The sequence below is a fragment of the Rhincodon typus genome, chromosome 13 (assembly GCF_021869965.1).
Source record: "Rhincodon typus isolate 14 chromosome 13, sRhiTyp1.1, whole genome shotgun sequence".
In the NCBI taxonomy this organism is placed as follows: Eukaryota; Metazoa; Chordata; class Chondrichthyes; order Orectolobiformes; family Rhincodontidae; genus Rhincodon; species Rhincodon typus.
Genome location: NC_063344.1, coordinates 17829373 through 17901461, shown reverse-complemented (window position 1 = coordinate 17901461; position 72089 = coordinate 17829373). Strand labels below are relative to the sequence as shown.

Below are 72089 nucleotides of genomic sequence, written 5' to 3'. Positions count from 1 at the left end.
GAGAAGGATCCCGACCCGAAACATCAACTTTCCTGCTCCTCTGATGCTGCCTGGCCTGCTGTGTTCCTCCAGCTCTACACTGTGTTATCTCTGACACCAGCATCTTACTATCTCTGATTGACCTTACTGGGGGGCAGTTTTTTCCCCTGAATGGGTTCCCCTCTAGCCCCAATTCTTTAGCTGTGGGTGCACAGGGTGCACGTGTGATCATTCAGATCGTAATCTTTAAATGTCTAAATTAGAGTCTAGGTGGTAGAACAAGAAAAGGAAGAAAGATTTTGAGTACAAATACGTCTACCACCAAAATCTAGTAACACAGGTAACAAGGTCATTAAAAACAAACCAATCTTTAGGTTTTATTTCTAGGGGGATATATTTAAAAATCAGAAAGCTACGGAGCAGAGAGATTTGAGAATATGAATCACAAAAAAGCCAGCATCCAAGTTCAGCAGGTAATAGGGAAGGTAAATGCAACAAAGCTAACAGAGTAGGCAGGTTTTGCTCAATCTATCTGAGCCATTGGTCAAACCACAGCTAAAATAATGTGAACAGTTTTGAGGCCTTATCTAAGGAAAGATGTACTGGCATTGGACACAGTCCAGAGAAGGTTCACTAGGCTGATACCAAATATGGAGCGACTCTCTTATCAGGAGAGGTTGAGTAGATTGGGTCTGTCCTGGTTGGAATATAGAAGAATGAGAAGTGACCATATTGAAATATACAAGATTCTTTAAAGACTTGACAAGGTGGATGCAGAAAGGTTGTTTCCCTTGTAGGACAGTCGAAGACCAGATGGCATAACCTCAGAATAAATGATTCAATATTTAAGATATGGATGAGTAGGAATTTCTTCTCTGAGAGGGTTGTGAGTCCATGGAATTCTTTACTGCAGAGTGCTGTTGAGAATGGGTCATTAAGTATATTCAAGGCTGAGACAGACAGATTTTTAATCAGTAAAGGAACCAAGGATTGCAGGGAAAGGGCAGGAAAGTGGAATTGAGGATTGTCAGATCAGCCATGATCTCATTGGATAGTGGAACAGACTCAATGGGTTGAATGGCCCACTTCTGCTCCAATGTCCTATGGTCTTATGGAACATTTGTTACTGATTATAAAGTGAGGTTCTAGATGCCATATTATGGAAGAAATGGATTTATAGAGATACTGGTGAGGGTGCAGGAGAGATCTATAAGGGTCATACCAGAAATGTGTGGTTATATACATTGGGAAAGAACTGTTAGGCGGGGTTCTCTTTTCTGTCTTGAAAGTAACCTACTTGAGGTGTTTAAAATGCTGAAAGTTCTTAATGGAGCGAAAAAAGAGAGAATGTTTCCTGTTGTAGGGAAGATCATAACTGGAAGCCCTTAATGTAAGATAATTCCCAAGAACTCCAATGAGGCATTCAGAAGAAACTTCTTCACTCAAAGGAAATGGGAACTTTGAAGCCACAGGAAGTGGGTGAAGCCAATAGCATAAATACATTTAAGGGAAAACAAGACAAGATGTTAGGGAGAAAGGAATAATAGATTGCAATGAGGCAAGGTGAGAAAAGATTGGAAAGGAGCATAAAAATACCAGAATGGACTGGTTGGGTGATATAGCAGGGTTTTGGCCTGTTTAGCCTCTATAGGCCTTGAGGCAGTGGAAAGAGTTAGCACTAACACATCAGCTGGCAACATAGTCCAGAGGGTCATTATTCCCTGGGAATAATTGGTCAACACCTAGTCGGCAATTGCAGAAGGGTCTAGGCCTGAAACGTCAGCCTTCCTGCTCCTCTGATGCTGCTTGGCCTGCTGTGTTCATCCAGCTCTACACCTTGTTATCTCAGATTCTCCAGTATCTGCAGTTCCTACTATCAGTGAATGACAGATTTCAGTTTTATGTCTTTTTAGGGGTTACAACATAAAAACGAACCTAGCTTCTCCCTTTCTAGCCAGTGATAGATCCAGTGCATTTAAGCTAACTGGGTTTGATATTTTAAGTTCTACAATGAAATGTAACATTGAAATTGTGTCCTTTGTGTAGATTTACAATGGTATTCGCACAGTTGTGAAGAGTTGTAGGAAGACTCAATCAATGGGTAAGTGTCTGCAGTGTTCTCTTTATTATAAGTCATTTTAATGGGCAAATAACAGACTACATGATCTTATAGATTGACAACTGACTCTCATAGACAGGTAGTTTGTGCAGCACTTTGCATGGAGCATTCCGCAGGACTGTTGAGAGTTGTCTGGAGGTTTGGTTTAAGGGAGGTGACAAATTAACTGAACAACTATATATCACAATCAACAATTATATATCTACACACACGCGCGCGCGCACGCGCACACACGCGCGCATGCACACAACAATAGCACTTACATGCTACAAACACATACACTGCAAATACATATACATTACAAATGCATGCACGCACACCACAAACATGCACAAACACATTACAAAGACACACACAGGATAGAATTTCCCTTATCTTTACTTTTCATATCATTGGTATTTAAAGAATCATACTTCACCATTTCTACTACCAACATGATGCCTCTGACAAACACATCTTTTCCTCCCCTCTCCCAGCAGCATTCTGAAGGGACCATTCCAACTGTAACATCTGTATCCAATCCTAGGCCACTCGGTTGTCACCAGAAGCTGGACAGGGTCCCCACTCTGCATCAAACCTGACCAACCAGGAGACTTCCTTGCTCTGTCACTGGTGTATCAGAGGATTTGCAACTTATTTTGCTGGGTACATCTTCCTTGGCCATCAAGTTCCTGAGTGGAACTTTAAACCTGTAACTTCTGTCTCAGAGGCAGGGAATCACTGTGCCAAAAGAACTTCTCCCTGACTGTGTTGATGCTTCAAACTGGATGATGAAGGGAATTAGCGTGGAGGTTCTTCTGTTTGCCAGTCATGGCTCAAGGGGTAGCAAGGTTAGTTTTAACTCACAACGTTGTGGGTTCAAGCCCCATATTTGAACATACAATCCATTCGAGGTCAGTGTTGGAGGTGCCATCCTTTTGATCAGTCATTAAAATGATTCTGTATCTGTCCTGTGTGGAGGTGAAATATTCCATAACAATACTTTGAAGAGGGATAAGGTTTCCTGGGTAAATACTTATCCCAAAATAAATATAAGTGAAAGGAGAGATGATCTATCATTTACCATTGTGGGATCTTGCCTTGTGCAAACTGGCTGATGAATTTCCAGCATTGCATCAGCGACTGCTCTTCATAGACTATTAAGCCCTTTGAGATATCCTGAGGTAGTGAAAGTTGCTATAAAAATGCATATTTTTCTTTCTAAATAAACTAAATATAACAGGTTCTTGCGCTCACCAAAGTATTCAACTGCATAAGACACACTGCATGAAAGGATTACTAAACAAATGCAGTAAGCCACATAAAAATATGAGGATATGGGTAGAAAGTGAGAATGATAGAACATGCTGAAAGAGGTGAATGGCCCATGGGCACTATAATCTATGATTTGATGTCTCCAGAGTAGATGACCAAAAACTTGGTCAAAGGTAGTTTGTTTTTCTATAAAAGCCAGTGGGGAAAGAGTCAACCTTTTTTATATTCTTTCTTGTGATATGGATGTCCCTGGATAGACAAACATTTATTGTCAATCCTTAATGAAGAGTTAACCCATAATGTTGTGTGTTTGGAGTCACATGTAGCCAGGCCAGGTAAGGACGGCAAATTTCCTTCCCTAATAGCCATTAGTGAACCAGATGCGTTTTTACATTAGAGGTTACCTTCAACAAATTCACATTTAAGCTACTTTTTATTTCAGATTTTTATTGAATTCAATCTTTACCATGGATTTGAATCCATGTCCCAGAATAATAGCCTGGGGCTTTGGGTTACTCGTCCAGTGACATTACAACTGCCTGTTCTTACCTAGAGAGGGGGATAGCTGTAAAAGAGGAATTCCAGAGCTTAGAACCTAGAAAACAAAATATGTTAGAGTGATGAAGATTAGGGATGGCTAAGGGGCCAGAATTGGAGGAGTACAGGGATCACAGAGAGTTGGAAGATGACAGAGATAGAGATGGGCAAGGCCTTGGAGGGATTTCAAAAGGGTTTTAAAATTGAGAAGTTGCTGGACTGGCCAAAGTGAATCACAACTGATAACAACCTTTTGCTTTTCTGTTTTCCTCAGAATGCAAGTTAAGTGTCCCACGAGGCTTTCTGCTGTTCCGCCTTCTGGCTGCACTGAAAAGGAGGCTGGGAAGCATGCTGGGAGCTGTCTTCAGCCCACGGTTCAATAGGAAGGCTCACAGAAGAGTGCACTACTCCCTGGAGTGGATGGTACCCCCAGCTAAGAAACAACTGAAGTACAGGAGGCCAAGCCGGCATTATAAGAGGCACCGGACTCAGTACCTGCGCTCAGCCAGTGGCGAGATCCTGTGCTACTTGCCATACAAAATGATAGCCTACCCATATGCTGCTGAGATCTCAACAGGTATCCACAAGTATGGGGACTTCAACCTTATAGACATGTGGAGCTCCAGCTATAGCAGGTCTGGCTATAAGTGCGTGCGGTCAGTTAGAGAAAAAGGCTTGAGGAGATCAGTTAGCATGGCCAACTTCGAGAATAGACTTGAAATGAGACCCAGGCTACTGTCTCCAACTTACAGCTACAAAAGAATCCATTTCACCTAAAGCAATGATATTCGAACCCACCTCCCACTTGCTACCAGCAAAAAACACCAGGGTGGTGGAGGGGGTGGGTGGTCAGAGGGATGGGGTAAACAGAAGCGGAATTTTCTACAAGATTATACAAATCAGAAAATATGAAAATGTGCAGCTTTTTGTGTTTCTATGCAATAAAAAAATGTTGAAATGCTTTTTGATCTTCCCTTGTTCTTTCCTTTCTGGGTAATATTCAGCTTGCTGAGATTCAGGAACAGTTGCTTTTTCAGATATGCCATCTTGCAGTTGATTAATTATACCAAAGTTCCACGTGCATTAAGATCTTGATGTTCTTAAGGTTTTCCTCAGGCCACGATGGAAGGAATATATATTCTGAGACTTTCAATTATTCTATACAAGTGCCAACATGTGATATACTCAAATATACAGTTGATAATTTTAGTGCAATTGAAAATTTGTCCTTTTATATCTCTGCTGTTTTCCGCTCGCCCTGCAACTATTTTCTCTTAAGATAATGAGTCAGGCAAAACTTGAGTATTGCTGAAAAAAGGTACATTTTAATGGAAGCTTTTTGCCTTACACTTATCAGGACAATTTTCAGGAATGTGAAAGTAAACGATAACAAATAAATGAATAAATGTTGTTTCACTTTGGTATTTCTTAGTAAATAAATAACTTCTTAAAGAACGAAGAACAATACAGCACAGGAACAGGCCCTTCGGCCCTCCAAGCCTGCACCGACACGTTTTGCCCTTCCATGCTAAAACTGTCTTCAATTACAGGATCCGTATCCCTCTATTCCCTTCCTATTCATATATTCATCCAGTTTGCTTCTTGAATGTTGCTATTATATCTGCTTCCACCACTTCCTCTGGCAGCAAGTTCCAGGCACTCACTACCCTTTGTGTCAAAAACTTGCCTCGCACATCTCTTTTAAACTTCTACCCCCTCCCCCCCATTAATTGTTATTCTTGCAATATATCCTGATGAGTGCAAGATACAAAAAACTTCAACAAAATCTGTCTTTTTCAACAAAACCTCAGATAATTATCCAATTATTTTTGAAAGCCAAGTTTGGATCAGTCTCCACCACACTCACAGATATACTGCTACAGAATCCCACATTTGAATGGACATTATTTTTGCATGGTTTCAAGATACTTCCCTCTGGCCACTATTTGTAGTAAACTGGTAAATGCTTTCTTGAAAGGACACATTTAAAATCTCATCACAAGTATTCATGAGCAATGCAATCCTATTGCTCTAACAACTCACATCTGACAAGCACAGAATCACAATAAGAGTCTGTCTGGGAATAATTTGATTAACCCAGTAATTTCATAGCATTTATTGATAAAATGATGTGTTCATAAATTTTCAAATTTATATTGAATTAAACTGGAGGATAGAATCAGAATATCTTTAAGCACAAATGATAAATTTATGTTTCAGGATCAAATTAACCTGGGAACAGACCTGTAGATACCATTCAAATGGAAATTGCTTCTGAAACATTCATGCCTGGAACCAGACTTTCATCTAATTTGCGCGCAGTAAGCTCCCACATATATCAATATAATAGTGAACAGATCATCTGTATTAGTGATGTAGTTCAGGGATAAATATTGGCCAGGGCACTGGGAATAGTTTCACTGCCCTATTTCACATTATTGCGATGGGATCTTTTTAAATCATCTGAAAGGGCAAAGAGGTCCTTAGTTTAAGATAACTTAATTTAAGCTGACGTTTCGGGTCTAGACCCTTCTTCAGAAACCTGAAACGTCAGCTTTCCTGCTCCTCTGATGCTGCTTGGCCTGCTGTGTTCATCCAGCTCTACACCTTGTTATCTCAGATTCTCCAGCATCGACAGTTCCTACTATCTCTGTAACAATTTTGGCCCTTAGTTTAACATCTGATCTAAAAGATGTAATGCCTGGCAAAGCAGCTGTCTTCACAACTTCACTGGGAATGGCTGCCTCGAATGGGAGTGAGAATCAAATCCAGGACCCTCCGAGTGAGAGATAAGAAAGCTCTCACTGAGGGGTGACTGAGAAATTGCCTTTTCAATGAATGAAAGTCTTGAGTCTAATGCACACCTGTCATTGCAAATATCAAAACTTGTTACTGAATATGCATTTGAGTTTAAATTTATTCCAGAAAATAATATTTTGGAATCTGGTATGTGAGTAATTGGGACATGACGTGCTGAGTGTAGCAAGAATTGGGAGAAATAAGTGAATATGGATCTCTGGTTCCCAAAACTCTCCAACACTAAGAGTCTTCCTCACCTCATATCTAGCCCTGCTGTAGCGTCAATGCGAGAGATTGACTGGGATTATTCACTGACGCCATGTTGTAGGGAGAAATATCAAGGAGGAGTTCTGTGTTCAGCAGTACCAGCGATCTTTATTCAGAGCGAATCAGAGGGCAGCTGAGAGTCATCATAGTGGAATTCTGGGAGACATTGTCACAGCCATCCTGACTGTACAGGAGACCTCTGCAGGGCACTTTCCATGAGAATGGCAAAGAAGGGCAGTGAATCACAGAGTGGCTGGGAATCATCACAATGGAATTCTGGGAGACATCACCACAGTCAGCATGACTCTACAGCAGGTCTAAGAGAGCCTGTTGTCAAGGTGCCGCTAGACCTGAAATATTATATTGGTGTTTCCCATTCTCTCTCCTCTGACCACCTGGGCAACACTTGCAAATCTGTGGAGGATGGCTGGCAAAATAAAGGTGTACAAGGGACAAGGCCATTAAGAGGGTAGGCAAGCGTTGGAGTAGAAGTGTTGAAGTGTTGAAGCCTTTGCTCAAGAGATTTTGGTGTGAGGAGGCTGAGCAGGGGTACAGTGAAGGGGCCTTTTCTACCTACAGATGGCGGTTAGGTCAGTGGCATGCTTCTCTTGCAGGAAGTGGGAGAACAGGGAGACTTCCGAAGTCCCAATGGCTACATCTGTGAGAAGTGCACCTGACTGCAGCTCCTGACAGACCGCATTAGGGAACTGGAGCTGGGTCCACTCAGGATCATACTGAGTGCAGAGAAACAACATTGATAAGAGCTATAGTGAAGTGGTCACTCCTCAGGTGCAGGCTGCAGGTAGCTGGGTGACCACCAGAGGAGGTAAAGGGGAAAAGCAGATACTCCAGTATTCCCCTGTGGCCATTCCCCTCAATAACAGGTCTACCACTTTGGATACTGTTGGGGGTGGGTGACTTTTCAGGAGCTAGCAGCAGCAGTCAGGTCAGTGGCACTATGACTGGCTCTGAGGCTCCGAAGGAAAGGGTACAGTCAGACAGAACGATACTGATAGGAGACTCAATTGGGAGGGGGACAGACAGGAGATTCTGTAGCTGCAGAAGAGACACCAGGATATCCTGGATGCCAGGGTCAAGGGTGTCTCTGAGCGGTTGCAGAACATTCTGAAGGGTGACGGTGAACAGCCAGAGGTGATTGTGCAGATTGGTACAAATGACATAGGTAGGCAAAGGGATGGGGTCCTTCAATTTGAGTATGGGGAGTTAGGTAACAAATTAAAAAGCAGGATGGCTCAGTGGTTAGCACTGCTGCCTCACAGCGCCAGGGACCCGGGTTCGATTCCAGCCTCAGGCGACTATCTGTGTAGAGTTTGCACGTTCTTCCCATGTCTGCATGGGTTTCCTCTGGGTGCTCCGGTTTCCTCCCACAGTCCAAAAAGTGTGGGGTAGGTGGATTGGCTGTGCTAACATTGCCCATAGTGCCCAGGGATGTTTAGGTTAGGTGGGTTAGACATGGGAAATTAGGGGAATGGGTCTGGGTGGGACGGTCTTTGGAGGGATGGTGTGGACTTGTTGGGCCACATGGCCTGTTTCCACATTGTAGGGATTCTATGATGATCGCCAGATTACTCCCAGTGCCACACACCAGTGAGGATAGAAATAGAAAGTTAGGCCAGATGAATGCGTGGCTGAGGAGCTGGTGTAGGGGGCAGGGTTTTCAGTTCTTGGACTATTGGAATCCCTTCTTGGGTACAGGTGACCTGTACAAGAGGGAGGGGTTACACTTGAACCAAAGAGGGTTCAATATCCTTGTGGGCAGATTTGCGAGTGTTGCCCGGGAGGGTTTAAACTAGATTGGCAGGGGGCTGGGACTCTGAATAAGAGAGGGACCATCGAGAAGTAAGGAGAAAATACATTAGCCATTGAGAGCAAGTTTACTAATTAGGATAGCCAGGGGCACAGTAAAGGGAAGGAAAGACTTTTGGTTTAAAGTGCATTTATATCAATGCATGGGGCCTGACTGGTAAGGCAGATGACCTCAGAACATGTTTTGGCTCTGGGAACTGGGATATTACAGCCATAACAGAAACATGGCTGAGAGAAGGGCAGGACTGGCAGCTCAATGTTCCAGGATACAGAAGCTACAGGTGTGACAGAAGTACTAGTAAGTGAGGAGGGGGAGTTGCCCTTTTGATAAGGGAGGACATAACAACAGTGCTAAGAGAGGATATTCTTAAAGGAGCCATCAAATGAGGCCATATAGTTAGAACTTAGAAATAAGAAGGGGATGGTCACTCTGTTGGGACTGTATTATAGACCCCCAAATAGCCAGTGCGTACTTGAAGAGTAGATGTGTAGAGAGATTGCAGATACCTGTAGGAATGACAGAGTAGTATTGGTTGGAGATTTTAATTTCCCCAGTATTGACTGGGCCACCCAGAGTGTAAAAGGCTTGGATGGGGTGGAATTTGTCAAATGTATCCTGGAAAATTTCTGAAATCATATGCAGAGGGCCCAACTTGGGAGGGTGCAACACTGCACCTCCTCTTAGGAAATGAGGTCGTGACCGAGGCAAGTGACTGAAGTGTCAGTCGGAGAACACTTTGGATCCAGTGACCATAACTCTCTCAGTTTTAACATAGTTATGGAAAAAGATAGGACAGGTCCACAGGTTAAGGTGCTAAACTGGAGCAGGGCCAATTTTGGGGCTATTAGGCAGGATCTAGCAGCAGTTGATTGGGTGAGTCTGTTTGAAGGAAAATCAACGACTGGCAAATGGGAGGTTTTTAAAAGTGTAATATCAAGAGTCCAGGGACAATATGTCCCTGTTAGGGTGAAGGGAAAAGCTGGCAGGTTTAGGGATTCGTGGCTAACGAGGGATATTGAGGCTCTGGTCAGGAAAAAGAAGAAGGCATACATTGAGTTTAAACTATTGGGCTCAAGTAAATCCTTAGATGACTATAAAAAGTGTAGGAACCCTCGTAAGAGGGAAATCAGAAGAGCAAAAAGAGGGTATGAGATGGATCTGGCAGATAAGGTTAAAGATAATTCCAAGAGGTTCTATAGCTACATTAAGAGTAAAAGAGAGAATAGGTACCCTTAAAGATCAGCTTGGCCATCTATGCGTGGAGCCACAGGAAATGGGCAAGATTTTTAATGAATATTTCTCCTCAGTGTTTACTGAGGAGGGAATCATGGATGCTAAGGAGATAAGGGAATTAAGTGAGGATGTTTTGGACCGCATACATATTACCAGAGAGGAGGTGTTTGCAGCCTTAGATCGCATTAAGGGGGATAAATCCCTTGGGCCTGATCAAGTCCATCCTTGGACATTGTGGGAGGCCAAGGAAGAAATTACAGAGGCCCTTGCAGAGATTTTTCTTCATCTTTAGCCACTGGTGAAGTTCCAGAAGACTGGAGGGTGGCTAATATTGTTCCATTGTTTAAGAAAGGTAGCAAAGACAAGCCAGGGAACTACAGGCCAGTGGGCTGGCCATCAGTGGTAGGCAAGTTATTGGAGAGGATACTGAGGGATAGGATCAACGAACATTTGGATAGTCAAGGTGTGATTAGGGATAGGGTTAGGGATAGGGATAGTCAGCTTGGCTTTGTGAGTGGGAAATCATATCTGACAAATTTTTCAGAGTTTTTTGAAGAGGTAACCAAGAGGATAGATGAGGATAGGGCAGCGGATCTTGTCTATACGGACTTTAGTGAGGCCTCTGACAAGGTCCCGCTCAGCAGACTAGTTATGATGGTTAGGTTGCAGGCAGATCCACCTAATTAAGTTCAAAATTGGCTCAATGGCAGAGGGTGATGGTTCAAGGTTGTTTCTTGGACTGGAGGCCTGTGACTAGTGGTATTCCTCAGGGGTTGGTGCTGGGACCTTTGTATTTTTTATTTACATAAATAACCTGGATGTGAATGTACAAGGCATGATTAGTAAGTTTGTGAATGATACAAAGTTAGGAGGTATTGTTAATAGTGAGGAAGGTTATCAAAAATTACAGAGGGATCTTGATCAGATGATGAAGTGGGTTGAGGATTGGCAATGCAATTCAATACAGATGAGTGTGAGGTGTTGCATTTTGGAAAGTCAAACCAAAGTAGGACTTATATGATAAATGGTAAGGTCCTGAGGAGTGTTGCGGAACAGAGGGACCTAGGAATACAAGTACATAATTCCTTGAAAGTAGCATTACAAGTGGACAGGGTGGTGAAGAAGGCATTTAGCATGCTGGCCTTCATCGGTTGAGACACTGAGTGTAGAAGTTGGGACGGTATGTTACAGTTGTATAAGCCATTGGTGAGGCTACACGTGGAATATTGTGTCCAATTTTGGTCACCCTGTTATAGGAAAGACATTGTTAAACTAGAAAGTGTGCAAAGAGGATTTATGACGATGTTGCCGAGACTAGTAGGCCTGAGTTATAGGGAGAAGTTGGCCAGGATAGGACTTTATTCTTTGGAACGGAGGAGAATGAGGGATGACCTTAGTGAGGTGTGTAAAATCATGAGAGACACAGATAGGATGAATGCATATAGTCTTTTTCCCAGTAATGGGGAATTGAAAACTAGAGGGCACAGGTCTAAGGTGAGAGGGGAAAGTTTTAAGAAGGACCTGAGGGGCAACTTCTTCACACAGAGAGTGGTGCGCATATGGAATGGGTTACCAGAGAAGGTGGTTGAGGCAGGTACAATAGCAATGTTTAAAAAACATTTACATAATTACATGGACGGGAAGGGTTTAGTGGGATATGGACCGAATGCGGGGAATTGGAACTGGCTGAGTGGGCACCGTGGTCAGCTTGACCAGTTTGGGCTGAAGGGCATGTTTCCATGCTGTATTACTCAATGCCTCTATGACGGTATTACCACACCTGTGGGAAAGGCCAGTGACCACCCCAAATCTGGCTTTTAAGTGGGCCCAGTTGCCCTCTTAAACACAGCTCAGATCGGAAGAGACCAATGACACTCTAACTTTCCCCAGCTGAATACAAACACTTCTATACTTTTTGTATTACAACAATTAAATGTAACATTGATCTCATTGTTAGCCACATCCCCTAATCTGTACATCCAATCCAGCAAACACACAATCAATGATGGATAGCTTTATGGACAACCCTAGATCCTCCCATAATCTCATGAAGTCTGCCAGATACCTCCATCATCTTTCTTTGGCATCTTACAATGCATCTGACAGTTATACTCCTTCCCAGACATTTGCCAGCTGCAACACATTATTTATCAAGAACATGAATAATTGTTTATCACTCGGTTGTGGTTTGAAGACTGGGTGAGTCACTGCAAAGCATTTTGTAGATGTTAAAAATTGTTGCAACTGAGCACTGGTGGTGAAGGGAGTGAATGTTGAAAGTGGTGGATGTGGTGCCAACCATGTGGGCTGTTTTGTCCTGGATGGTGCCAAGTTGTTGGAATGTTGTTGGAATTGCACTCATCCAGTCTGGCAGAGTATTCCATCACATTCCTGATGTGTGTCTTATATACGGTGCACAGGCTCTGGAGAGTCAAGTGGCTAGTTACTGGCTGCGGGATTCCTAGCCTCGAACCTGCTTTTGTAGCCACAGTATTTATATGGCTGATCCAGTTCAGTTTATGGTTAATGGCAAGCAACAGGATGTTGATGGTGAGATATTCAACAATGGCAGTGCCTCCGAATCTAAAAGGAGGTGGTCAACTGTTATTGGTGATGGCTGTCGTTTGGCACGTATGAGGCTATTGTCTGGCACATGTGTGGTGTGAATGCTACTTTCCACCTGTCAGTGAAAATCTGAATGCTACCTGGGTCTCACTACATGATGCTACTACAACTTTCTCTATTCTATTTGGAAATGAATCCCAGTGTTTGGTTGAATTTTGTATGGTTTTCCAACTTGCTTCACTATCTTTATTGATTTGTGAGTAACAATCTCAACTGCTCTTTTCTCTTGCAACCTTTCCAAATGTTTAATTTCCAATAAGAATTTGTTTCTCACAAAGTAAAATAGAATGCAAACAGGTAGAACCTGACTTAGAGAGACTGTATCCAGAGGAGAAGGATTGATGTCTTTCCCTGGATAAGAGGGATTAATTGTTTTACTTTTAGCATGGTTAAACAAACACAATAACTCAGAACCTACCTGCTGTCCTAAATCCATCCTATCCCTAAATTCTGGCTCCAGAGTTTGAGTTGTGCTATAGAACTGGAATTGACTTGTTTCATTAGCACAGGGCAATCAGCTAGGACCACTTACAGAGCATTTTTTTTATTTTTGACTGATATTTGCACAATTTGCCTTGGGATTAATTTGTTCATGAAGAATAAATTAACCATTAATATTTCAAAGGACAGATGTTCTGATTCTACCCATCAGTTTAATTTGGAAGAACTCCACAGGGAAAGTACTCTCTAAGAAACATTTTTTTCATCAATAACTGCCATAAAGCTGCTGGTTACCTTAGAAACCACTTAGTTACTAAATGGTCTTCTGGTGAAATAGGTAAGCAATGATGCAAATCTCATTAACTATCATACGCCCCTTATTCAAACTGTTGACTAGTTTCCCACTGAATTTCATCTATGACAGTTTAAAGGTATTGCTGACTAGGGTCTTGTGATGCAGTGGTAGTGTCCTACCTTTGAGCCAGAAGACCCAGGATCAAGTTCCATCCGCTGCAGAGGTACATCATAAAAACCCTAAACTGTTGGGCTAAAAATATCTAAAGCTATCACTGAGAGCTGCAAATGCTTCTTCAGCATTTTTCAATACTTCAGAAAATTGGCTTTGCACCAAATGAATTAAATTTTAGAAGTGTTGGTGACTGTTGTAATGTAGTAAATGCACGACTAATCTGTGTAGAGCAAGATCCCATCAAGAGTTGGAATGGCCATTTGTTACCTATTTGTTACTGGTGTCAGTTGATCGATAGATATTAGGAAACTGGAGAGACCTCGCTTTGCTGTTCTTTGAATTAGAGCTGTCGGATATTGTATTTTCTGTTGCACACCCGTTCACCGCACTCGCCTCCCCCGACCCCCGACCAAAAGTACAGGGTCTCTCACCTGAGAGGTGGCAGCACCAACAGTGCAGGACTGCCTCAATGCTGCATACTGAGTGTCGGTCTAACTTCTTTGCTCAAGCCTCCGCAGCAAACTTTGAATTTGTGACCTCGTGAGAGTGCACCCGAGCCACAGCTAATGCTGAACCTGACAACTCTGCATGTACATTGTCCAGCGAGCGGTGGGAAACAACAACAGCAATCCTTTATCATGGTAAAAGACGCGCAAGCTACTTCCTTTAAGTGCAGTCAGGAGAAAAGAGACACCAAGCCCAAAAAGGTGATCAATGCTTCAACAAAGAGGCGAGCAGGTTAAAAGAACACATTTCTACTAAACAAAATTGACCTTCGTTTTCAGAATGTGGATGTTTCTTGCAAAGGTGCTATGGCCTCAGAACAAGCCCCTTATGCACTTGTGGAGAAACAACCGATTCCAGAGGAGTGAGATAACAAGGTGTAGAGCTGGATGAACACAGCAGGCCAAGCAGCATCATAGGAGCTGGAAGGCTGACGTTTCGGGCCTAGACCCTTCATCGTCCCCCATTGCAAGCTAAAAGGTGGACTGACATCTTAATCTCAGTAAATGCAGAGGTGCTCATTTGACATTTGCAAAATAAAAATGAAAGATTTTGGAACTCCTGAACTAAGGTTGATCTGCATCATGGCAGGCTGCAGATAGGTGGGAATCACAAGCTGTTTAACTTTTCTCATTGCTCAATTCAAATGCTAAGAGTCACCAATGACTAGAAACTCAACTGGACCTGCCATATAAATACTTTACACCAGAGCCTGACAATCTTACAGCCATTAACCCACCTCTTGACTCCCAAAGCCAGCCCAATATCTATAAGGCACATGGCAGGCATGTGATGGAATTTCTGAAGAAGAGTCATTGGACCCGAAATGTTAACTCTGCTTTCTATCCACAAATGCTGCCAGATCTGCTGAGTTTTTCCAGCAATTTCTGTTTGTATTCAAGAGGCTTAACACCATCCAGGACAAATCTTGATTGGCACCATATCCACTTCACAATCCTGTCTACCTGTGACTCCACCTTCAAGGAAATATGAACCAGCACCCCCAACGTCTCTTTGTGCAGCAACCCTCCCCAGGATGCTACCATTAAGTGTACAAGTCCTGCCCGAATTTACCTTATCAAAATGCAACACCTCATGTTTATCTAAATTAAACTCCATCTGCCACTCCTCGGCCCATTGGCCATTGGATCAAGGTCACATTGTACTCAAGATAACCTTCTTCACTGTCCACTACCTCACCAATTTTGGTGTCATCTGCAAAGTTACTAACTATTCCTTCTATATTCACATTCAAATCACTGATGAAAATGACAAAAATCAGTGGATCTAGCACCAAACCTTGCAGCACATAATTGGTCACAATCTGAAAAACCAGCCTCCACCATCACTCTCTGCCTTCTATGTTCAAGCCAAATTTTGTATCCGAAATTATGTTGTTGGCTAGGCCAGTATTTATTGCCATCCCTAATTGCCCTGGACAAGGTATAGGAAATGCCTTCTTGAACTGCTGCAGTTCATGCGTTATGAAAATGCAGAAGTACAGTTAGGGAGAGAGTTCCAGGACTTTGACCCACCAACACTGAAGGAATGGTGATATAATTCCAAGTCAAGATGGTGTGTGGCTTCGAGGGAAATGTTCAGGTAGTGATGTTTCCATGTATCTGCTGCCCTTTTTCTCCTAGGTGGTAGGAGTCGCAGGTTTAGAAGGTGCTGTTGAAGGATTCTTGGTGAGTTGCTGCAGCGCATCTTCTAGATGGTACACACTGCTGCTACTGTGCATCAGTGGTGGAGGGTGTGAATGTTTGTTTGTGGATATGAAGAGGAGATTTTCATTGCCTTTGGAAGTAGAAGATCCAAACCTCTGCAGCCCTTGTCTTCCCTCCCCCTTGATGTTGCAACCTATATCTATTCTTTCAGAGATTTTAAGAAACATCATAAAGGTGGGGGTGAGAGGTAGACAGGTTTATGGAAGGAACTGTAGAGCTTAGCACCTTGGAACATGGCCTCCAGTGATGTAATAATGACAATTGGGAATGTGCAAGAGGCAGCAGGGGTCCGATGGTATTATTGTTGGACTGTTAATCCCAGGTAATGCTCTGGGGACCAGGTTCAAATTCTACCATTGCAGATGGTGGAATTTGAATTCAATTGAAATTTGGCATTAGGAGTCTAATGATGACCATGAAACCATTGCTGATTGTCAGAAAAGCCCATCTGGTTTGTTATTGTCCTTTAGAGAAGAAAACTGGTGTCCTTACCTGGTCTGATCTACATGTGACTCCAGACTCTCAACAATGTGGTTGACTCTCAACTGCCCTCTGGGCAATTAAGGATTGGCAACAAATGCTAGCCTTGCCAGAGATGCCCTCATCCTGTGAATGAATTTTAAAAAAGGCATTGGAGAGCATAATTATCTTCGATGGTTATTGGCCTGTAGGGCTACAGGGATGTGGAAGTTTGGGACTATGGAGAGAGCAGAAGACAAAGGAGCAAAGAATTTCAGGGATGTGGGCAAAGAACAAGGCTAATTCAATTGCTCTTCAAAAGAACTGAAACTGACTTATTGAACCAGAAGGTATATTTCAGTGTTGAACTATTCTATGATGCCAACCAACATCACAAAGATAAATTAATTTGTTGTTATCTCATTGTTGTCTGTGGGCACAAATTGAATGCCATGACTCCTATTTTATAACACACAATACACTTCAAAAAATGTTCCATTGCAATAAGGTGCTTTGGAATGTCAAAGTTGTGAAAGGTATTTTACAAACTCAAATTGGCTTGTCTTTTTTGTTGTGTTTTTTTGGTGCAGTAAGAATTATTTCAGCTTACTGATAGATCCTCAAAGTGACAGTGCAACTTCAGTCCAATCTCCATTGGAGCCCAGGATGTGACAGTGTGCTAACTCTCTGTAGGAAGTACTGGTACAGAGTGGGAAGGATGAAAGCTAACTTCAAATGGAAGAATAGTCACATTTATTTCAATTAATTCTCAGGACGTGTTATTGTTGGCAAGGCTAACATTTATTGCTTTTTCTGGTTGCTCTGAAAAGATGATGTTTGCACTTCCTGCGAGTTGGATCAGGACTTCTTTACCCTGAAGTTGTGAAAGCTTCAATTGAAAAGCAAGACTTCTTATTTCATTTGCTTTATGCAATGAATTTTCTGTTAGAAATTTACTATCCTTTAGGAAAGGAAATTTCTGGTCCTTGCCCAGTCTGGGTCTAATATGTGATTCCAGCCCCTCAACAATGTAGGCTGTGTTTGAACTGTCACTATTCTTTTTTTATATTGTTTTTGTTTTTTTTTTTCTAAACAATTTTGGTTTGGAGCTGTGAACTGTGAGTTGTTACCTGAGGCTGACTTTGAAACAGCTTGTGGTAAAAGGAAAAGAACAGACCAAACAATCATTGTCTATTTGTGTAGCCAGATATGGAGGCTAATTGCAGACTGAACTTAATTAAAATGGTTCCTACAGTTACAACAATCTTGGAAAGAGCATTGTGTTTAAGCAGATAGCAGAAATTGGCTATTTTACTGAGGCCAGTGCCTGGGAATTGGTTCTGACAAGTCTGGAAGAGACCTTTATCTTCAAGATGATGGCAGTTGTTGAATGGTAACTGAGGCCTCAGGAAAGGACTATCACTCCACTAGAGCAGAACAAGAACTGAAGTTGGTTTTGTTAGAACTGCATTTTTGTAGGACACAAACTTGTCTGCTGACAAGACAGCATGAAGATTTAAAAGCTCTCTGCTTATTTTACTACACCACCTTTTGGAAGCCCAAAGAGTAGAAAGCCGAGTTAGAAGTATTGCTGTTTTTGGCTGGGTGAAGTGAAAAGATTGCCAGTTCCAGAAAAGCAACCAAAGAGTATACGTCTATGCCTGTGGAACAATGCATCATGAAAGCAACTTAAGTATCTGTTCAGTTGTATTTTCTTTTAGTTATCCATTGAGTGTGTTTGTTTGTCTGTCTGACTTTTGTGTTCATGGGGGATGAAAACAAATGTTTCAGATTTAAAGCACAGACATCAATTAGATTACTGTGTTTAAATTTCTCCCTGCTAAAGGTATTATATATTTAACAAATAGTTAAGTCTTTTGTTTAAGATGGAAACTAATGTTTGCAAAGTCTGAGACTGGTTATTCAAAAGTCTGGTTAGGAAACACTGCAGTGCCTATTGGAGGCTTTCGACATTTTAGTTTTATGTGATGTGAATACAGTGGTAGAAAGGCTGATTTGGTTCTGCAGGGTGTCTCCATGTTGTAACAGGTGCCACCCTGTAAAGTGGCAGCCAATTCAGTTTCGAGTAATCAGGGGTTAGGCAATAAATGCTGGTGTTGCCAGTGAGACCCACCTTCTGAAAGTGGAAGTTTGCATTTGCAATGGTGCTATGGATAGACTGATTAAATTTGGGGCTGAATACTCTCAGAGAGAAGAAATATTTTGTCAGAGCACCAATGTAAAGGGGAAATAATGTTTTCTATCCCTGTTCCAGGCATTGTGAACTGTCCTGATGGGTGTGAGATGAACATCTTTGACAAAAATGTGTCTTTTTTTCAGCAATACTCAAGTGCTATGCCATCAAATAACTGAATAAAAACAGAAAGTGCTGGAGCAACTCAGTAGGTATGGCGGCATCTGTGGAGTCAGAAACAAGTGTTAACGTTTCCAGTATAATATGACATTTCATCGGAACCAGATGCTGCCATAGTTGCTGTTTATCTGCAGCCGTTTCTGTTTTTTTTCCAGATCTTATTATTTCAATCATATCTGCTACCCCAAATCTCACATATCTAACCCCTCTTCACAAGCCATTTAAAAAAAAACCAATGTTGCAAATCAGTGAATTACTGACGGTTAAAAACGACTTGTTGCATTTTAATCATTATTAAAAAAAATACAAATCATCAAACCGATACGTTTTTTGGGGTTCTCGTTATCTTTTATTTTAAAAAGGAAAGGGATTAGCAGGGTGGGAGATTGAATGGATTTGATCGGTGAGAGGGTGGTGGTCGCTTTAAGAGTAGTGGATGCAACATTGTAACACGCTTGTTGATTCGAGGTCAGTTTCAATAGCCAATTCCCATGTGGGTTTCATTCATCAGAGAGGCCATGCCTGTAGACTAGATGCTTCTCACACACTACGGTTCGTACAGCGCTTCCTGGAAACACTCAGCAACCAAAAAAAAGGAAAGAGAGAGAGAGAGAAGAAAGGAAGGAAGGAGAGAATGTGAAATCAGCCCAGGCTCTGTCATATGCTTTTCTCACACTCTCCCTCTCCCTTTCACACACCATCCCCTCCCCTCTCCAATAAAATTGCTGGAAGATGGCGGCGAACGGAACAGGCACCAAGCCTTGCTCTGGTGTGGCCAAAACATCGGTGGAACTGGACTTCAGGTCTGGAGCTAGAATCGAGGACTTGAACAGGCTGATCCGGGAGTTCAGTAAGCAGGATCAGCGGGAGTATGACGACCACCGAGCCCTCGAAATCCACACCGCCAAGGATTTTATCTTCTCCATGCTGGGTAAGTATGTTCAAGCAGAGCTTTAACGCGAGTCACCCTATGACCGGGACTGACCAGACCTGGGGAGAACTCCTACTTTTAATACATTTTTAAAAAAAAATCACTCCCCTTTCTCTCAATTTGCAATATTTTTGGGGTATTGGTGTATGTAGATAATTATTCTCACTATTCCTTTCTTTGGACCTTCAAATATTTTGAGATTGAGAACTGAGATGATTTTAATGTAAAAGGGTAATACTGAGTTTGTTTTCCATCAATTCGGTTCCAGTGGCCAGGGTGTTGGAAAATAACTTTAAATTCTCACCTCCATCCCCACCCCCATTCCTTCCAAACAATAGTTTTAAATTGCTGCTTATTGCTGTGCTACAAGTGTTCCCGTTTGCGTCCGTCTGGGATTATTTTTAAATTCAGTTCTGCGTCGAATTGACTTGAGCAAAATATATAATCTGGATTAGTGAATTCTACTGTTGTATTCAGTCAGAAATTCACTCTCTTTCTAAAGCAATTGCATTGTCCTATCCTACGTGATAACGATCTCTTATCCGTCTCAAGATCCAATTACACTGTTGATGGATTTTTCCCCCTTCCTAATGACATTCTCTGAAGACCCAATCCTTCATCTCCCTACCTCTTCACTCGCTATTTCCTTGGTTTCCAGAGCATGGAAGCTCCTGGTTGTGAGAAAGTCAACTTTCTGTTAGCGAACTGTAACTTCCTAACCTAGCCTCTGTGAACTGCCTCAGGGATGTTTTCAGGTTCAGATACAGAATGCATTTTCGGAATAACAAGTGATTGTCGACTCCCTTATTTTATCTGCTCCCGGCAACGTCTTGAGCTGTGAAGCAAGCTTCTGTCGATTCTGAAGAATGTAGTGAAGAATTTGAGCTGTTCCTTTCACACTGCATTAGTGTAAAATTAGTCAGGCATTTGGAGAAAGCCGTCAATCTGCTCGCTGCACTTTGTTAACCCAGGGATTTAAAGTTGTTTGCAGCCCTGTTCAGAATAATGGATCCCCATGAAAAAAAACAGAAGTTGCTGGAAAAGCTCAGTTCAGAACTGTTCCGAGGAAGGGTCACCGGACCCGAAACGTTAACTCTGATTTTATTTTTCTTCTTCACAGATGCTGCCAGACCTGCTGAGCTTTTCCAGCAACTTTGTTTTTGTTCCTGATTTATAGCATCCTCAGTTCTTTCGGTTTTTATAATAGATCCTCATCTTTTGGCCAGGTATCTATTGAATTGAATTCGTTCATTGAAGTGTCTCAATGCAACCCTTTTTTTCCTATCCTGAAAGAACTATATTTTAAATCAGAATTGTTACTGTTTTAATGCAATTGATGAAAAAAAACCATGGTAACAACATGGCTTGGGGTGGTGCTAGTGAGTGGTAATGCCGCTGGACAACTATGAAACGTAGGAGCAGAAAGAGCGTTTAACCCAGCAAGTCAACATGATCTGATAATCTGCCGATCCACTTTCCTGCCTTATTCCCCACAAACCTTGATCCCCTTACTGACTAAAAGTCTATGTCAGCCTCAAATATACTTAATGATCCAGCTTCTGCAGTAAAGTATTCCACAGATTCACTGCGCTCTAAGAGAAGACATTCCTGCTTTTCTCTGTTTTGAGCTGGTGACCCCTTATTTTGAAATTACGCCCCCTGGATCTAGGTTCTCCCACAAGGGGGAAACAACCTTTCTGTATCTACTCCATCAAGCCCCCTGAAAATCTTTTACTTCAGAATACCAGGCTTGCACTGTACAAATGGGTTCAAGTCCGACCTTGCTGAATTAAAAAAGATTCTTAATCCAGCAAAAGAAATCTAGAACAAAAAACTTGTTTAATGGCAATGATACAACCATTGTCGATTTATTTTAAAAAAACCCAGCTAGTTCACTAGAATCCTTTCAGGGAAGGAAATCTGTTATCCTCATCTGGTCTGATTTATATGTGACTCCTGACCCACAGCATTGTTGTTGACTCTGAACTGCTATCTTGGCAAATAGGGATGGACATTAAATGCTGGCCTTGCCAGTGATGCTCACATCCCATGATCAAATAAAGAAAACCCATCAGTATTCACAGTGCCAGAGGCTCAGCGGTGAGGGCAATGTCATGTTATGAGAGCACAATTTCTATTCTCACTCTGCAATGAGTGTTCCAAAATAAAACTAAGGTAGAATTACATGTAAAAAAAAATTACAGCAAAGAAACTGATCATTCATCCCAAGTGATTCATCCTGTTGTTTGTGCTCCACACGAGCTGTATCCACCCTGTCTTCATCCCATACCATCACCCCATCCTTCTATCCTTTTCCCCCTTGTGTTTATCCAGTTTCCTCTTAAATTGCAACCATGATGTTAGCAGTGCAAAGGTCTGTGTATCCCTCACTGGATGGAGTGGGTCCTTGCTGAGCTCCCTGTTCAGTGTCTGGAGTTATGGTGTAAATATATCTTTTGGCAGTTCACTTCAACCTCATGCTGTGGTATTGAGTTCAATACTCACCAGCCAGTATTGCTGAATAATAAACACATTTTGTTAATGGTTTTCAGCTTGTTCAAAATGTTCCGGACAAGACCAGACCTCCTCAAAATAAGAATGTAGCTGCACACTAGCTTTTTCTTACTTTGAAGGTAAATGTGAAGTGTGTGTTCCAGATGTGATGCAATTGGTTAAACTATTCAACATTAAGCAAAACACAATTAATTTAAACATTATTGTTAAATACAAAGAAAAGAAAACGGAATTTAGAATAACTTAACAATTGGAAAACTTAACTAAATAATAAGTACAGTACCTATTACTAACTAACTGTTCCAATATAGTAACATCCCATAAATACACCCCTTGGCAAAAAGGTAAATTCAGACACAGATTCTTACAGGCAATTCTCCAATCCAGGAGGAAACAACATGAAGAGAGATTTCAGAGAATGAAGGAATCATTTTATTGAAGCTCCAACTCTTCTGGGACCCAGACAGCTGCTGACTGCTACAGCTTTAAAAAAACTAGAAAGCTTGATCTGTGGGAACTGGCCACTCCCCTTCCATTGTTACAACTGTTTTAAAAAAAAATCTAAAGGCCTCCTCTGATTGTTGACTTAGGCCATATATATTGGCATCTCTGCCTTTACAACCTCTCTTCAGAAAAACCCCGACCAAATATCCTTTTTAAAGTGACAGCATCGTCACGAACACATCAAAATAATATCAGAAACAAAAACAGAAGTTGCTGGAGGGAGTTCTGAGGGAGCGTCACTGGGCCTGAAACATTGACTCTGATTTCTCTTCACAGATACTGCCAGACCTGTTGTGCTTTTGCAGCAATTTCTGTCTTTGTTTCTGATTTACAGCCTCCACAGTTCTTTTGATTTTTATCAAAATAATGTCTTTTTCAGCAAATCTAAAGATGTTTATTGTGAATTGGATTTATTGGTGACTGTCTTATACTTATGGCCTAGTTCTGCTTCTCCCCAAAAGTGTAAGCTAATTTTTACATTGACCCTATCAAACCCTTTCATAATTTTGAAAACCTGTTAGATCATGCCCTCTTCCAGTGAAAATGGTACCAGTCTGGTCAGACTTTCCTGACTTGTGTTTAGACAATATTTTTCATTGAGAGACTGAGAGAAACCAAGAACGTTTTCTGCAGGCCATGATGTGGAGGTGCCGGTGTTGGACTGGGGGGGGGCAAGGTCAGAAGTCAACACGACTCCAGGTTACAGTCCATTTGAACATGAACATACAGTTCATGGGTTATTTGAAATCACAAGCTTTTGGAGCGCTGCTCCTTCGTCAGGTCAAATAAACTTTCAGACTGAAACTTGGTGATGTCTGACTTTTGGGAGGATGAGGAGTCTAGGACTAAGAGAGCTATTGTCTAAAAATGAAAGCAGATCTATCCAGAATGAAATTAGGAAACACACCTATTCACAAAATGTGGTGGAGAGTTGGTACTTCCATAAATGACAATTAATGCTGGATCAATTGTAAATTCAAAACTTGAATCTGATTGTTCTCTTTTTTGTTTTCCTCGGGTGTTACGGGATATTAGACAAAAGTAGGTAAATGGGAGTTAAGTCACAGTTCAACCATGATCTCATTGACCAAATGGATTTGAGGGACTGAATGGCCTCTTCCTGTTCCTATAGTTCTATGGCATAGATCTGTCACTGTACAATACAGAATAGGTATGATGCTGACTACTCATGATCAAGTAGTCTGTTGGCATTGTCTGGATAAATTTTTGGTGAGTCTGGGTGTTGAAGTGCGAGAGTAGGGGTTTGAGACAGCAGCCTCAGGAGAGGTCGGATGTCCAACACCAAGTCAGGACAATAACTGTCCAGCAAGACTTTCCAGCTTTACAGGTTCACTGATTTATAAAGTATACCTCAATGTATTGTTTGTGCATTATCCCAGTGCGAGGATGGACCCTAATTCTGACAGTTAAGTTCAGCATGTATGCTTCAGGGGATCTATTAATGAAGGCAATTGATCAGGTTCAGCCTTTTCAGTATAGGAAGTAAAAACACAGAAATGATGAAATGTTCTTAGAGGTGATCAGCATTTGTGGGGTGGAGGGGTGGTGTGAAGGACGAATTCAGTTGTGATTCCCTCCATCTGAATAGTCCCAATGAATATCCCCAACAAAATAGTCTGCCCTTTCTGTTACATGCAGTGTAAGCACCCTTTGCAATAAATTGCTGATCTTGCGTAGCAGTCAGGATGTTGTCACTATGAAGGGATTTATTTTAATTCCCTTTGCTCCAAATTCTTCCACTAATGTTGTTTCTTTTTCCCTCCAGCTGCAGCCTTCCTGCAGGGAAATATAACCCATTGCTGAGAAATATCCAGCCAACTGTGTGTTATAGCAACCTGCATTTATATAGTACCCTTCATATTTTTCCAAAAGTTAAATGATGTTTTCTGGAGGTGAAGAAAGAAAATAGCTAGAAAGAATGGATAATAAATTGGTGACTTTTTTTCCCTTGAGAATTAAATTTTGGGTCACTATAGTAGGGTTTGAGGTCTTTAAGAATATGGAAGTTGGGGAATGGAAGGGTTGATGGAGGAGCTTCAGAGAGTGGGCATGAGTTAGTTGGTACTTTTCATTATTCAGCAAAGTGGGGGGCAAGAGATGGGGGGGTTGGTGGTGGGAGGTGGAGAAATAAATAGGATGGTTTAGGGTGGATCAGTTGATAATTCAAGGCATAAATTTCTTGGCAGTAGTATTTTCATAAAGTTTCCTTTTCGGGCTAAATATCCAGGAATTACTTCAAAGGACTTCAAGCACCTGCTCAAAACCACATATTTATGTCCTCTCATTCATGTAAACTCAGCTTTTATCTGGTGGAGTATGCTGGAAAGGGCTGAACAGCCTTCTCCTGTTTGTTTTTCTGTAGCTAGTTTCCCCTGGAGCTGGTCACTAACCTGGGACCAGAAAGGTTGTTGGTTGAAGGATGGGACTCCACATCAATCATGGCTGACCAGGAGACTCTGCCCCTCTTACTGCCTGTCCCCATCAGCATATTAGAAGCATTTACAGGTTGGTGTCAACCTGTTTGGCTGCATTATGTCCCTACCTTCCTTGGTCATCAAGCACTGGAGTGGCACTTGTACCTGGAGTTACTGGCTCAGAGGCAAGGACACTGCTCACTGTAGCAGAAGTGTTCCTATATGACCTTGTTGATCCTGATGGCTTGATTTTGTATTCTCCTGTTTTTTTGAATGAACTTTAATAAAAATTCATTCATTGGAATGTGGGCATCACTGGCACAATCAGCATTTGTTGCCCATCCTTGACTGCCCTTGAACTGAAAGGCTCACTAGGCCATTTCAGAAGGCTGTTAAAAGTCAAATACATTGCTGTCAAATTATTGAGTCCCAGTGTTTCCCGACATCATCCCTGAACAGTGTAACTCTTTTTATGGTTGTTCAAGCTTCCTTCCCATGGACATAGTTTATCTCTGCTCCTCCCTACAGAGCTACCAGATTCTTTAATCATGTGAAACACTTCAACAAGATCACCTCCCAAATCTCTGAGCTCGGCTCATTTTCTGAAGTAATTGATGCATTGCCCAGTTATGGCTACCTTCGGCATCCCAACGGCCTCTCTTTCTCTCTCCTCCAAGTACCGACTTGTTGGAATATATATCCCCTCGGTACTACATCTCAGTGGCTGCTCTTCATGTCTGAGATTCTAAAAAAAATACCGATTCTTGAAAGACTATTTGAATGTAATATCATCATCACAGCCAAGTCAGGTCCTGTTCTCTGACGCTCACTTGGATGTGCACATTCCACCAGGGTTGGCTGGATAGACTTCAGGTGTACAGAAATTTTTAGAAATCTACTCACAAGAATTGGGCTTCACAAACTAGCATTTACTGCTAATTGTTCAAAGGACACTTGCGAGTCAACTTCGTCACTGTGGATCTGCTGTTGCATGTAGCCTAGACCAGGTAATGATGGTGGATTTCCTTCCCTAATGGATGAACCAGATGATTTTTTTTTAAAAGAATATCAATTGACTTTGGTTACATGGTCACCATTAGGCTAGTTTCTTTGATTCCAAATGTTTATTGAAATCAAAGTTCACCATCCACCACAATGGGATTTGAAGCCCTGAGTCCAGAAAATTGATTTAGGGTTTTGGATTGCCATGATGCCATCATCTTCCTATTCCCTATCCTGTACTCTGAAACCAGTTTTGAGACAAGCCGTCAGTCCTCTCATTGTGTCACCGGCTAGGGTGAGTTAACTTAGTACTGGAACTCAAATCTCCAAATTTCTCTTCAATCCTTTACTTATGAAGAATTGCAAGGAATCTCTTCTGCTTCCCCCTATTCCTCAGTATTCTGTGTTTTGGAAGTTCTAGAACATGGGCAAAAAAAAAGGATAAAATTGGACATCCAGGCTGATTATTTCTGATACTGTACTAAAGGAATAACTGTGATACTATTTTGGATGAGATGTTGAAAGCTGAAAGCAGGCCTGCTCCATTGGGTTGAAATAAATGATCCCATAAGTAGAATTTTGAACCAGAGCAGAATTAAACCTGGGCGTCTCTGCTAACTTATACAAAAGTTTAGCAGTTAACTGTTTTATGCTGTATTTATAATAACACCTTTGGTCAGAATTCACATATCACCCAATCAACAAACTCTTCTCATGCAATATAAATTGTTGTTCCCTTTGAACTTTGATATTCTGGCATCTGTCCTGATTAGAGGAAGACAAAAAGCTACAACAGATTTTCCTCAACTGAGATTCTGTGCCACCAAATGACTATTTATCCTTCAATCAAAAACACTTTTCTTAAAGAAAAAAAGACAATTTATCAGCTTGCTGTTTTGAAAGTTGGCTCTTGTGCATCCCAACGTAGAAACATAGAAAATAGGAGCAGGAACACGCCATTCAGCCCTTCTAACCTGTTCCACCTTTTCATATGATGATAGCTGATCATCCAAGTTAGAAATCTCTTCCTGCTTTCTGTCTATATCCTTTGGTCCCTTTAGCCCTAAGAACTATGTCTAACCTCTTCCTAAGAATATTCAGTGTTTTGCTCACGCCCACTTTCTATGAATTCCACAGTGTCACTGCTCTCTAATGAATACATTTCTCCTTGTCTCCATCCTAAATGGCCTACACTGTATCCTTAAACTGTGACCCTACTACTCTACACCCAACAGTAACCACACTTCAGAAGTATGTTTATTCTATAAAACATTTGGGTTTCTGAGGTTGTGATAGAGACTATAGAAATGCAGATTCTTTGTTTAAAACTCAAATTAGGCTGTTGTTCTCAGGATTATTGCCCCAATGATAAAACTGTACCTTTTTTTTGTTTTACTGCTTTTTCGATCTAGCTATGTGATTGAATGCAAGCCAACAACGACTGCAGAAAAATGTCGTTTGTTGTATACAAAGCATCTTATGAAGGGCTGAAACTTGTGGATTTTCTGCTAGAGAAAGGATGGGCTTTTGTTTCCAGTCTTTCGTATAAATTGCTGATAGTCCCATTCATTGATGCAGGAATGTCCAGCCTGGTGATGTGAAAGGGGATTAGACTGGATCACAAACACATTCCTCAAGCTCACAACAGAGTGATGAATTCAGCTATTGAGCAATTGCACTTGGCTGTGTGTGTATGAGCGGGCCAGGGTGGGGTGGGTAGGATGTTCAGGCACTCTCCTTAAATTCACTAATCTTTTCCATGTCTTTACATCCCCCCGTATTGTTCCATCCTGAAGAAACAGGACCCAGCATGGAATACACACCAAACTAGCACCTTCAACCTATCCACAGCTGTAGTTTTGAAGGAAGACTTGCTGTTATTTGTCCTTTACAGACTGAAGGACAGCCTTGTCGACACTGAAGTACGTTTAAAATGTTGTTACAATCAAAATGCTGATTCGTTAGTAACAATATACATATTGGGTAAAGTTAAACCTTATTGAATTATGGTTAGCAATAGATTTTGTTAGAAGATTACTTCAGTATAAAACAGTAAGAATAATGAGCAATAACGCTACACACACAGAAGGATCTATGCTGGAGCCTGATCTATTCACTGTGTGTGTTTGTTAGCCATATGATCAAGTTTGCTGATGACAGATCAGTGACTGAGGACATTTCGCAGACAAGAGATAAAATGATCGTGTTATTAGTAAACTAGGACTGTGGATGAAATTGCAGCAGATGGATATCAACACGAGTAAATGTGAGCACATCCATGATGGACCAAAAATGGATAAAGTTTATTTTTAATAATGTTGAGTTAGAGACATTGGAGGTGCAAAGGGGTTTAGGAGCCTAAATAAACAAATGATTAAAATATCATTTCCTTTCAGTTGTTCATGCATTGTGAGTGTTATTTGGCTCTTTACTGCCCAGTGTAAGTGTCCTTGGGAAAGTGGTGATGAGCTGACTTCTTGAACTGCTTCAGTCCCCTGGGTGTAGAAACACCCTCCGTGCAGTTTATGAATGGCACTTGTCATTTGTCAGCTCCAGCCTGAATGGTGTACAGGATTTGTTGCATTTGGTCATGGATTACTTTAGTAACTGAGGAGTCACAAACGGTGCTGAACATTGTGCAATCATCAACAAACACACCCTCTTCTGACCTTATAATGGAGGGAAGGTCGTTGATGAAGCAGGCAGGACACTACCCTGACAAACATCTGCACAGAGATTCTGGAACTGAGGTGATTGATCTCCGACTGTGACATCCATCTTCCTTTGTACAAGGAATGACTCTGACTAATTGTTTTTTTTTCCCTAGGATGGGAGATTTCAAGACTAAGGGACGTATTTTTAAGGTGAGAGGAGACAGATTTTAAAAAGACGAGGCAATTTTTTTTGTTTAGAGTGGTTTGTGTGTAGAATGAACTTCCAAAGGATGTGGGTAAAGTTACCGTTTAAAAGAGATTTGGATAAGTACATGAATAAAAAATGTTTGGAGGGACATGGACCAAGCCCAAGCAGGTGGGACTAGTTTAGTTTGGGATTATGGTTGGCATGGACTCATTGGACTGAAGCATCTATTTCTGTGCTGTATAACTCTGACTCAAAATGAGACCTTCCACCCATCACTCTACCTCTCTGATTTCCATTGACTGCAGTTTTACTTGGGCTCCTTGATGTCAAGGGTAGTCAGTCTCACCTTGTCTTTGGACCTTTGGACCTTTTGTCTATGTTTGGACCTAGGCTTGGAGCTTGGGATATAAGTGGTTCTGGCAGAACTCAAACTGAGCATCAGCGAGTAGGTTATTCTTGAGCTAAAGTCCCCTCCTTTGCTGATGATTGAGAATAGACTGAGGGAGTGGTAATTGGCTGGGTTGGACTTGTCCTTTTTTATTGTGGACATGATATCAGGGCAATTTTCCATGTTTTCAGGTAGATGACAGTGTTGTAGCGGTACTGGAATAGCTTGGCTAGGGGTATGGCTAGTTTGGAGCACTCATCTTTAGCACCAGAAAGACTCATAAACTTTGCAGTATTAGGTGTCCCCAGCTGGCTGTTGGTGATATTATGTGGAGTGGATTGAATTGACTGAAGCCTACATCTGTGATGCTGGGGAGCACTAGAGGAAGCCGAGATGGAACATCAACTCGACACTTCTGGCTGAACAAGGATGAAAATGTCTCGAAGTTGTCTTTTGCATGGGATTTTGCTGGGATCCCCCATAGTTGGGTATAACCAACATGGCTAGTGGGGTTTTGGCAATTGGGGGGATGAAATATATAAAGGGGAAGAAGTTTTCAGACAGTCTGTCCAGGGCATTCCACAGCTATCTAGCTGTGTACTGTGTACAGTTCTGCACTCTGTAACTTAGGAAGGAGATACTAATCTTGAAATACTGCAGTGTGAATTCACCATAATGACACCAGGGCTTCAAGGGTTAGGTTGTAACAGGAAGTTATTGAAACTAGACCTGTGTTATCGGCAATATAGAAAGTGAAAGAGTCATTCGTTTGTGGACGTTAAGATTTTAAGATGAATTAGTGAGGTAAGCAGATGGAATATTTTTGAGACCATTTTAAAATCAAAGCCTGATGTTCAGAGAGAATTTTTTGTTTTACAATCTTTTGCATGAAGGTGTGGAACACTCTTGCAAAGAGTCAGTTGATGCTGAGGCTCAATGGCTAGTTTGAAATCCCATGGTTGATAGATTTTTGCTGTTGCCAAGACTATAAGTAAGCTGGAGCCAAAACAGGAGGCTGGAATGAGGATTTGGATCAGCCTTTGAATAGTGGAACATGCTCGAGGGGTTGAAGGTCTTAATCCTGTTCATAAATCCGGTCTATTCCCAGATACATTGCGCGTTCATTTGTCTAGCCTGGGCATAACTGCCTGCTGTATTTATGGGTAGAAAAGCTTCTTCCCTGCTGTTATTCGACTTTTTGAATAGAAGTCTCAAATGTTAATTCTGATTGCACTGTCTTTCTCTCTGCACCTTCCCTGTGGCTGTAACACTGTATTCTGCGCTCAGTTCTGCTACCCTGATGCACTTAGTATGGTACGATCTGCCTCAATAAGCATGCAAAACAGCACTTTTCACTGTCTCTCGCTACATGTGACAACAATAAATCAATCAATCAAAAGAGGTCCATATTGACATTCCACATTGAAATCGTGCAGCCTTTTTGGTGAAGATGGTGGTGGTTTTTGGTTTGTGTCTTTTATAACAGTGGAACAGAAAATGGAAAATGAATTGGACAGTTTCTCCAGCATGCTTAGAATTTATATTTTCTTTTAAAGGGACCTGTTATGACACCTCTCCAGGGCAGGTGGGATTTGAACCTGGAGATAGTAACTCTACCATTGTGGCACAAGACCACTTGACTTAATTTTTTAATCAATCTATTCAGACATGTTATGACATCCCTAGGGCCGATGGTAATCGAGCACAGACCACGCTTACACTCTCCTTGCCCACTTACTGTGCGCGTAACAACCAGAATACACTTATCCAGACGCTTAGAGCCTTTTTACTTTCACCCTCCACATATCCTTCATTCTCCCATAACTTAAACAACATATATACCTAGATTGCCATGCACATACAGGTGTGCAAGGATTCACACAAAGATTAACATCCCATGTGTTTTTTTAATACTTTTTGAATATGAATGCAAATAGTTCTTATTCAGTATATACACAGCTATTACAATTGCAGAGTTGTTAGGGGAATAATTTGGTGGGTCTGTTGTCTCTGTTAAAAGGATTGAATCTGTCTTTGCCTTTGATAGTAACTTAAAATTGCATCTCGAAAGCAGACTCTGCAAATGAGGGGAAAAGTGCTATGTAGAGTGTAGAAGCTGTAATAGAGAGTCCATGGAAAATACAATAACAGCCAGCCAGGAAACCTGTGATTTGTTAATGCGATGGACGTGAAGCAGCATTGCCAGTTAGCCGCATGAGTAGGTTTAAAATCTGCACAAAGGCTTCATTTTGAAGGTTGCTTTTCAGCAAAGGGTGGACATTTGGTCGAGAGGTATTGGCATTTCAGGAATCTGACCTCAAGGGAGTGGGGGTGGGGGTGGGGGATGGAGAAGGAGGAGATGTTGGTGACGGCTGCATTGTTCCACTTTTGGTCTACAGACACGGCTGGAATCTGTAACCTAGGGGATAAAAGGAGATTTTAATTCATTTGGTTTGTCAATAGGTTGGCTTTATAAAAGGCTTTATTAAGATAAACCATGAGTGAATAATGGTGGTTGGCTGCTGAGATGAAAAGAATTCATTTTGAGGACGGAAGATTTATTTACTGAAGTAAACCTTTACTTGGGAAGTGAGCGAATAGTTTAAGCCATGTGCTTCATGTTAAACATCTCCTGAAGACAGCAATGTCACAATGGCCAGTTCCTCCACTCCTAAAGCGGGCTGCATCCAGCAATGCATGGCATTTCCTCTCTGGGATCTTGCTGTGTGTAAATTAGAGTCTGCATTCACCTATATCAGCATTGTCCATTCAGAGATCTTTGGTAATTGGTTTTACCACTTGCTTTAGTCAAGAATTTTAGTCAAAAACGATTCAACATGCCCTTTCACATCATCAAACCTCATTCAAGAAACAAGAATTTAACTTGTATTTATATGATATCGTTAGTGCTGTAGAATGGCCCAAAGTGGCTCACAGTGTTGTTTGTGTGCCTTGAAGAGAATTTTCTTTTAATGATTCCATTTGCTGTGTGTATAAATGGTGTTAGTTTGCTGTAGGTGTACAAGCATCTCACAAATGCAGAAATCAGTTGGCTTCATGTAAAATTAGCTTCAGAACTTAGTATGTGTTTTATTGTTCCAAATAAACGAACCCACTGTTAATCAATTGCTGATAAGTGATTAATGTTCAGACCATTAATGTGACACAGCAGCATTATATACAAAATTTTGACATTGAACCATATGAGTAGATATTAAGATAAGTGACCAAAAGTTTTTAAGGAATATAACACAGAAAATGGGCAATTCCAAAGCATGGGGCCCTGCAATCTGGCAGCATGGTCACCCATAATGAAATGATGACGTTTATCATTTGAGCTAGCACTGTCCATTGGAAGTTAGAATAATATCCTTATAAATATTTCAGGAGTTGACCCACGAGTGTGTCAACACTAGTGGGAATTGTGGGATGTTGTATAAAGGCATTTAATATCTGAAAGGATTAACTGACCTCCGAAATAAGCTTGACCTTTCAGGGTATAAAGGACTGTCCCTGGGAGGAGCCAACCAGCTGTCTAGTGTATGTACCGGAATATCTCAGTAACAGTAACGTGAACTCGCTCTTAAGCCTATTTAGTAATAAAACTATTTACTGTTTATCAAGATTGAGCCCATCTTCTTCTGAAGCCTTTGTGCGTGCATCCTTTCCCATTTTGTATCAGTAGCTTCAACTAAAACCAACAAAAAGAACGTGCCAGTGAACCTATCCAAAGCTTTAAGCTTGATGGCTTTTGTCCTGTGCCTGGAGGTTTACCACCTTTGCTCTGTTACACTACACTATGTGATGCTTCTTCAGATGTTTCACCTTCTTAAAGTCTTAAGAATTTATGGTTGGTCTGAATTGTGTTTAAAAACCGATTTTATACTTGGTTTTAATTCCTTCCAGAATTTAGCAATTTCACCAGTGAGTAAACATTATTCAATGGTGCTGCTCTGGAACTGGGTACAATTATTTCCAGTTTCGATTCAGTCTTGATTGTTCTTTCCACCTCAGTTTAACTGCAGATGGAGTAGAGAACTTTTCACTTGGTTGATGCATGCCTCCAAAGTGAACTTCCTAAACCCTTGTTTATGAAAAAGTCCTTTGTTTTATATTTCTGAAAAAAAAAAGGAATTCCATTGTTTGATACTAATTCTTCCAGGAAACCATGTATCGCCAAAATCCTTTATCATGCTTTGATTACTCAGTCTGCTGTGGTTGAATGAAGTCTAACCATTTCAATGCATCATGATGAGTAGTTGACAAGGGCTAAAAACATCTTCCCTTTAAAATCAAACACAATGTGGTGCTAAAATTTCCTGGAAATCTTGGTAAAATCATTGGTTCTGTTGGCATATGACTGTGTATGGCACGCGGTTGGGATGACAAAATGTAATCCAGTATCTCTTTTGGGAATGCCTGGCCACCACACTGATTTGCTGTGTTCTTACTTTGCAAATCATGATACCTTTACAACTCCTGGGGTTCCTGCAGGATTTCTCTACACTTTGACATTGTATGGTCATTCACGAATAAATATTCCACTATTCTCAAATGCTCCTGGTATGTCTTTATTACTTTGTTTGTTGGATTTTATGTCAACCACCCTTGCAGACAGTTCTCTGACCTTTTTCTGTAAACTCTGTCGGATTTTTGAACTGAACAAATTTTAATTGAGTTTTCCCTCTTGCCAGAAAAGTGTCCATTATTCCCAGGTGTCATGACTCCCTGGGGTCATGCTCTGGATGTCGAACCCCAATATTCTCATCTACCTGTTTTTAAAATAGTAGACATCTTTAGTTTCTTTAGTTTAATGTAGTTTCTTTTCCTATTTTTAGTCAACTGTCCAGAAAGAAAGTGTTCAATGCAGTAGAATGAGACTCTACTGGGGTGGCATGGTGGCTTAATGGTTAGAACTGCTGCCTCACAGTGCCAAGAACCCAGGTTCAATTCCACCCTCGGGTGATTGTCTGTCTGTGTGGAGTTTGCAGATTCTCCTTGTGTCTGTGTGGTTTTCCTCTGGGTGCTCCAGTTTCCTCCAACAGTCCAAAGATGTGCAGGTTAGGTGGATTGGCCATGCTAAATTGCCCATAATGTCCAGATATGTGCAAGTGAGGTGGATTAACCATGGGAAGTACAGGGTTACAGGGATGGAGTGGGTCTGGGTGCAATGCTCTTCAGAGGGTTGGTGTGCACTTGATGGGCTGAAAGGCCTGCTTCCACTTGCAGGGATTCTATGATTTTACTTCTTCTACAAGAATGAGAATCTGTTCCTCTGTTTGAATCGTTTGCTCCCTTTGAGTGTATCCGTCGTTATTTGTGTTTTGCTTGGAATCTTGTTTTATGTTCCCAGCTGATGACAAGATGGAAAAGTCCGAGCTCATATTGAAACCTGGTTTGTTTGACCATAAGCTTCATTTTCCAATTTGTTCATCATGGAGATCAGCCACTGAATGCATTCGCAAGAGGCTACCAATGTACTTGTAACAAAAGAAAACAAGTGTTTATTACGTAAAAGAGAAAACACTAAGTATTGGAACAATTTCATTAGAAATGTCAGCACTAAAGATTGATCCCTTTCATCCAAACAATCTCTTATAGACACTCAAACCTCTGTGAAGAGTCACCTCTATCTCCATGCTAAAGCTTCTGGCTCTGCTGGAATGGCTAAAATTGGTTACGTTTCAGCTAATTACTGCAAGGATCAATTGGGTCAATGGGCTGAGGAGTGGCAGATGGAGTTTAATTTGGATAAATGCAAGGTAATCATTTTGATAAAACAAACAAGGGCAGGACTTGTACAATTAATGTTTGGGCCCTGGGCATTTGTTGTAAAACAGACACCTTGGAGTTCAGGTGCATAATTCTTTGAAAGTTGCTTCATATGTAGACAGGGTGATTGAGAAGGCGTTTAGCCTTCATTCCTCAGACCTTTTGAGAATAGGAATTGGGATGTCATGTTGAGTTTGTATAGGATGTTGGTGAGGCCTCTTCTGGAGTAATGTATCCAGTTCTGGCCACCTTGTTACAGGAAGGATATTGTTCAGCTTGAGAGGATTCATCAGCAAGCTGCTGGGAATGGAGGGTTTGAGTTGTAAAGAGAGGCTGGACAGGTTGGGACTTTATTTCGTTGGAGTGTAGGAGGTTGAGGGGTGACCATTATAAGGTTTATAAAATCATAAGTGGTATAAATGAGGCAAATGGCAGGTGTCTTTACCCTAGGATGAGGAATTTCAAAACTAGGGGACATATTTTTTAAGATGAGAGGAGGAAGATTTAAAAAAGGACATGAGGGGCAATGTTTTTAACTGTGGTTCGTGTGCAGAATGAAATACCAGAGAAAGTGGTGGATGTGGGTACAGTTACAGTGTTTAAAAGGCATTTGGATAAGTACATGAATAAGAAATGTTTGGAGCAAGACGGGCCAAGCGCAGGCAGGTGGGACTAGTTTAGTTTGGGATGATGGTTGACTTGGACTAGTTGGACTGAAGGATCTGTTTCTGTGCTGTATGACTCTGACTCTATGGCTCTATGTTCACTAGATGCTATTTCCTTCTGTTAATGTCTCTTTGAGACAAGCTGCTTGTTATTGCTTAATGTGGGTTTCCTAAACACAAGATGTAGGAGCAGAAGTAATACATTTAGCCCTTTTGAATCTGCTTTGCCATTCAATGAGATCATGACTGTTCTGATAATCCTCAACTCCACTTTGTGTCCTTTCCTCCATAACCCTTGATTCCCTTACTGAATAAAAAAACCCCTCAGCCTTTAAGATATTTAATGACCCAACATCATCAGCCGTCTGTGCTGAAGAATTCCACAGACTCACTACCATCTGGGGGAAGAAAAATCCTCCTGATCTCTGTCTGAAGTGGATGGCATCTTACAGACCCTGTTGTCCTAGACTCTGAGCATTTTACCCGGACATTGAGATATCAGTTCGGGGATATCTTGTGCTGAGGGTCTCTGCATGTACTTTGTCCCTGAGGCTGCTTTTACCATTACTAAATAAAGCTCTTTAATTCTGAATGGAATAGTCTATTGATAACTGTACACTGTAGGTTCTTCTAATACAATATCTTAGACCTCTCTCTTCAAATGCTCATTCTATCTCAATGTCCTCTCTTAATGATGTCAAGGTCACTTTTACAGCAGTGTGATTTACATGAATCTCATTGTGTCTCATTAGTCTCGCCAGCAACATCTACATCCTGTCAGTGGGAGAAAATAAAATCCATCTGATGATTTAATTTTTACCACTATAGCCTACAAAAATTGTTACTTGAAATCCAAGTGTGGAACATCTGTGGAAATAAAGACAAGAAGTACTTTAAATTGTACCCAGTGCCTTTCATGACCACTGGATTTACCAAAGCAATTTACTATCACACATGTGCTTTCTGAAATGTACTAATGTTGTAGTGTGGCAAACATGGCAGTCAATTTGAACATTTCATGGCCCAGGAATAGCAATGTTTTAATGACGAGGCTATCAGTATTCTGATTGTTTGTTCAAGAGATAGGAAGCTATTGGATCACTCATGATCGTCTGAAATAAGTGGCTTTCGGTTTTAATATGTTTGAAAGATGGCAGTTCCAGGAACCCAGCATTATGAATGGCACAGAGAACATCAGCCTGGATTATATATCCCAGTGTAATGTGAATACCTGACTTTCTGAATCAAGATCGCGACTAACTCTGCCATGGCTGATGGTCTGAACCTTTCAGACAAATCCCCGGTGATTTTAATTGAGTTAATTGATCAGAGTTTCCTGCAGATATGCATTAACAGCCATCCAACTACTCCAATTTCTTATAAATTACATAGAGAATTACTTCAGAAGCAATCCACAGCTGGTTTAACTGCTCCACATTGTCTTTTGTTCTCCATATCTAATTTCATCTCTTGCCGTCAACATATTCTTTTACACCTTTACTCCTTTATGCGTTTCACAGAATTGTCACAGCACAGCAAGAGGCTGTTCAGCCCATTGTATTGTGATGAAAATAGAATGCAAGTTACTCGTATGAAGGGTTTTCTTTTGAAATAAAATCAAGTGCAGACTGCCCTTCTGGGACAGCAACCTAATTCAATCTGTGGCATTAATGGAAAGATGTTCATACTGTGCTGTCTAAGATGGGTAGGGTAAACATAAAAGGCTGTTAGCTTTCGTCAGTTCAAAAGAAGCAAGTTTTCAGCTCAGAAGACATCAGTGTTGGATTGAAAAGCCAGTTTAATCTGTCTCCTTAAAGGATTCGGGGCATTTCAGAGACTAGGTTACCTCAGCAGAAGAGTTTAGTTGGTGAAACTTTGATATCAGGAGAGTTTTAGTTAGACATTTGTAGGTTATTAGCGCTGAAAAAGTTTTAGATTTTAAAATTTGTGAAAAGTTCATGGTGGTAGATCGGAGACAATTCCAATCAATCATTTCCAACAGCCCAAAGCCAAGGAACTGTCAATGGTTAGTTAAATGGCACCTGAAAGAGTTGAAATGGGTGTAATTTTTTTTCTGGACTTGAGTCACTGAAGTGGGTGGTGTCAGGAAATGTGCTGAAACTTTGCTTTGCTTCATGTTTTAGATCTTGCTAAATGTCTTCAAGAGTTATACAGCTTGGTTGTTTTTCTCGCATTTCTTTCATGTAACAACCTTTTGTTCTGTTGTTAAAGAAATATTCTCATGAGGCTGAAGGCAGGTTTCCTTCTGGAATCTGGTACTATTTATCAGCTGCAATCCTAAGTTACGGCACAAGCTCTTTTGAACAACTCATTTAGTGCCATCCTCCTGCCTTCTCTGTGCTGCCCTACTCATTAACTTTCCTTCTAATTATTTTCTGCTGGACCTCTCTCTGTCTGTCTGTGCTCAGAAATGCTAGCGAGATGTGGGGGTCAATGCATCAGTATGTCACTCAGGATACATGGAGCTGGCCCTGCACCCGCACAGCTTAGAGGGAATGATCATTGTGCCTTTTTCAGAGAACAGTACAATTCCGTCTTTGGACCAGCCTCCTTCCCACTCTTAGACACCGTGCTCCACAATTTAACCACTTGCTACTTGAAAACCATTTTTTTTTTCTCCTGCTTTTGCTTCTTTTATCAATTACCTTTCTTACATCTATTTCCTTTCATTCTTTTATCCTTGTTACTATTGGGAACAGTTTTTCCCAAATACTCCATTCAGACATCTCATGATTTTGAATTCCTGAGTCAGGTCTTTACTCAGCCTTTTCAACTTGAGGGAAAACCTCCTGTGATTGCCAGCTTCACCTTCTCACCACGATCCTGAGTAAAGAACTTTCTCTGTCTTAATCCTGATCAGAGTTAGTAGATGCTGTGCTTATAGAGATAAGCCATGGATACGAGGCTTACAGGAAATATCGAAGTTGCAGCCTTCTAATTACCAGGATGTAAATTCTTCACATTAACTGGGCTGTCCTTCTGAGTGTGAGAAAGCACTGAGTTTGGGAATGATTTTTGATTTTTATTGAATTTTGATTATAATTGTAAGCATTAGCAAGTGGCAATAACTGATCAGGGGAGAACTGTCGGAATTTGAGTTTGAACTTTGTAACAGGAATAAAATTCATCCTGTAGGTTCTAAGCATCAGAGTTAACGCAAAGCCACATGTACCCACTCAACTGGATGTTCCAGATTCAACTGTTTTTAATGAACAGTCCTCCCAATGTCCTGGCCAACATTCCCTTCCTTGATCAGTTTGACCAGCAGTGGACCAGTGATTATTCATGGAATAATGCCTTGGGCACAAGTATTGTCGTGCTCACCTTCATAAACTCCCATTGTACCTCCTAAAGATGAAACGGTGTGAGAGATTTCTGTGTGATGTAAAACATGACTTATCAGGTAGCACTATCTCCCTCTTCTGAACCAGAAAGTCATGGATTCAAGTCTTGATCCAGAGATGGTAGCATAACAATTCAGGCTGCCGTTCCCAATGCTGAATGAGGAATCATTGAGAATGCTAGCTTTCAGATCCAATGTTACCCCGAGAACCTATTTCCCTTTTCCTGCGGGTGCAAAAAAAAACTTGTAGAGCCATTTCAACGAAGAGTAAGGGGGTCCTTTCTGGTGTCCAGGGCCATTATTTATCCCTTAACCAACTTCACTTTTTAATTTTTTTAAAAGAAAGATCATTTAACTTTTGTTACGTTGCTTTTTGCCATGCCCAAACTGGCAGTGGTCTTTCCTACATTACAACTTCTACACTGTAGGGATTCTATGAGTGGACCCAGATTGTGTAAGGACAGTAGGTTTTATAAAGGAATGTTAGTGACCCTTCTTGTTGTTTTAATGCACCATGGTCTCTTCTAAACACTGGCTTTTTATTCTCGGATGTCTCTTTCAAATGGAATTCAAGTTTTTGAAACTGGAATAGTGGAACATGAGCTCAGATTTTCCAGAAGTACTGGGCCAGTTACCTAACTATGTTGCATTTACTTAATGTTGGTGGACCTTAAAGTGAATGCAACTCATTCACTAGCCATGAATATAATTGCCATCTTACTTTGAAGCAGAATTACCACCATGATCCCCAGTGACCCTGTCCCTCACGCTTCCACCATTGGTCACTTGAACAGGTGGTCACGATGCCCTGTCTTCCTTTGGTCCCTGACAAAGCAAACACCTCTGCCCAGTCCTGTATTTCCAAGGTGCCAGGCACACACCCTTTTTCCAACATTATAATTGAAGAACAAAAGTCTCCCAAAAAATTCCAAATGTGAATAAAAAAAAAATGCTTTTGTAAATCACCTATGATTGTTCTCTCACATTTTTCTCAGAGCTGGATTAATCTTCAATTCCTGAAGACCTGGAGCAATTTAGAGCTCTCAAATGCTCCAACTTGCTGTCCATTGGCCCTGTGCATTTGCTGCCCTTGAGTTCAAGATTGGGTTTTGTGAAAGTAAGAAAGTTAATGCCAAATTTTGTTGTAAAGGTCAATTGATGACTTTAGCCAGATGTGAGAATGTTTGCTTCCTCAATCGTGACTTGAGATCAAAAAGCTGTTGGGCAAGTAAATGTAGGATAATGTTATATCTGAGATGGATTACTGTTAGTTCCCAACTGGGGAAAGTTTGTTTGCTCACATTTGATCATTATTCACTTCTTGGGATCAAATAGATTATCTTAGCAGCTGAAGAGTATTTTATAATTCATTCATTAGATGCAGGGTTTGTTGGATTGTCTAGTACTTATTGTACTCGAGTAGTTACCCTGTAGGAGATGGTGGTGGGCTTTCTTGAGCTGCTGCAGGCTGTTTGGTGTTGGGACGCCCACAGCAAAGTTTGATACTTCTGAAACAGGAAGGTTGGTGAGAATGGGTTCAAGTGCATTTTACCCTCATGTTTGTTTTCCTTACCACCTGCTGCAGACCCAGTCTAGCAACTACTTCCTCCAGGGATTGACCAGCTCAGTCAGTAGTGGTGCTGCCGAGCCATCTTGGTAATGGACTTTAAAGACCTCATCCACAGTATGTTCTCTGCCATTGCGACCCTCAGTGCATCTTCCAAATGGTTTTTAACATGGAAAAGTCATCAGCTAGTGGGGCAATCTGGAGTGTGGATGCATGACACTCTGAATCAGCAGGAAGTTTCCATGCCAATGTTTGACCTGATGCCATGAGACTTCATGAGGTCCAAAATCAATATTGAGGATTCCCTGGGAAATTCTGTCCTGACCATATTCCACTGACGAGGCCAGAAAGAGACTGACCGTCTGCCTATCTTTCAGGGGTTCTGGTGGACGTCAACAATCACACAGTACTATCTGGAGATCACTGGGATTCTGACCAACATTCCTCCTTCACCATGGTCTGTGCATTGCCTGTCTACAAATCAACAACAGCTAATGCACTTATCTGTATGAGAGGAGCTTTGAGTGAACATAAGCAGGAAGTCTGCCCTCCCTCTCTTTGGGGAAGGAAGAGAATGAAGCACAAAGCTAACCAAGGAAATTTGTTGAACACCTACTTACCTTATGAACATCAAGTTTTCAATGAGTATTGTAACCATGTACACTGTGTTTCCATTTGTGAGTCTGGTAATGGTTTACAGTGAGCTTACACGCTCCTATTAAAAGTAGAGAATTGTGAGAGGGACACACAGTGTGGGCCAAGATGGATCATCTCTGCTTCACTGATATTGAACTGGTCTAATGACCCTCGAAGCTTGAAACCATCAGGACAAAGCAAGCCATTTGATTGGCAGCCCCTGAGCACCTTAAACGGAGAACCTAACCCACTACCGCCATTGCTGTTAGAGTGGCAGCAATGTGTATCATCTACGAGCTGCACTGCAATCATGCAAGTATATATGCCTAAGAAGTTGTCTGGACAGGTAGGCGATGTGTCAACTTTCAGTGAGAGAAGATAAGATTTCCTGAAGGTCAACATTTGCAAAATTGTCTGGGCTCAGGTCTCCCAACCGCTAAACTTTTTGGAAAAGCTTTGTTTACGTGATCTGTGTGAAAATACCTAATAGTAGAGTTGGAGATTATCACTGACTCTAGCATCTGCAGTTTTGCTATCTCTAATAGTAGAGTTGGTAACCCCAACGGTCCAGAATTGTTCTGCAGTTTCCAATATTATGGAGATTTGTAGTACAGAGAGTGGCCATTTGGCCCACATACTCCAAGCCCACTGACCAGTAACTATCCACCTTAATCCCACTTTCCAGCTCTTGGACTGTAAACTGTACAGTGGAGCTCTTCAAACATCGAGGGTTTCTGTGTCAACCATCCTTTCAGGCATTGTGTTCTGGATCTTCAACAACATCCAGGTGAAATATTTTTCCTCCAATCCCTTCCCAAGCTTGACCTCTTACCCTACATTTGCACCTTCCTGCAACCCATGGGAATGAGGCTGTGCTCACCACGCTATTGAAATCCTCAGAATTTTATATATGTTAATTTGACAACTCTTCAGTGTCCTCTTCCAAAAAGAAATACCACCCAGGCTGAGCTAATTTTTCCTCATAAAGCAGAATTCTACTTTTTCAGGTAACCTCCTCCTAAATCTCCTGTACACCCTCTTCCCCAGAGCGAAAAGGACCCTTATCCAGGATATACTTGCAAGTAAATCATGGGAAAAGAAATAGATGCATAAACAAAAGCATTGGAAGAAAAAATGTTTAATTTATCATAAATTTAATGGGTGTTGTGGAGGGGAAGGGCTGTAGTCCAAAGCTCTTTGGCTGATACTTCATGGTCAGCCAATCAGGTGATGAGTCTTTGCTTTCTGATTGGCCAAATTCTGTTATGATAGATGGATATTAGTGGGAGTACTGGGGTTGGGTTGTTTGGAGGTGAAGGTCAAGTGATGAAACTTGAAGGAATATGTCTCGCTCTGAGATGACCACATTAAAACACCCAAAAGTTTTCAGAGGGACTGGGACAAACTATATAACTGTAACAAATGAACTAAAAGCAATATTCATGAATATTCAGTGGGTGGCTTATAGTCTAAACTGCAAAAAAGATTAATTGCCTTAATTGCACTTAACATTCTTTATGACCAGAAATCTCCCTGACACAGTTATACTTCACTTGACCTCTTGAGTGGATGCTTGATTGTCTAGGAACCAATCCATTGCATTTTTTTTTTTCTCCATCATCTTTTTCTAATTCTACAAAAGAAGCATGACTGTATAAGCTCTATGGCTGTGAATTACATGAGTCTTGTATCCAGGTAGAAATACTAGTAGTTATCTTCTAAATCCATATTTGGATTAAATAAGACAATATGAAGTATAACCATTTGTGAAACCTGACATTTCTAACACTTCCTTGGATCATGGAACCAACACTCTATATGCTGTAAACGCAGCTGTCCTGGTCATTATTTGCAATCAGGAATATCTTGTACCTTCTTCCTAATTCTCCTTTTAACCTTTTTAACACCTTTTGTTTTCTGTCAGCAGAATTCAGAATAGGCCCAATTAGGCCCTTTAGTTCTCCATCGTACCATGAATTAAAGATACATGACAAACACAACAATCCTACAACCTTCATGTTGTAACACTGAAAACAATTTAAGCGAACACTAAAGAAACTTCCTATTTCTATTTGCTCTTCATAAATGCATGAGATTTAATTCTATCAAACTGTGTTGTAAGGTTTGTGATTTATGTTTTAATATGATCTATTTTAGAGTGTGGATTTTTGAACTACTGGCATGTGAGTCGGTATGTGCATATGAAGGGGTTTTATGGTTAACTTGTCAGTATCTCTGGAGCCATTCTTTTTAAAAAAAAAACAGTATGAAAGAATGAGAGTTCCTGGAGTGGTCATGGAGATGTGTTTCTAGAGTGAGAGTTTTAAAATTAGTTAAGATAGAGTTTGAAACGAAAAGACTTAGAAAAAAACAGACTAAGAGGCAATGAGGAGCAAGAAAAGCACAGAATAATGGAAAAAGGCATGGGGATAAGAAAATTGAAATGGAAAAGGACAGATCTTTTGAGGCATTCTAGAATTATGGGGAGTTGTGGTTGGGGGTCAGGCAGGAAGTTGTGTTATGCCACAATCGAAGCCAGAATCTTATTGAACAGTGGAGCAAAGTTGAGGGGCCAAATGAACTATACCTGTTCCTGTTTCTTTGGATGCTGTGTTCTTCTGTGGGGTGCTGAGGGATGTTGAAACACTCCTATTTCAATAGGTGTAGGATCAGTTGAGTGTGGGCGCTAAGATTTGAGACTGAAGACATCGTTACGTTTCAGGGGTGAATGGGAACTCGCAATTGGGTGAATGGGAACTCGCACTAAATCTCAAATGTAAGAAATCTGCTCATCCTGGGAGAGGTGTTGTGATGTTTGCAGGGGGATCTGGAGGGATTGGGCAGATAGCGCTTTATTTCATGTGGCAGTGATACATTGATTTCTTGTGCCCTCTTGAGGATAATGGCGATTGACTGAGAAGGAGCCTTTCTCCGGTACTGTTTCATACAATCCATTAACGCCTGGTGAAATCTGAGGCTGTTTCCTAAGCAGTGCAGCTGTGTGGAACTGGTCTGCCCTGTAAAATAAAAGGAGGGGATGTCAGGGGTCAGGCAGAAAGAAGTGTCTGAAGGACAGTGCAAGGGAGCGAATGACTGAGATATGGGATAAAGGGGGTACCCAACCAGACTGGACGTGGATTTGAAACGTGACTCCTTCTGTGATTCCAAGCAGAACCTCTGACCCCATATCCTTTCCATTGCTAAGAATGCCTAGTTTCACAGACCCAAAATCCTCCCTGCTTGAAATATGTTTTACATTTTGAGAAGTAGGGCTGTTATTTGGACAGAAGATGCAGCAATCAATTTACATTTAGCAAAGTCTCACAAAAGGATGATCATTTGTTTAATGTACATTTTCAGGGGTGGGGTTTGGGGAATGGGGGATTGCGGGCCCAGAAAATAGTAGAGATGCATGTTACATGATGAATGTTACAGAGATATTTCACAGAGGCACAGAAGAGAGGGACTTGATACCAGGTCTCTCAGCATCCGTTCAAACATGGACAAACTTGACAGTCACCTATCACCCCTCCAGCTCAGTTGATGAATAAATGCTCCCCCATGTCAAACACCACCTAGTGTTTCTAAGCTTTACCCTTCAGATTCCATTTTACAGGAGTTCATATCCTTCCTCACTACAGTATTGCATTAATGTCCTTTTTTAAACAGCAATGCTACCTACCTGCTTTTCCTTTGTCTGTCCTTTCTAACCAACTGAATACTCCTAGATATTCAATTCCTAATCCTGGTCACCTTGAAACCATGTCTCTAATCCCAACTATATCAAATCATTTGTATAAGTAATTCATTCATTTCATTGTTAATGTCCTGTGCATTAAGACACAAGGCTTTTAAGGCTTGTCTTTTTAACATTCTTAGTTTCTTTTGCATTATTTTGCTCTGTGGCCCTGTTGATTTTTGCCCTTGAATTCTCTGCCTATCACTTTCTTTTTCCATTCTGCCTTTTGCTTCTGCCCTTGTTTCCCTTTCTTCTGTTCTCTATTTAGGTTCCCAACTCCCTGACACGCGAACAAATACTCCTAGGGCATCAGATCTGGTCCTGGCCTGGACTAACCCGTCCAATATATTATTTCTAGAACAGTAATGTGGAGGAACCAATCAGAGAATAGATTTATTTTTATGTAGCATTGTGTGATAAGAAAGGGGTAATTAATAATCTGTTGGAAAGGAATCTGTAGGGAAGAGTGATTATAACATGTAAGGATTTTACTTTGGGTTTGAAAATGATATAGTTCAGTCCAAACTAGGGCATTAAATCTAAACCAAAGAAAACCAGTATTGGAAAAGGTTGGGGATGATCGTCTATTGGTGTTATTGGTAATCTAGAGACCCGTTAATGTTCTGGGAACCCACCATGGCAAATAGACTTATGCCCCTCCACCCCCTCTCCTGATGAATTAGTACTCCTCCATGTTGAACAACACTTGGAGGAAGCACTGAGGGTGGCAAGGGCACAGAATGTACTCTGGGTAGGGGGGTTTTCAATGTCTATCAAGAGTGGCTTGGCACTAACCTAACCTATAGACCGTGTCTGCAGCAGGTGGTGAAGGAACCAACAAGAGGGAAAAACATACTTGACTTCATCTTCATATTCTTTCAGCCACAGATACTGAGAGGATGTTTCACCTTATGGGAGAGCCTAGGACCAGACAGAATAGTCTCAGAATAAAGGGGCACCAATTTAAGACTAAGATGAGGAGGAATTCCTCCTCATGTGGTTTGAGAGCCTTTGGAACTCTTTGTAACAAAAACAGCATCGGGGTTAGAGTCCTTGTGTATATTCAAGGCTGAGAAGGGTAGATTTTTGATCAGAAGAGGAATTGAGGTTTACAGGGAATGGGCAGGTAAGTGGACATGATGAATATTTGAGCTATGATCCTATTCAATGGTGGAGCTGGCTGAAAGGCCTGAACAGACAGGTTCCTCCTGTTTCTATTTCTTATGGTTATAGTCTAATGGAAGAGTGACCAATGCACAGTCCTCGTACAGACAAAATCTCACCTTTGCATTGAGAATACCCCTCTTCATGTTGTGTGACACCATCGCCTTGCTCAATGGGATACACTTCAAACTGATCGAGCAACTCAAGACTGGGCAACCATGAGGCATCTTGCACCATTATCAGCAGCAGTTGAATCATGCTCCAACACAAACTGCAGCCTTATTTCATACGATTCCTACTGTGCGGAAGCGGGTCGTTCCGCCCATCGAGTCCACACTGACCCTCCGAAGAACATTCCATCCAGATCCACCCTACCCCATAACCTTACATTTCCCATGGCTAATCCACCCTAACCTGCACATCTTTGGACTGTAGGAAGAAACCAGAGCACCCAGACGAAACTCACACAGATGTGGGGGGAATGTGCAAACTCCACCCGAAGGTGGAATTGAACCCGGGTCCCTGGCACTGTGAGGCAGGCAGTGCCGTCCACCTTATGTCATAGTATATCCCCCAGTCTGCCACCACCAGCAAGCCAGGAGATTGAACCAGGGTTAATGAAGATTACAGGAGGGCATGCTGGAAGTAGCACCTGACATGCCTAAAATTGAGGTGTCAACCTGGTGAATCATGACTACCTGCTTCCCAAACAGCATAAGCAGCAAGTGATAGGGCTAATCGATTCCATAACCAATGGATCAAATCTGAACTCTGCAGTCCTGCCACACCCAGTTGTGAATGGTGATGGACAATTAAACAACTCACTGGAGGAGGAGGCTCCATAAATATCGCCATCCTCAACGATGAGGGAGCCCAGCTCATCAGTGCAAAATTTAAGGCTGAAGCATTGACAGCATTTTTCAACCATAAATGCTGAGTGGATGATCCATTTGTGCTTCCTCTAGAGATCTTCATCTTCACAGATGCCATTCTTCAAACAATTTGATTCACTCCATGTTATACCAAGAAACGGTTGGACTACTGGTTACTAAGGCTATGAGACTTGATGAAATTCCTAGAGTAGTGCTGGAGACTTTCAGGGCTTGTTACACCCTTGACAAAGCTGTTCCAGTGCAGCCAAGACATTGGCAGCTACCCGACCATGTGGATAATTGCCCAGGTATGTCCTGTACCCTCAAAAAAGGGCAAATCCAATTGTCCAATTACTGTCTCATTAGTCTCCTCTCAATATATCAGTAAAGTGATGCAAGGTGTCGTCAACATGGCTATCAAGCAGTGCTTGTTTAGCAATAACCTGCTCTCTGACGCTGTGTTTGGGTTTGGCCCAGGGCTATGACTCCTACTGATGAATCACAAGCCACTGTTAGCCCCCTCACCAAGTATTTGATATAGTTTGTAAATAACTGATTTGAATTACTGACACTTGTGCTACTCTGCTGGATAGGGCTCTTGTGGCAAAATGTACTGTCCCTGAGGTCTGAGTAACCCAGCCTTTAAGCCCCATGTGCCCCAGAGGACCGTAATAACGCTTGTGGACAAGTTGATTAGAAAATATCTTATGCCCCAGATAGGGCTTTTTGAGTGCATTAGTAAAGTCCTTGCCTCCAGTTTGGAGGGTCTGAGTTCAAGTCCCACCTCATAGTTATAGTCTTAGAGCTCTACAGCATGGGGACAGGCCCTTTGGACCAAACTGGTCCATGCTGACCAAAATGTCCATCCATGGTAAGCCCATTTCCCTGCACTTGGCCCATATCCTTCTAAACCTTTCCTATTCATGTATCTGTCCGAATGTCTTTTTAAGTGTTTTTAATGGACCCACCTCAACCACTTCCACTGGCAACTTATTCCATATGCATACCACCCTCTGTGTTTAAAAAAAAGGGTTCCCATGTATTCTGTCCCCTCTTACCTTTTAAACTGATGCCCTGTAGTCTTTGATTCCCCAACCCTGGGAAAAAAGACTGAGTGCATTCACCCCATCCATGCCTCTCATGATGTTATGCACTTCTGTAAGATTCCCCCCTCAGTCTCCTACGCTTTAAAGAAAAAAGTCCTGGCTTGTCTGACTTCCCCCTATAACTCAGTCACTTGAGTCCCAGCAATATCCTTGTAAATTTCATAGAATCCCTACGGTGTGGAAACAGGCCATTCGGCCCAACGAGTCCACACCGCCCCTCCAAAGAGCATCCCATCCAGATCCATTCCCTTACCTTGTAACCCAGCATTTCCCATGTCTAATCCATCTAATTTACACACCCCTGGACACTATGGGCAATTTAGCACAGCCAATCCACCTAGCCTGCACATCTTTGGACTGTGGGAGGAAACTGGAGCACCCGGAGGAAACCCACGTACAGGCGGGGAGAATTTGCAAACTCCACACAGACAGTCACCCGAGGGTGGAACTGAACCCAGGCCCCTGGTGCTGTGAGGCAGCAGTGCTAACCACTGACAGAGCCGGAGGCTGGCCTCAGTCGTAGCAGGAAGAGGGAGAAAGAGGGAGTGGGTGGATAGAGACAGAGCGAGAGATCGGCCCGGCCCCTGGGGTTGCGGGTGGAGGGAGAGGGGAGCGAGTGAGAGAGAGGGAGAGCGGGGAGAGGAGTAGGGGGGAGACAGAGAGACACAAACAGTGTGTTAGCAGAGAGAGAGAGAGAGAGAGGCCCACTTCTCCCCCTCAGCCCTGGTAGCAGCAGATCCACCGAGGTGTATGATAGGGGGTAAGCAAATTTCTTCTGCATTCTTTCCAGTTTAATAACATCCTTCCTATAGCAAGGTGACCAAAACTGAACACAATATTCCAAGTGCGGTCTCGCCAATGTCATGATAGATCATAGAATCCCAACAGTGTGGAAACAGGCCCTTTGATCCAACAAGTCCACACCGACCCTAGGACCATCCCACCCAGACCCGTCCCCTTATATTCCACCAAATCTACACACCCATGAATGCTACGGGCAATTTAGCATGGCCAATCCACCTAGCCTGCACATCTTGGACTGTGGGAGGAAACCGGAGCACCTGGAGGGAACCCACGCAGACATGGGGAGAACGTGTAAACTCCAAACAGACAGTCACCCGAGTGTGGAATTGAACTGAAGTCCCTGGTGCTGTGAAGCAGTAGTACTAACCACTGAGCCACCATGCCTCCTGTACAATTGCGCCATAATTTCCCAACTACTGTACTCAATGCCCTTGCCGATGAAGGCCAGTGAGCCAAAAGCTACCTTCACTGCCCTGTCTACCTGTGACTCCACTTTCAGAGAACCGTGCACCTGAACTCCAAGGTCCTTCTGTTCCACTACACTCCTTAAGCCCCTGCCATTCACCATGAAAATCCTACCTTGATTTGATCTTCCAAAATGCAACACCTCACATTTATTTATATTAAACTCCATTTGCCATTTCTCAGCCCACTTCCCCAGCTGATTAAGATCCTGCTGCACTTTCTGAAAACCTTCCTCACTGTGCACAGTACCGCCTGTTTTAGTGTCAGCCACAAACTTACTAATCATGCCTTGTACATTCTCATCCAAATCATCAGTACGGATAACACAGCAATGGGCCCAGCACCAACTCCTGTGGCACAGCACTAGTCACAGGCCTCTAGTCACACAAGCATCCTTCCAGTATTACCCTCTGCTTCCTACCATCATGCTGATTTGTGCATCCAATTTGCCAGCTCTCCCTGGATTCCATGTGATCTAACCTTCCACAGCAGCATTCCATGTGGAACCTTATCAAAGGCCTTGCTGAAATCCATATAGACTACGTCTACTGTCCTGCCTTCATCAACCTTCTTGGTCACTTCATCAGAGAACTCTTAAAAAAAAATTTGTGAGGCACGATCTCCCATGCACAAAGCCATGCTGACTACTACTAATCAAACCCTATCTTTCCAAATGCATGTATATCTTATCCCTCAATCTTCTCAAGTAACTAAGCTACCACAGATGTTAGGTTTGCTGGTCTATAGTTCCCAAGTTTTTGTTTCTTTGCAGCCCTTCTTGAATAATGGCACAACATTCACTACTCTCCAGTCTTCCAGGACCTCACCCACGGCTAACGATGATGCAAATATATTAGCCAGGGGCCCTGCAATTTCTTCTCTAGCCTCTTGCAGGTTTCTTGGATATATCTGATCAGGACCAGGAGATTTATCCATCTTCATACATTCTAATACGTCCAACACCACCTCTACTGTGATATGGACTGTCCCCAAGATATTGCCACTAACTTCCCCAAGTTCCCAAGTCTTCATATCTTTCTCCATGGTAAACACAGAGGAGAAATATTCATTGTGCAAAAGGTGTTCAATAACATTGATCTGAACAGGTTGATTAGAAAATATCTACAGTTCTTACATTTAGGACTGTTGTGGTGTGGCAGTAATGTACCTGTCTTTGAGCCAGAGCTGTCAGAACACATCAGAGCAGGTTGTTTTTAAAATAAAAACTTACTGTGCTGGATACAACTTGCCCATGTGGAAATTTCAGTTATTCTGACTCCGTTTGCTGCCTATTAACCAATCCTCAATCTTTACTAATTTAATACCTAGTCCCAAGAATCCTAAATGTGTGTGACATGTTATCTTCCGTATGTTGAAATCCAAATGCATGAGTTCACCTGGTTTCTCGTTATTCATCCTGGAATGGTTACAGCACCATAGAGGCCATTTGGTCCCTCTTAACTATACCAGCTGCCTGCAAGAGCAACACGCCTAATGCTCCCGCTTTCACCATCGTCCAGCAATTTTTTCCTGTTTGAACAATAACCCAATTCTGTCTTGCAAACCACAAGTGCATCCACAATGGAAGTAATATCCTCAAAATATTCAAAGATTTGCCAAACACAATTTCCTTTTCCTAAAGCCATATTGCATGTGTTTCAGCATGTATGATTTGCTCGGTGTCCTGTGGAGCGGTCAGACAAATAAAGCCCAATGTGATGAGTAAATTTCTGCCCAAAGGACAGTATTTGGCCTCACTGCATCTGTGGGACACTGGAAGAAAAGGAGGAGGACCTCAACCCAAAGCTCTTGACTCAAGGAATGGCACTTAATGGAGCCATCAGGGATTTTGCTTGCAGTCTAGAGAGCCAGTGAGACAGTTGCATTACCTACTTTTGGAAAGGCCTGCAAATAAAGTACAAATCAGACACTTAACTGGGCAGTAGCAGGTCATCCTCAAATCAAAGAGTTGGGAGATAAGTTCCAACCCATTCATTCATGAGAGCTTTTCATAGGGGCAGTGCCATCGGGAAGGTGATAACTGCTGTTGGTACTGTGCCAACCCCAGGCCCAGGAGTTCTGAAGGACCCAGGGCACATGTAAGTGATATGATGGGCAGGAAAAGACTGATGAACCAGCAGAAAGGGCAGAGGGATGAGCTCTCCAGCAGGCCATGCCCTTCCTAGTGCCAGGTTGCCTGATCAGAATGGAGAGCGTGAGTGGCATTAACATAAGGGCCTGAACTGATAGATGAATGGCCGGTCTTCCCATGAGCTCCCCCACCACAGACTTCATTGGGACAAAGGCAAGAAAGTTGGAGTGTCCCCACCTGCTGTCTTTCAATGTAACTTAATAGGCTGCAACCATGAAATTGAGCAAGGGTATGTGTAGGGCATCAAATTCTGCCAAAGTGGTGAAAGTGTATTTCACCATGTGGTATTGTGTGGTATTTGCTATCACTATCAACACTTGGGGCTGGGTAAGGGTTATTCAAGGTAGTTCACTGTCACCAATCCTCCTTTTATCTTTGCTTTGGACTGGGCCTATCTGGTGATTAGAGGATACACTACCATCTGCCATCTACTGGAGAGGCCCTGCCTTTGGACAACAAAGTTCATTGCACGGTAGCAATAAGTAAATTACATTTCCGATGAAGAGTCATATTGGACTCACAAAATTAACTCTGCTGCTCTCTCCACAGATGCTACCAGACCTTCTGAGTGTCTCCAGCACTTCCTTTGCTCATTACGAGATTTGACCAGGCAGAATCACTACAACGTTTGGGGAGCTAGTTCACATACATCAGCTCCTCCTAAAGCTGGTGTAGAACACCCTGTCTCCACCCACAGACTGTGACGCATCAGTAGAATGGACAGAGCTAATGTAACATGCACATTAACCCGTTCAGACCCATTACCTTATGCAATGCACTGAAAAGAAGACTTTGAATAAACATTTCCAAGGGATACCCTGGCCATTTATTATTTTGAGAAATGTGTTGTGCGTATTTGATATTATTGGTATTCAGTGAAGAGCTTCCTGGTGTGGAGTGCAGTAGAGGGAGCTGGGTCCATTATAGAATGAGTGATAACTTAGTTTTGCTGTTGTAAATCTGTCAAAAACCTTCTGAACTAGTGCCTCCTGCTGATTTAAATCAATATTGCCACCCCACCCCAACTGCCGGCCAGCTGCAAGGCTGGGAATTAAATCTATATGTCTGGGTGTCTTTGTTGCCCTTTAACTTTAGCTCCACCTCTTGACCTCGCTTCCACACCTCTCTCCCAAATGCCCCAACCAGTGTCTTTCTCTTGTTTTCTTTTGCAAATAATCCAAGACACTCAATGCCATAATTTTGTAAATTTGCAATCAATTCGACAGATCCTGTCACCCTTTTTGAGTTTCTTTGACCTCCTTTGACCCCTGCCGTAAATGGAGAGTTTCCATTTTCCACTGGTACTTTTCTGATACCTGGTCCAATGGAGGATTTTAACTTCAATGTTTCTGTTTTGTCCTTCTAGACACCTCTCCCCTTTCGCTAGAGAGCATCCTGTACTCCCATTGATCTTGTCACCATGTCAAAAACTCAAATTGCAAGATTGACTTGCCTTCTCCATTCACACTATTGATTCATAATGAACATACCACGTCATTGGATACAACATAAGAATTGCTAAACTAAGTTAGACCAAGGTCTGTCTACTGTTATCACAAGATCCAATGACAATGCAGTTAGTGATGAATATAAGCAAGCGGTCTCTTTCAGTTAGTCATCTGTAACATTAATTTTTAATCTGACCTTCATGGGATGTGGACATTGGTCTCAAGGGCAGCATTTGTTGTCCATTCGAATGGAATGGCTTGCAAGCCATTTCAGAGGTTTCTTAAGAGCCAGCCGTATAGCTGAGAGTCTGGAATCACGTGTAGGCCAGATCTGGTAACTGACTGATTTGAACCTGTGTCTCCTGGAGCCTTAGCCTGGGCCTCTGGGTTCTGAGTCCTGTGACATTACAAACATAAGAACAGGAGCAGGAGTAGGCCATCTGGCCCTTTAAGCCTCCTCTGCCATTCAATAAGATCATGGCTGATCTTTTCATGTCCTCAGTTCCACTTATCCACCCTCTCACTATAACCCTTAATTCATTTACTGTTCAACAACTTATCTATCTAAGCTTTAAAATCATTCAATGAGGAAGCCTTCACTGGGCAGGGAATTCCACAGATGCTCAATCCTTTGGGTGAAGAAGTTCCTCCTCAACTCAGTCCTAAATCCGATCCCCCTAATTTTGAGGCTATGCCCCCTAGTTCTTGTTTCCCCGGCCAGTGGAAACAACCTCCCTGCTTCTATTCGTTTCATAATTTTATATGCTTCTATAAGATTTCCCCCCTCATTTTTCTAAATACCAATGAATATAATCCCAATCTACTCAGTCTCTCCTCATAAATCAACCCTGACAGCTCCAGAATCAACCTAGTGAATCTCCTCTGCACCCCCTCCATTGCCCCAGTATATCTTAAGCAAGGAGACCAAGACTGCATGCAGTACTCCCAGCACCCTATACAGCTGTAACATAACCTCCCTGCTTTTAAACTCAATCCCTCTAGCAATGAAGGACCACATTCCATTTGCCTTCTTAATTACCTGCTGCACCTGCAAACCAACCTTCTCTGATTCATGTATAAGGACACCCAGGTCCCACTGCACAGCAGCATGCTGCAATTTTTTACCGGTCAAATAATAAGTCTTTTTTACTGTTATTCCTATGAAAATGGATGACTTCACATTTATCATTGTACAAAGAGGCTACTGTCTCCACAAGGAGTGATGAGCTGTAGAGGGGAGGTCAGTGACAGTCCTGGAAATAACAGCCTGTTGTTTAGTGTTGAAGGTCATGATCCGGAGGAGAGGAAGCCTTTTGAGAGTTGATGCTCTGCCTCTGCTAGGTAGAGGTCAGCGTGCCAGATGACAACAGCAATGCCCTTATTGGCAGGTTTGATAATATTCCCAGCTTCCCATCTCATAGTCAGCCAACTATACATAGCCCACTTATAGCCACTTCCCAAAATTCACAAACAGAAATGCATTGCCAGACTCATTGCTTCATCCTGTTCTTGCTTTCCAGAACTTATTTTAACTTATTTGGACTCTTTTCTTCTCCCTGTTCAGTGTCTCCCCATTTACATTCACTATTCTTTTGAGGCTTTATGTCGGTTCCACAATTTCCAATTTTTTTGGCCCTAGCTGCCTCCTCTTGCTTCTCAATCACCACCATTGGCACTTGTTTTGTCCTTTGCTCTGGGTGCCCTCACAATCTGTTCCACTCACTCCTTCATTCCCCTGCCACGCCCTCAACCCTGTCAACAGTATGACCATAACTTCTCAGACCCCCTCAGTTCTGATGAAGCATGTTTGGATTTGAAATGTTACTGCAGTTTCACTCTCCACAGATGCTGCCAGATCTGCTGGTTTCTCCAGTTCCTCTGGCAATTTGTCTTTATTTTTCTTCTGCATTTATTCAGGCTGACATTCCCTATGCTGACACTGAGGGTCTTTCACCAACACCTTTTAGATAAGAAGCCTTACGGACGTTCTGTCTCCCCTCTCTGGTGAATGTAATGATGTCACAAGTGCAGGAATGTCCTGGCTAACACTTCTTTCCTTTAACACACATCATAGAATTATACAGAACACAAGTCCTTCGGTCCATCCATACAATGTTCTGAGGAAGGGTCACTGGACCCGAAATGTTAACTCTGTTTTTTCCTTCACAGATGCTGCCAGACCTCCTGAGCTTTTCCAGCCACTTTGTTTTTGTTCCTGATTTACAGCATCTGCAGTTCTTTTGGTTTTTCTTCGGTCCATCCAGCCTGGAGTGCCAAAATTGTACTAACTATACTGGTCCCACATTCCTGCACTAGGCCCATTGCCTTGAAAGTTATGAAACTTCAAGTGGCTCATCCAAATACCTTTTCAAAGATTGAGTGTTCCCGCTTCAGCTACCCTCCCAGGCAGTGCATTCCAAACACCCCATCACCCTCTGGGTGAAAAGGATTTTCCTCAAATCTCCTCTAAACTTCCTGCCTTTTACTTTTTAAAATTATGCCTCCTTGCTATTGACCCTTCAACTAAGGGGAACAGTTGCCTTCTATTCACCCTGTCTATGTTCCTCATAATCCTACACACCTCAGCCAGCCTTCTCTGCTCCAAAGAAGACATCTGAGCTTACCCAGCCTTTCTTCATCGCTGAAATGCTCAATCCCAGGCAACATCCTGGTAAATCCCCTTTGCAGCCTCCAGTGCAATCATATCCTTCCTTCAGTGTGGTGACCAGAAATACACACAGTGCTCCAGCTGTGGTTTAACCAAAGTCCTGTACAGCTCCAACATGGCCTCCCCACTCTTATAACCTATGCCATGACTGATAAAGGCAAGCATCCCATATGTCTTCTTAACAGCCCTGTTAACCTATCCTGCCACCTTCAAGGATCTGTGGACAAGCACCCAAGGTCCCTGTGTTCCTCTGAACTTCCTGTTGTCCTTCTTTGCATTGAGTACTCCCTTGTCTTGTTCCTTCTTCCAAAGTGTAGCGCCTCACGTTTATCATGGTTAAATTCCCATTTGCCCATCTGACCAATCTGCTTATATCCTCCTGTAACCCAATATCTCACTGTCAACCGTCCAGCCAATCTTTATTAGCTGCAAACTTGTTCATCCCCACCACGCAACCCTCCCTGCCCACATTCTCATTTATATCATTTACGAAAATCAGAAACAATAAGGGACCCAGCAGTGGGCCCTGTGGTATGCTACCGCACACTGAGGTCTAGTCACACAAACAACCTTCTACCACCACGCTCTGTCTCCTCCCACTAAGCCAATTTTGTATTTAAAAGAAAATAGTAGTCCTGATTATGGGATCGCTTGTGGGATCTTGCTGTGTGCAAAGTGGCTGCAGCATTTGTGACAATTCAGGAATATTTCACTGGCTGCAGAGTACCTTGAGTCATAAAGTGCTATCAATGAGAACTGTTTTTCCTCGTTTACCTTCTCTACAGTTGGAGACAGATCTGTTTCTTTAGTTATCTTCCATCTGTGGTGTCGATAGATGGAACACACTCATCTCAGAACTATGAAAATTTCTAAATGTTTGTGGTTAAACACAGTGTTTTCCAGATTCTGCACCAAAGAAGGTAAAAAGCAATTGTACATGGATTTGTGGAAAAATGCCTGGGACTCTGTCCCTAACAGCACTGTGGGTCAACTTACTACTTCTTGCTTGGGGTGTCCCTTGAGATTGAAGATGACTTCCTTGCATGTAGGGCAAGTGAGTGCACCTCCACACACAGGCAAGCAGTGATTTCAGGAGGGTGGTTCATCACTACATACTTGAGGTTACTGGGGAGAACAGTAAATACTGGCCTGGCCACATTCCGAGAATGATTTTTTAAAAATTCAGCCCAGTTCCAAACATCTCACTGGGTTCATGATCAATACGTGTGTTAGCTAAATATGTAAATATCTCTAGAGCTGTTCCACAGAACAAACTCACTTGGCCTTCACCCCAATATCTTTCTCTATTTCTGCGTCATCCAGCAGCTGCCAAGTTTCTCCATTATCTGGAATGGTGCCTCTGCCTTGATGAGTTGAAAATAAAATGAATAATTTGAGGATTGCCATTCCATCTTTGACTCCATTCTTCACCGAGTTCTTATTTTCTTTCCTCTTCTGAAGAAATGAGCCTGAATTTTCTGTTTAGCATCATTTTAATGCTGTCATCAAGCCATTTACATTGAACTGTGCAGAACTCACAACAGAAACAGGCCATTCGGCCCAACAGGTTAATGTTCCACAGAAGTTGCCTCTGACCTACTGCATCTCTCACCCCATTAGCTGATCTTTCTAATTATTTCGCTTTTTTTTGTCATGTTGTTCTATCTTGCTATTAAAAGCATCTTAGAAGTAAAAGCACAACATTTTTCTTATCCAGCACCTATGTGCTGGTTGGTCAAATATTCTGGATAATCAAGAGGTCCACATAATCAATGTAAAAACACGCACTAAGTTGTAGAAATGAAATGCAGGGGGTATACACATTGCTGTTATACTTTACATACAGTATAAATCACTGAATGCAACTTTGCCTTAAATAAAGCTTACTGGCAGAGAGCCTTCTCAAATGCATCCTCAACTGACTACTCTGTCATTGAGTAGATCACAGTATTTAAAGAGAAATTGACTCAAAATTGAATCAACTGTTGATATTTTGTGTGGCCATTTTATTGAATAAGTATATTTATGCTGAGATAAATAAATTTAAAACATGATAATAATTTGACAGAATAATACAGTAAACTTTGCAGTATTTGAGGTGTATAATTTTTGCTGGTTTATTGAGGGTGCCAGTTAAAACAAAGTTTGCTGTAAGAGTAATTTTTTCCTTGTGTGTTTATCCAATTCCATTCTGAAAGTTACTGCTGAATCTGCTTCCTCCACCTTTAGATATTGTGCAATTATGATTGAGATTCATATTTAAGAAAAGAAAATTTTGTTGGCCATTACGGTTCTTTCATCAGTCTCCCTCTGGTTACTAGCTCTCCACACATTGGAAACAGTTTCTCCTTTCTTAATCTACGGAAGCCAATTTGTTGTTTCTGAACAACTTCATTCAATCTCTCCTTGGTCACCTCTGCTATAAGGGGAACAATCTTGGTTTCTCTAGTCTCTTTATCATTAAGCGACATCGCCCATCTGAAACTGTACATGGGACTATAGCATCTTTTGTTTAGCGTTAGTGAATAGCAAGATCTCAGACCATCTTGGTGCAAGGATTTTTCTTTCCTGCTGTGTCAGTTCTGGACACGCTGTGCCTGCAGTTACAGGAACACTCTTCAGAGACATATGGAACAATGTACTCAGATGGGGGTGGGGAGGGGAGCGAGCGAGGTGAAATGTGTGCACTGATGTCACAGTGACATGCTATGTAGGACAGAGTCACCTAGGTGACATTTGGATAATTTATTTCCTGATAATGTTAGAGATGCTGACTTCAGGGAATTGCTTGTAACAGTGGAAGGACAAAAGAACATTAATGTAATCTTTCTTGTGTTGGCGGGAATGCAGTTATGCACCAAATCTGGAGGTGAAATTTTTGCTGTGCAGAGTACTGTAGTGCCAAAGGACTGAGCTTATCTAGTAGGACAGTAGTTTATACACTGTTAAGTCCTGCTGTTGTATAATTTAAAGACTGTCTATTCAAGTCCAGGTTGAGAGACTTGAGCACAAAATCCAAGCTCTGAGTGCAGTACTGAGGGAATGTTGCAGTGGCAGAGGTCCCATCTTCAGGTAAGGTATTAAACTGAAGCTCCTCCTGCCCTGTTAACAGATTCCACTGTACCCCTTTTTAACCCGCTGAAATCGCAACAAGTATTTTGTTTCTATTTAGTGTGCAGCTATTAGTCTTCAATTAAAGATTCGTAACCTAGATTGTGATGAACGAACCAATTAGAAGGTTTTCTTGAGTGAAAGGTAAATTTTATGACTTACAAACTCAGAAAAAAAATAAAAATATGACATTAAACACAAGTAATTTTTTTTTAAATGGAGAGAGTACCTAATACAGACAAGAAGATTAAAAGGTATATATTTTTAAACCTGAGATCAGTTATTTACTTGTTGACCCATAACCCCAGCAGTGGTGAAGTTTACCAGTATCATCGCAGTCATGGTGAATGGTTTATTCTTAATTTACTTTTTCACTGGGCACTGTCTTGTGGGATTATGAGAGAAACAAGCAGAGAGAAAGAGAGTGTGTCACCCAGTTCTTGCTTACACATCTATTTTCCTTCTCTCTGTTCTGCTGCTCTAAAACTGCTACTGAAATGTGGTTTGTTATACACACCCAAGTATGGCTCTATTGTCTTTCCAAGCTGGCTAACTGGCAGGTAAGCCTTCTGTCTCCCAATACGTGAAATTATCATACAAATATGAATTAACTGGGAGATGTGAATTTCAGGACCCACTAGGCGATGTGAAGACCTACTGCCAATGTCACAGGGTTATAATCCAGAAATCCCAGCTCATGTTCTGAAGGCATGGGTTCAAGTCCCACCATGGCAGATGGTGAAAGTTGAATCAAATATAAATCTGGAATAAAATGCTAGACTAAGGCCGGCCACACAAGCACTGTCAATTGTTGTAAAAACCTGCCTGGTTCGCTAATGATCTTTTAGGGAAGGAAATCTGTTGTCTTCACCTGGTCTGGCCTAGATGTGACTCCAGACCCATACCAATATGGTTGACTCTCAACTGTCATACACAGAACATAGAACAGTACAGCACAGTACAGGCCCTTCGGCCCACGATGTTGTGCCGACCTATTATCCTTGAATCATAGAATAGAATTCTGAGCAATTAAGTATGAGCGATCCCTTGAATGATTTATCGATTAATAATAAAAAATAAGTTCCCCTGGGAATAAAAACAAAGTACGATGGATGCTGGTGGTCTGGAGAAAAAAATCAGAACATGCTGGAGAAACTCAATAGACCAGGCAGCATCTATGGAGAGAGGAACAGAATTAGTGTTTTGTGTCAGGTTTGACATTTCTGCAGAACACTTGATTAAGATTGTGGAACCCCTTTTTCCTTCATGTATTCCCTTCCTAACGTCCACAAACAACAATAATTTGATCTTTTTTCTATCTCAACTCTTGCCTCCCCTCGAATTCAATCCCATCATGTGTGTCTGTCCCATGGAGCCCACCAACTTGGCAAAGATTTCCCAATTCTCTTCCTTCAGATTAAAAAAAAAACTGAGGGAAGGCTTTGAATTTATTTTGCATATGAGTCAGTATTATATTTAACAAGGCAATAAGGTCAGTTGAAGCTAAAAACAGAAAATTCTAGAAAATCGCAGGCCACGTTAGAGAAACTAAGATAATGGACTGGATGTTAAATGCCCCTTCAAAATGTATTTTCCCAGGGAGGGGGACCATTTAAAGTAAGGGATGTCAGTCCACCACCAATCCACCCAGCCCTGAGCTGACCTCTATTACATGCAGGGTGGGTGGTCCTGAAACAAATAGATATAGTTAAATAAATAAACAGATACAAATAGTTAATTCAAGTTTGATTGATACCCATATTATCCTGCCCATAACATGATATGGGTCTTTCGACAGTCAGGAGGAAGAAGACAGCCTATTTTACTTTTAAGGTTTTGAAATGATGGGGAGCGAAGTGGAGAAAGAAGGGGACCCATCTTTGTAGGATGCTTATTGCCCAGCCGGGGCATCCCTTCAGAAGATACTCACTTTCCTTCCTAGCTGCAAATACTTTAAAACCCACTCTGCTGCCCCTCTCACTTCCGTCCCACTTCCTCAGAGCGCCAACCCCTGACTTACCTGGATCCAGGGTTACATTGGTATCCTTTGAGGGACCCTCCTAAACTCCTGGCAATGCCCAAAACCAAGCTCTGCTGTGCTGGGACTGTTGGAACTGCCAGTCAATCAGATTGACCCGCATCTCCAGAGGAAAGGGACCTACTGCCATTGATGGGAGGAAACCCACTCTGCAATAATGTGTTTCTGCTGAGGCTGTGGGACAGCCTTGTTATACAACTGCTGGCTGACTACCTGCCATTCCCCATAAATCTCTGCTTACTACTTCAGACCTGTAATTGTTTTAATGAAAAGTCCTTGCCTTGTGAAGCATATTCCATTCTCATCTGTACATTTTGTCTTATCCGCTGTCTCTTGTTCTCCTACTCATCTGTCTGTTTTGCATCTTCTGTCACATCTATTTGTCATGCCCTCTCATCCACAAGCTCTGTTTGCTCTTGTACTCCTGCTCGTACATTCTCTGTAGCACCTTTTATTATCATACTAGTTTATGGGGTGCTCAGTACTCACTATTGTTTCATCACTTTTTTTTACTTACGGGGTGAAGATATCACTGGATAGATTTTCATTCATTGTCCATTAGAGGACAGTTGAGAGTCAACCACATTGCTGCGGGTCTGGAGTCATATGTAGCCCAGAACAGATAAGGATGGCAGTTTCTTTCCCTAAAGTACATTAGTAAACTAGGTGGGTTTTTCCTCACAATTGTCATCATTAGACTCTTGATTCCAGACTTCTATTGAATTCAAATTCCACCATCTGCTGCAGCAGGATTCGAGCCCAGGACTCCGAACGCCACCTGGGTCTCTGCATTGGTAGTCCAGTGATAATACCACTAGGCCTCTCTTGCCTCACTCTCTCATGTTCTTCATCTCATTTGTTAAGGTGGCTCACCACCATCTTCTTAAGGGCAATTGGGAATGGACGGTAAATGCTGGCCTTGCCACTGACAATGTGCATCCTGCGAAAGTAAAAGAACTCCCTTGTTCTCATTGTGCAGTCTCTCACTTCCTATCACACACTTGTTCCCATTGTGCAGTCTCTCACTTCCTATCACACACTTGTTCTCCTACTCCCTCATTTATTTCCAAATATCAACTCAGCTTCTTTTTTATGTATCAACCCTGTGTCTGAAATATGCTCCAATACAGCGAAACTAAAATCAGCAATTTTCCATTTTCTGTCAGAGGAGGATTGTACAACTTCAAATGCAGGAAATGTATTTCAATCTAATTAAATCACTCATTACATTCAATAATTTTGAATTTCATAAATTAATTAGAATCAATATTTACATTTATTTAAATAAGTTAAAGACTATATACATTTATTAATATTCTATGTATTGATTCCAATTATTAACATCAACTTAGTCACTTTCTAAAAATAAATTTGTATTTAAAAATGGAAGAAGACCCTTCAAATCCTTAAGCTTGTTCAATTAGGTTGTGATTAACCTGTAACTTAGCTGCATTTATCCACTTTGATAATACTATTACCAAAGACAAATTTGTCAATCTGTGATTATATTTTCAATTGATCCCAGTCTTCGCAGATTGTTTTTTTGGATGAAGAATGTTCCAGATCTTCTCAACCCTTGTATGAATGAGATTGTGCTAATGTTGCCCTTGGATGTACTAGCTCTAATTTTATAGTTCTGCCCATACCTATTCTGTGCTACCTATATCAATAGTTTCTCCCTAGCTACCTTACTGACTCCTTTTGATCAGATTAAATGTCTAAATTAGATTATCCTTCAATTTTCTACACTTGAGGAAATACAAGTCCAGTCTGTGCAATCTGTTCTCATTGTTGAGACATTTTAAACTCAGCATCAGTCTGGTGAATCTGTGTTTCAACCCCTCCAAAGCAAATCTATCCTCCTTGTGCTATGGGGTCCAGAGTTAAATGTAACTACTCCTGATCAAGTCTAACTAAAGCTTTATATAGCAGCATTACTTCCAAACCATTACATTCCAGGTCCTTTCAGAATGAAAGGAACTTTCCATTAGCCTTTTACAAAATAAAGTTAAAAATTTATTAGTTCTTCTGTACATAAACTCCTAAATGTCTACATAAACTTCACAGTTCCTAATTCTCATAGAAATTAGGTAAAGTATTAGGCCATTCAGCCCTTCGAGCCTGTTATGTCATTCAGTATGCTCGTGGCCAGTCTTCTATTTCAATGCCATTTCCCAGCTTTTTCACCTTACTCCTTTGATGTATTTAAAACCTCAAAAATTACTATCTTTTTCTTGAATGTACTCTAGGACTTGACCTCCACTGCCTTCTGTGATAGAGAATTCCACAGGTTCATCACCCTCTGAGTGAAGATATATTTCTAAATCTCAGTCCTAAATGGTCTATCCATATCCTGAAGTTGTGCCCCCTGGTTCTCAATTCACCAACTATGGAAAATATCCTTCCTGCGTTAGGTCTATCCAGTTGTGTTAGAATTTTATGCATTTCAATCAGATCCCCTCTCATCCTTCTACACTCAAGTGAATTCAGGCCCAATAGAAACAATCTCTTCTGATAGTATAGTCCTGCCATCCCTGGTATCAGCCTAATGAACCTCCAATGGCATTTTTATACTTTCTTACATTGAGAGACCAAAACTTCACTCAATATTCCAGGTACAGTCTCACAAGGCCCTGTATTACAGCAGGAAGACATTCCTAATTCTGAACTCACATTCCCTTACAAAGAAGGCCAATATACCATTTACCTCAATTGCTTGCAGCATCTGCCTGTTTGCTTTCATTGTATGGAACACCCTATACAAGTGCACACAAATCCTGCCGTTTGTCCACATTTCCCAATATTTAAATAATACTCTTCCTTTTTGTTTTTCACACCAAAGTGTATAATTTCACACTTAGCCATGTACCAATGCATCTGTGACGTGTTTGCCCCTCGGTCAACTTGTCAAAATCATCTCGGAGTCTCCTTGTGTCCTACTCACAACTCTTGGTCCCATCTAGTTTTGTGTCATCAGCAAACTTAGAAATGTGGCATTTGGTTCTGTCATCCAGGTCGTTTATAAATATCTTGTGAATAGTTGGGGCCTAAACAGTGATCCTTGTAGTACCCCACTAGTCATTGCGTGCCACTCATAAAGACCCATTTACTCCCATTGTCTGTTTCCTGTTTGTCAACCAATTCTCAGTCCATGCCAATATATGACAATCCATGCCCTTGTACTCTAACTTTGACCTCTAATCTCTAACGACGGACCTTTATCAAAAGCCTGAAATTCAAATATGTGACATCCACTGGTTCTCTCTTATCCATTTTACTAGTCACATCCTTTTTGAAAAAAAACAGTAGATTTGTTAAGCATGATTTGCCATTTATAAACCCACATGGGCTTTGCTCAATCCTGTTAATGCTCATCATTTTTAAAAAAATTCTCATCTATTTCCTTGGATCCAAAGTGACTATCCTCCCACTTCCTCATATTAAACACCATCTGTCTATATCCATTTTAAAATGAGAGCACGATGACACTATGTATCTAGTTTAGTTTCATCAGCATTCTTAAATGCTCGTTCATTGGTTTCATCACCTTTTTAGAAGGTTGACTGCTGTGGGTCTCCATCTCTGTCTATGCTGTACCGCTGTTAAATGTTTCTCGCAGGGCAATGACATCAAGTCCATCGTATTCACCATCTATTTTCACCTCACTTTCCCCACCTACATTTTCTGTCTATTTTTCTCTCCAATAACTATCTCTGTTTACTCTTTTCTCAAATGATGCTACTGACGTATTGTGTCTTTGTCTCTTTGTTGTGGAGTAATTTCTTCTCTTTTTCAGACACTTTTAACACTACTGTGTTTCTCTTTCTGTCTGTGGAGGATATACCAAGAAGCCTCCTATCTCTCCACATCTGTATGTATGGCTCCTGTTATACCCAAGTCATTGTAGATTCAACTTCTTGTTTTTGAACCATCTATATGTGTAGGGAATGCGGAAAGATATCACTTTAACCATTGAACAAAAAAATCACAAGCCGGGACTGGAGGGTTTGAGATATAAAAATAGACTGGGACTTTTTCCCCTGGAGCATAGGAAGTTGAGGGGTAACTTACTGAGTTTTATAAAATCATGAGGGACATAGATAAGGTGAATAGCTAAAGTCTTTTCCCTAGGGTGCGGGAGTTCAGAACAAGGAGGCATATTTTTAAGGTGAGAGAAGAAAGATTTAAAAAGGACATGGGGGAAACTTTTTTTTACTCAAGCGTTGTTCATATGTGGAATGAACTGTCAGAGAGACTGATGGATATATGTGTAGTTAGAATGTTTAAAAAGGCATTTGGCTAAGTTCGTGAATAGGTTTGGAGGGATATGGGCCAAGCACAGGCAGGTGGGGACTAGTTTAGTTTGGGAAACATGGTTGGCATTGGTGGACTGAAGGATCTGTTTCCATGTTGTATGACAATGGCTCAACACAGGTATTTTCTGAGCCCCTTGCACTCAGTGACCATCTAGGCTAGTTCTGCACCTGCAAAGTGTCTTGGAATATACATTGATGTCAAAAGTGCTATCTTAAGGATAAATCTGTATATAAAGAACGGTTAAACTCAAATTTGCTGCTACGGGAAGTGTTAATGGTGTTGGGGGTAGTATATTGGTATAAAGGTTTAGCTATCGGACAGATGACAGATTTGGGATAAGGGGGTTATTTTCAGGATAGCAACTAACTAGTGGAGTGTCACAGGGATCAGTGTTGTGGTCACTGTTATTTACAATATATGTTAATGAATTGGATGAGGGAAGTAGATACACCATTGTCAATATTGTGTGAACGATTTTAGTCTCCTTGTCTAAGGAAAGGTACACCTGTGTTGGAGACAGCCCAGAGAAGGTTCATTAGACTGATCTTGGGTATAGAGGGATTTTTATGAAGGGAGGTTGAGTAGGTTGGGCCCATATTCATTGGAGTTTAGGAGACTGAGAGATGACCTTATTGAAACATACAAGATTCTTAGGGGGATTGACAGGGTACATGCTAAGAAATTGGTCCTAGACTCTCCCAATGTGAAACACAGAAGTAATCTCAAAGTAAGAAGCTACCCAGTTAGGACAAAGATGAGAAGAACTCTCTTCTCTCAGATCATTGTGAGTTGTGAAATTCTTTACCACAGCAAACAATAGAGGCTGGATTGTTGAGTATATTCAAGGCTGAAATGGCCATGTTTTTAACCAGTAAGGGGATTGAGGACTTCTGGGGAAAAGGCAGGAGAATGGAGTTGAATATCATCAAGTCAGCCATGATCTCATTGAATGACGGATCAGACCTGATGGGCAGAATGGTCAACTTCTGCTTCTACTTCTTGTTGTCCTGTGACTCCCATGGAGGAAGACCTTGGCTTTAAAATGCTCCTCCTCGTTTTTAAATTCCTCTGGTCTTGCCCCTCATTCTGTAATCTCCTCCGGCCCAATAGTTCTGCACTCCTCTAATTTTAGCCTCTTGAACAACCCCAGCTGAGTTGTGCTTTCAGATTTCTGATATCATAAGCTCTACCTCTCCACCTCACTTTCCTTGTTTAAGTTGCTCCTTGACACCGCTCTCTTTGACAAAGCCTTTGGTCATCTGTGCTTCATGTGTCTTGACATCAAATTTTACTTTTAAGCATCCCTGTGAAGCACTTTGAGATGTTTAAATAAGTTAGAGGTGTTTCATAAAAGTGACAAAAACAGAAGTTGCTGGAAAAGCTCAGCAGGTCTGGCAGCATCTGTGAAGGAAAGAAAGAGTTAATGGTTCGGGTCCGGAGACCCTTCCCCAGTTCTGAGGAAGGGCCACCAGACCCGAAACGTAAACTCTGTTTTTTCCTTCACAGATGCTGCCAGATCTGCTGAGCTTTTCCAGCAACTTTGTTTTTGTTCCTGGTTTACAGCATCTGCAGTTCTTCTGGTTTTTATTTCATAAATGTGAGTTGTTGTAGTATTACCTCTACTGATAATCCAGCTCTTTCTCAGCATGACTGAATAAACCCTGTGCTTAACAACCTGGGCCACTGATTATTTCTCTATTATTAATCCAACAATACTGAACTGCATTTATATGCTGCCTTTAATATAGTGAAATGTCTCAAAGTGTTTCACAGGTGTGGGAGCAAACTAAAATTGGACACTGTGCCACATGATGCCACAGGGCAGTTTTAAGAAGCATCTTAAAGCGTTAAACCTCACAAAGGAGGGGGTTCGAGGACAGAATTCCAGAACCTGGGGCCAAAGAAGCCAAATTGTCAATAATGGTGAGAAAATCAAAATCAGATATACTCAAGGTTCTGTTGTAGGAGGAGGAACGAGATCCTGGAGACCTGTTGGGCCAAAGGATAACACCAAAGAATGACGAGAAACTGCGAGCTCAACATCCCTGATTTAGTATTGTTAGGGCACAGAAGGAGGCCAAATGGCCCATTGGGTCTGAATGAGCAACTCTCCTTGTGCCATTGCCCTGCCTTCCCCCTGTATCCCTACACATTGTTCCTTTCCAACATCACCTTGTCTTTCATCTTTTCTTAATTACTGTCAGCCTGGAAAGATATGAAGAAGACTCTGTTTCAGAAGAAATAATTCATTTGGTTCACTTGTCTCAGTTTGTGTTATCACTTTGTGCATCTTTTTAATTCTTCTGTTTTCTTTTGCCCTAGGCATGGTGCAGAAGTTGGACCAGAAGCTTCCAGTTGCCAATGAGTACCTACTGCTCTCTGGTGGAGTCCGTGAGGGTGTGGTGGACATGGACCTTGAGGAGCTCAGCGTCTACATCCGGGGGACAGATTACGACATGGACTTCACCCTTCTGGTCCCTGCCCTCAAACTGCATGACCGTAACCAGCCGGTCACTCTGGACATGCGCCACTCTGCACTCTGCCACTCTTGGCTGAGCCTCAGGCTCTTCGACGAAGGGACCATCAACAAGTGGAAAGACTGCTGCACCATTGTGGACCACATCAATGGGGGCGCCAACTACTTCTTCTCCCCCACCCGCGTGGCCGACTGGTTTCATGATGCCATCGCCGTGGTGCTCGCCGAGATTCAGAAGAAGCCTCAACGCGGGATGCCAAAGGTCGAGAAAGTGGAGAGGAATGGCACAGTGATCTCCATTGTCCTGGCCGTGGGCTCGAGCCGCATGCTGTACGACATTATCCCCGTGGTCTCGTTCAAGGGCTGGCCCGCTGTGGCACAGAGCTGGCTGATGGAGAACCACTTCTGGGATGGCAAGATCACCGAGGAGGAGGTGATCAGCGGTTTCTACCTGGTGCCAGCCTCCTCTCTCAACGGGAAAAGGGAAAATGAGTGGCGCTTGTCCTTTGCAAGAAGTGAGGTGCAACTGAAGAAGTGCATCTCCAGCAGCCTCATGCAGGCCTACCAAGCGTGCAAGGCCATCATCATGAAGCTCTTGTCCAGGCCCAAAGCCATCAGCCCATACCACTTGCGGAGTATGATGCTCTGGGCTTGCGATCGATTGCCCGCCACCTTTTTGGCCCAGGAGGAGTACGCGGCGGACTTTCTTCTCGGTCTGATTGATGACCTCCAACACTGCCTGGTCAACAGGTCGTGCCCCAACTACTTCATCCCGCAGTGTAACATGTTTGAGCACCTCTCGGACGAGGCTGCTGTGCTGCATGCCCGCAAGCTGTCCTCGGTGCGCTCCGATCCCGCCGAGCACCTGCGCACCGCCATTGAGCACGCCAAGGCCGCCAACCGGCTGACCCAGGACGTCCACCGGAGGGGAAGCAGCTCCGGCACGCCGTCACCATCCTCGGACGCCGGGTCCGGGGACAACCGGCAGCCAGACGACCGATTGGCCAAGAAGCTGCAGCAGCTGGTGACGGAGAATCCAGGCAAGTCCATTTCGGTCTTCATCAACCCAGACGATGTCACCAGGCCCCACTTCAGAATAGATGACAAGTTCTTCTGAGGCAAGAGCCAGGCGAGAATGGGACGCCCGTCCCGAAGCTGCTTCAGACCCTCCGAAAGGACCGATACCCTTAAATAGCGCTTTTGAGAGCAGAATGTGTGTCTGATAAGCTACAAATTGAATCTGGTACTGCCAGCGCAGTGAAGACCAGGTCCGTGAAGATTTAGGCAAGTTTCAAACCCAACTTTCAAACAACAATGGTTTTCAATTTCCTCAGACTGATTTTCCTTAAGGGTGAGGAGGAGTCTTCAAAAATTCTGTCTGAAATTGTTTCGTTTCTTAAAAAAAAAGTGGAAATTGTCTTCCCAGCACCCCTCTCTGCCGAGCGATCATTCCAAAGCTAGTGGCAGAAACCCCGCAGTAGGTCACTGAGGATGGCTCCTATCGCTTGGTGAAGATCAAGGCCTGTTGTAGTTTAAAGTCCAGGGAATGTCTTGGCATGCCGAGGACACCAGGAATGGGGCAAGGCTTAGAAGAACTGGTCTGCTGCTTTCAGTCGGAATGCCACGGACAGAGTGCTTTAGGGGCTCTTGTTTATTGTTGAGATTTCATGGGTTTTCCAAAATGGCGGCTGGACTGCAAAAACAAATGTTTGCAAAGACTGAATTAAGATAATATATTACTTCCTTTATGGCCTCTTGGTTCGTGAACTCCTTCACACTAACTAAGCGCGATAATGACTTGTGAAGCCAAGTGGATGGTTGGGATGGGAATTGGGCCTGTGTTGCTCAGGTCTCCATGTTGAATTGTCTGGTCACCTGGGCAAGCAGGGACTCTGAAAGCTCCTTTATGTGTAATGACTGGGTGAACTCAGTGAGGCTGGAGTGGCTGAGTATCAATAGGAGGATGGGAGTGGGAAGAGAATACAAATAACGCAGTTTCTGATCAATTTCCATCATCTTCATGTCTGCTGGAGTGTATATGTACATATACAGCAGTTGGGTGGAAACTGGATTGTGATGGCAGCCAATGTTAAATAGCCTACATTGATGAAATTGTTGTTTAGGAGGTGTCTTGCAGAGAAGAATCTGTGAATTTCAAAGGTGAGGGGTTTAAAATAAAATAGATGGGGAAGGAAAGGAACTTAAGGCTCCTGTAAACTCTATTTCTCTGTAGACACCTCTGCCTGAACAGTGCCATGTTACAGCTTGTGAAGTATTTTCTCCGTCTGCTACTTTGACACACTGCAATCTGTGATACGTTTGTCACTGTTGAACCTTCTTGCTGTGGGTAGACCCAGAGAGTCTATACAAGATTCTTGTCAAAATTCAACTGCATCCTGAGCCTATTAAGAGAAATGAGGTGCTGTTACCAAGTTGTTAAATTGTACCCAGGAAATATTTATGTCTTAATCTGCAGCAATTGAATTACACAGTAACAGTGATTACTTCCTGGCCAACACCTTCTTACTCTCAGTTCCTTCCTCTCTTTTAACTGAATTATTTCCCTGTCTTTATTCTTTACAGACCGTGAATCCTTCCTGATTCGAGGGAACTGAGTTTTTATTTTCAAGCTGTACCACCTTGCCTTGGTAATTCTGAAGTATTACATAATGTCTTATATCATCTCCCGAGTAAGGAGCTTCCAGGGACCTAACATTCTTCTCCTGCTCTCTTGCTGTAAACATGGGATGAATGTGTGTATATGCATTTAGAAATAATCCCATTCCATTGATGTAAGTCTTTGCATAAGCTGATGACAAATGTCTGTAGCCATCCCTTACCAGAGATAGAACTGTGTGGCAGTCTCCTTGATCTTTGATAACACAGTGTGGAGCTGGAGGAACACAGCAGGTCAGGCAGCACCAGAGGAGCAGGAAGAAGTCCCGACCCGAAACGTCAGCTTTCCTGCTCCTCTGATGCTGCCTGGCCTTCTGTGTTCCTCCAGCTCCACACTTTGTTATCTCTGACTCTAGTATCGGCAGTTCTTACTATCTCTTCTGATCTTTGCCTTTGTCCAAACTGATGATTCTCTCAATGTGCTCCAGTCCTCTTTCCTTCTGCAGATGTTGGCTTCCGAAATAGAGCTACGTTTGTAGACAGAGAATTCCTGTTGCTCTACGATGTTCTCTCTCCGTCCCTGTTACATAGCGCCCCACCGCTGGGCAGCAAATAGCCAAGGGCTGAAGTAATTCTTCTTGTAAAATAGCATTGTGGGTGGGAGGGTAGCAATGATCCTATGCAATAATCCTACTCCACTCAACAGGAAGAGATGTGGTTAGAAAGATGCTGAGCAGTGAGTTAGCCAGGCAACTCCTTCCTCCTTCATTTAAAACTAAAGAGGGGAGATAGGGGATCCTTCATTAGCAGGAAGAAGGTTCTCTCTAGGTAAATGTACATTAGTGATTTTACCACTCACTTGATCACGGAGCACTCCTCCTCAAGTTCATTTCTTATTTTAAGATAGTAATTGTCCACTTGTTTATGTTCTTAGATATTTGGCCCTTTCAGTAATCCAGAATTGCATCGCTCCAAGCCACTGGTCCACAGAACTCAGTACGGAGTAGCTCATAACACCCTCTGAAATGGCCTAGAGAGCCACTGCTTTCAAGGGCAATTAGAGATGGTCAACTGATGGTTCAAATCCTGTTATGGTCGATGGTGAAATTTGAATTCAATAAAAAAAGTCTGGTGATGACCATGAATCCATTGCCAATTGTTGGAAAAACCCATCTCATTCACTAATGTCCTTTAAGGACTGTCATCCTTATCTGGTCTGGAACCTACATGTGAATCCAGACCCACGGCAATGTGGATGACTCTTAACTGCCCTCTGGATACTGAGGGATGGGCAATGAATGCTGACATGGCCAGCAATGCCATCATCTCATGAATGAATAAAATAAAATGCTGGCCTTGTTAGTGATGCCCACATCCCATGGAAGGATGAGGGAAGACTGGGATAAATTACCCAGGTCCCAAACAGTTCATTCTCACTCTTTCACTTGGCGCAGTTTCTTAAATATACCTCTACATGAAGTTGTTGATTTGTTCACTGAGTTGGTAGGTTGGTTTGCAGATGTTTCATTACCATGCTAGGTAACATCATCAGTGCGCCTCCGATGAAGCGTTGTTGGTCTATCCTGTTTATTATTTATGTGGGCCCGGTCTGATTTGGTTGTTGGCCTCATTTTTGCTTCTGCTTTGTAGTGGTTGGTATATGGGGTCTATTTCCACATGTTTGTTGATGGAGTTCCAGGTTGAATACCAGGCCTCCAGGAAACCCTGTGCGTGTCTTTGGTTGGCTTGTCCTGGGATGGTTACGTTGTCCCAGTCAAATTGGTGGCCTTTTTTGTGTGAGTGTATGGACCTGTGAGTGGCCAGTTGGAAAGGTTTCTTATCCAAGAGTCTGGAGGAA

At 42.1% G+C, this 72089-nt stretch overlaps 1 protein-coding gene across 1 annotated transcript; it reads left to right on the top strand.

The window, feature by feature from the left end:
• Positions 1-18564: 18564 nt before the first annotated feature.
• Positions 18565-68732, top strand: LOC109936075 (nucleotidyltransferase MB21D2). Its single transcript, XM_020534685.2, is given in 4 exon segments — positions 18565-18612; positions 18614-18643; positions 19348-19546; positions 67462-68732. Coding segments are annotated over 4 exon segments (1548 nt in total).
• The last annotated feature ends 3357 nt before the right edge of the window (positions 68733-72089 follow it).